Source organism: Lactuca virosa, chromosome 8 (genome assembly GCF_052849685.1).
Source record: "Lactuca virosa cultivar CGN04683 chromosome 8, Lactuca_virosa_CGN04683_v6, whole genome shotgun sequence".
NCBI lineage: Eukaryota > Viridiplantae > Streptophyta > Magnoliopsida > Asterales > Asteraceae > Lactuca > Lactuca virosa.
Genome location: NC_136433.1, coordinates 335313722 through 335385810, shown reverse-complemented (window position 1 = coordinate 335385810; position 72089 = coordinate 335313722). Strand labels below are relative to the sequence as shown.

Here is a 72089-nt window from a genome sequence, read left to right as displayed (position 1 = left end):
ATGTAGAAAACGGGGATCATGCCAGAAGACTCTAGTGGATACTGGATCTTCATAATGAAGACGAAGAATGCTATCATAGTCATCGAAAAAGAGCTTATAGAAACACGAGGCGTAACTCGTAGAACTTCTTGAAGAAACAAGTTGTCTGTTCGTAGTTAAGGGTTGATCTGGAAGAAGGGTATCTATTGGATAATCAAAGCTTTGCCAAAGAGATTGTTCTCTTTCAAAGAGAATAAGGTTATATGTGTCATGCAGTTGCAATTGCAATGAAATAGAAGAGGTTGATTTTGTGTGGGTTGACCAAATAATGTACTGCTCAGCATCTGTTAAAGCAAGATTGCCATCTTCAAATAATATAAACTTCAAGTATTTTCCGTTTATAGGTGCATCTCGGTTAGCCATCCAGACCACTGTGGGAACCCCAGTCGTGGGTTGATCCATGAACCACACAACAAAGCAATAAGCATTCTCTCCAACCTAATGAAAACCTGTTGTGAAAAGCCCATTTGCCGAAACAAAAACGTCATCGTGGAAGTCATTTCCTCATAGCCATCGATGTCGTATTATTTTCCCATTCCGACTATGAGTCTCCTCATGTTTTATCAATTACGGTATGTCTCTCCCTTGCTTTTTCAAAACTTATTTATCTATGTGTTTACATTTTAGTATCCCTTGAACTGTTCAAGGCTACTTGTTGGTGTTTATGACAATTACTCTTAATAAATTATTGCGTTAGATGACTGATATAAATCTGGGCAATTTCGTCTTTGTTGGATTAGGAAGTAAATTACTCTCCTTGGCATTATCTAAAGATGTTAATAGAAATCTAATTTGTTTTACATTCTAACAAAGTATTATATCAAGAACACGTGTTTTATGTAATATTCAGATTCTCACAGAATGCCTTTTATTATGTTTGCAGGTCTACAGGTCAATGACAATGTATTATTTAAAAAATGAATCTTTTTTACATGTTACATTACATAAATACTGGAAACAAACCAAGAGCAGATGGGGATTCCTCAAGAATTGCAAGAATTTTTTTTGATTTTTTATTCATTTGATGTATTTCACTTTATAAATGTATTTTTATTTCCATTCATATAAAAGTGTAAACAAATTCTGCAAGAATATATCTTTTACATTAATATTTTAACATTTCAAATGATATGTTATTCAAATGCAATGTTATTCTGCAAAATTAGTATTCTAAAATTCTCATAGAATGTCATTCTGTTATGAAGTCATTCTGGCAGAATAAAAAATCGGGTAAAATTAAAAATAACGTTAGAATTAAAATTGAATTAATTAAAAAAATTCAGAATTCAAAATAAAAATAATCAAATATCCCTTAAATTTCGAAAAATTCATTAATTAAATTCATGTTTCCTAATTTGAAGATAATGCAAATGTACAATGTTACCCTTTTTTTAATTAAATGACATATATTCTATTTTCTTTAAATTAATAATATTGGTAAATCAATTTCTTAAAATAACAAAAATCATTGGTCTATATTCGTCCCTACATCTACACAATAGATGTAATCCACATTATAACATATATATATATATATATATATATATATATATATATATATATATATATATATATATATATATATATATGTGTGTGTGTGTGTGTGTGTATGGGGTGGGGGGGGGGGAATCAATAGAAAATGCATAAAGGTTTGGAAACCCTAAAACCTAAAAACTCGATAGAAATACATAGAAAAAAAATACTTTAAGATATCTATTTTTATTTACTTTATAGGGATAAAAATCGCAGGTTTTGGGATACATTCGCTGAAAAAAATTATAAATTTTTTTTTTTAGCAATTTTTTTATTTTGTAAAGTCAAAAAAAAAGATTAGATATCTCAAAGTATTTTTTTTTTTATAGATTTTTAGGTTTTTTAGAGTTTTTTTAGGTTTATGCATTTTCTATTGATCTTTCATATATATATATATATATATATATATATATATATATATATATATATATATATATATATTGAATACGAAAATACTTATATAATAAAATCGAGTAAAATTATATCATATAGTTCCATCCAACACATATTGCAGATAATAGGCACATATATCATTTAATCATCTAAAGATTTCATATCTATGTGTAAGATGAAAGTAACTATGCACTTACTTGATAAAAGGGACGGCTGACAATTTCGGCAGCGCTTCGCTTCGTACTTTGAAAAGACCTAGACGCATAAAGTACTAAGCCTTAGTCTAGTATCGTAATCCTGGTGACTAAAATAATTATATTCTAGATTCCTCACTAATCCCAATGTCCACATCAGGATCTATCAAGTAAGGATCAACCAGGCCGAACAGTTGGGAGGCAGGACCATTTCAGCATATAACCTTTCTGAATCCAACAACCAAACCAACATGACCATTCTAGACACCTCTCACGTATGTAGATCAATCAACATTATAACTGGAATTACTGAGAAATCTTATTTATAGGTTCATAATAACGACTATGACTATAAATATAAGTTACACTAAAAGCGATATAAGTGTAGCTTAACTTATAGAGATTTTGCTGACAAAAGTCCAGAAATAGCACTGGCAGAACTCCAGCCTACTAGCTACTATATGTCGGGCTTTTTGGGGCCTCAGGGCTTCACCAGGGACTCAAAACTAAGGGAAAATGGGGCTAAGTTTGAGAGAAACTCGAGAGAGAAGTTTGGGAGGGTGTGGAGATCGAATTGAGAGTTGAAGCTCTATGTATACCTAAAATATCTAAAAGCGCGTCGCTCACGCTGTCTGTGCGCGCCGTACACTTTGTCGGGTGGGTGACATAGCTCCATGCAGAGTCTGACACATGGTGGAAATCTAGTGGAGTGTCAGAGCGTGCCGCGAACACCGCGCACACACGTATTTTCAGTTTTTTCAAAAAATAATATATTCTTCATACGAGCTCCGTTTAATATATCTTTATCGTCTAGCCCGAATCTGCGGGCATTACAATGTGACGAAGGTCTGATCCACAATTATTTTGTGTGACATCTCCATTTTTACGACAATTTTAAAACTTTTTATTTATGCTTATTTAAAACAGAGTTTATTTATAAATGCAAAATTTGGTCCCGTAAAAGTATTTATGAAGAAATGTTTTCATTGATTTATAAAAGCTTGGGATGCTGTAACTTATACAAAACATAAACATAAACAAGCCTAACAGTATCTTAGACTAACAGTTTCCATCTCCTTGAATCTCTCATCATTTATGTATCTTTATACTACTACCTGTGATACAAAGAAGCCGGGTGGGTCAGGTTGGGAAACCTGGTGAGTACATAGGGTTTTCAACTCACAATAATATAGTTAATATGTTTAATTATCAAACAAATGGCCCAAATTACCCATCCCCATTTTATTATTTATTCTTCCTTAAGGATCTATCCTAAGGGCCATCTTAGTCATCGTTGCTAACATTACTGTTACAACTAGCATTTTTTTCTAGGAAATTCTATTCTCATGAAAACATCATCTATTGTAAGGCTTGTACTCTAAGTGAATATCATACTCTATGTTCAATCAACGTCATCCATTTGAATCCAAACTCTTGAATGAAGGTCAAAACCTAATACAATACATCTCATATGTTCAACTATGGGTTGAAAACCCTAGAAATCCCGGTTCAAGTTCATTATGGACTAGGATCCTCTTATTGGGCCTTTTGGGCCAATAAACCTTCAATTTGACTATTTTGGGCCTAGGAACCTTATTTGGGCTCTAATTGGACCCACAATCATGAAACTAGAGTATTTTGGGCCATGTGGGCCTAAAATAATTCATTTTATCTCTAATAGGCCTTTTTAGGCCATAAATGATCCCAATTGCCCTAATGGGCCGTAAACCCTTTTAATTGGGATTCATAGATTCGAACAAGTCAAGAGAAGGCCCAAATTACTTCAATCCCTTCTTCTTAGCCCAATTCTTGGCCCAAACAAACAAAAAATAAAGAAATAAAGAAATGGAAGAAGGTTTGATTAAAACTTGACAACACATAATTATCTATCATCTAAACACATACTTCAAGGAAATCTATTATCCTTCATGCAAAATTCCTAATCTCTTCTCTCCCCTCTCTCTACTTACGGCCTAAAGCCACTCCCCACCATCATACTTCTCTATTTTGAACACATTATACTCTCTAAATTCTCCAAATAAAGCCTCTCAACTTCCTCACTAAAAATCGTGTGTACATGAGTGTATGTCCAAGAATCTTTCCACAAGATCACCTCTAGGTAAGTTGTTATCACATTCAAATGATTTGTTTCCATTTCATGCAAGGATTCTCACCCATAAACACTTTACTTCACGTTCTAGCTTCCTAGAAACATTCAAGTTTCAAAAACTCTCCCTAAGAAGCACTCAAGATCCAAAATCAACATCATCTACTCTCTTCCTTCACCAAAAACCGAAACAACAAAGCAAGGTGAGTTCATACCCCCTATTTTCGATTTTTACCTTGTTTTGGGGGAGAATACAAGTTGTTTTGTGTAGATCTATGTGTGTATGCATGAATATGTGTGTTTTTCATGATTTATTTGGTGGTTATGTGTTATTTGCTTCATAAATCTAAAAATATGTTAAGAATATTAAGTTTATCACTTGGATCTACATGAAAACCTTGAGAAAAGTATGTGTTATCACATATAATACATTTAAACTTGTAGATCTGGGATTTATACACTTCAAATAGCAAAAATGAGTGTTGTGGTCACAGATCTATAAACTAAACTCAAAAATCAGCCCTTGACAGAAAAGTTTTGGTCCAATCTCGAACTGTTTTGACCACCTTAATGATAATATTTTTCAAAAATGTTTTACATGCAAAATGTTCAGGTTTATACCTTTAAAATGACTACTCTCACGTTTTCATACGATTTTTCTACAATGTTTGGCGAATTTTACAAAACTGCCTATCATATTTGAAATAATTTCGGACCAGCCTGTGAAGGTGAGCAATTTCACACTTGTTAAAGACCATTAAAAATTATGAGAAAACTAATTAACAAAGTAGACAAAATTTCCAAACTTCCAGAGTTTACGGATCTAAATTTCGACTTACGATGATTTTTCTAAAAATTTTCCAACAACCGGGTCAGAAAAGTCAAAAACCATAAAAATGTGTATTTTCATAAAAATCAAGCCAAAAATGATATTTTTGACACAAATGGGTTAGAAATGTTATTTTTACCAAAAACTAGCTATAAATACAAGTTTTGAGCAAAATGGGGACAAAAGTGTTATTTTTATTAAGATTGGGCCTTAATTGTAAATTTTTGGCTTATTGGGCCAAGAATGTCATTTTTACAAAAAAATGGGCTTTTATTCCTTTTGGTAAATAATTGGGCTAAAACGAGCAATACAATAACAAACAAGCTAAATTTTGCCATTTTCATGTTATTGGGCCTTAGTGGCCCATTTATATGTTTGATGGGTCCTGAATACTATTTGTAGGTTTATTGGGCCTCATTGACCCATTAACATGTGCGACGGACCTTGGATACTATTTGTGTGCTATTTGGGTCTGTAAATACCTTACATGTGAAATGGGCCTTAGTTTTCCTTTTACATATATTTCGGGCCCATGTTATATGAATCTCATTCCTATTAGGCCTTGAAATGACTCACATGTTTAGCGATGCCCTAGTGGCTCACGTACATGGTTCGTTGGGCCTGGAATGAGTTTTATACATTTTTCTTCGTGTAAATTCGATTAAGGATCTAGTGAGTTTAGTCGGTTGACACCTATTGAGTGTACGATCGTAGTCTGTAGTTATAACCAGAGTCTCTTGGAGGGAGAGCGCGAATTTGTGTATAGATCTATACGGGGGTGACGCCCCACACCTGAGCTGTTCGCTACAGTTAGACTAGTCAAGTATAGGGTGACAAACCGTACCTTAAACAAGTCGGCGTCTTCCAGACGTCAAGACAGGCGAAAGTGTCATTATCAAGTATGGTTGTAACGACTCATTTAGAGGAATTAACGTTATAAATTTACGGAAGACCGTCCTTTTCTTTTCTCTTTGGATTACTCAGGAACATACATGTACTGGTACTCAACCTCGAGGGTTGGTACGGCAGCATTCTCTATTACAGACGACATCGGGTTGTCTGGGGGCATTCTCTTCACGTTTTCTGCATTATCTTTATACATTCTAATAAACAATAACACACATGCATTAATACGAGATCTGACACAAACATGCTAAACTGTTTAGAGAAAATATCGGATTTTTTGGGTTTTACGAATAATCCAAATCATCTTCACAAACATGCTTATGAACTCACCAACATTTTTATGTTGACCTTTTTGAATTAACTTGTATTCTCAGGGAACCGTTGAAGCAGGTTCGGTGGATCAATTTAATGGACGTTTTGTTACATTTATGTTTCATCATACTTAGAACTTTTGGCGTGTAATATTCAAACATAATACTTGATGTGAATAATGTCAGTTGTAATATTGTAATGCATGGTGATGATGATGTTATGTTTCATATATATTCATTGTGATGATATTTCAATTCAAAGTCACACGAGCCCCCGAACTTTCCGCCGTCTGGTTCGGGGGTGTGACAAGTACCAAGGAGGTAAGTGAAACCTCATGCTCTCAGTCCTCTGAAGATAAAATAAATAAATACCGTGAACAAAATGTGTTATTAGAGAGAAATCGTTTGATCTTATGTACCCGACTATTAATCAACAATAGTGTGCATTGAAGATTCGTGTTTGTGTTCTTGATTAGTATTTATTGTTTTGTGTTTATCACTTGATTAGGTTTCCGCACTAATCTCGTGTTTTCGATTGATACCTAGATCGGGGTCTTACAATTCGTACAATTAGTTAGAGAGGTTTTTGACCTTAAAAATGAAATCTATGAAATTAAGAAAGAAAACAAGCCTCTTAAAGAAAAACTAGATGCTCAAAATAAAGATCTAATTAGGATTAAGGAGGAATATAGCATTAAAAGTGTTCACCGTCGTTATGCTAAAGAGGAAATTGTCAAATTAGCTGCCGAACTTGATGCATTAAAGGCTAAATTTAAGGATGCTAACTTTAATTTTAAGAAATTCGATGTGTCAAGTGAGATAGTTGAGTCTATGATTGAAAAACAGTTAAAGTGGAAGGGTAACCAGAAAGAGGGTATGGGGTATCACAGTGTACCACCTCCTTTCAATGATAACTATACTCCGGCTTTTGAAACCATAGAGACAGAAAAATATGTTCAACGTGGTCAGCCTACTGTAACTGTTTCAGTTAAGACTTAACAATCCGGCAAAACTAAAAATATTGAGGTAAACGATACTAATGTTTCTACTTCATGTGTAGAGAAAGTAACAGTGCAAGACGGGTGCGAGAAAAACAAAGATAATTCTTATTTTAATGAAAACTCTTCAAAAACTAACATTTTATCTTCTGATGCTTCAAAAGCTTGTGATAACGCTGCTAACAATTTTAAGCCACATAAAGTTGTGAAACAATTAGTTAACTGTACTTGTACTTGTGGAAATTCAGCTGGACAGGGACCAAGTTCTGAACATATTCCTTTTGACAACCCTGTTTTAACTGTGGAATTCCTAGTCACGTTGTCATAAATTGTCCAAATCGTTCATATATTCCCTATTATGCCCAAGGTAGGCAGAACGAATCTCGAGGAAGATCTTTCAAGAGAAACTCCTCAAGATCACGTGATGGTGACTGGAATATTGCCAAGACCAAAAATCAGACTCTCAAGAACAAAAAGGTCATGTCTGACAAGAGATCTGATTTGAGAAATAGTTCAGTCAAACCAAGATCGGTAAGGTCAAAGCCATCTCGGCGATCAGTCTGAAGCTCCAAAACAAGTGCTAAAGCATTCATCCGATTAAACAAGAAAATGGTTAAACCAGACTACAGATGGGTACCAAAAGTTCTCAGTCCCAAATCACCTAAAAATTCTAACATCTCTTCATTTTCTGTGTTCGATAAACAATATATGACTTGGGAACGCGTATCGCGCATAGATGGAAAAGGTCAACCTAGTTTCAAAATGGACTGGGTTACCAAAACCAATTAATCTCGCACTCTGTGCCGGAGCAGCTATGGAGGAATATCATCAGACTTCGGTATGTTGATAGTGGCTGTTCCAGGCACATGATATGAGACATCTCTCATCTGCATGACATTCAGAATTTTAATGGAGAGCATGTGTCCTTTGCGGGAAAGGAAAAGGAAAGATCACAATTGGGGCTTACATCAACTGCTGGATTATGGTTTGAATTTTCTTGACACTCCTATCTTCTGTGATAATGATGCTGCTATTCAAATTGTTAAAAATCCAGTTCAGCATTCTAAAACCAAGCACATAGATATTAAAGTTCATTTTATACGAGATTGTTTTGAGCGTAACCTTGTTCATTTGGAACAAATCCACACTGGTAATAATGTGGCCAATTTGTTTACACTTCACACTACTTTCACAAGGAATTGACGGCTTGCGGATCTAAACTGTTTAAGTTTCTTGATCTCGTTGTTACAAATTTCTCTGGATGTCTGAGCTTAATTGCCTTGGTTAATCCAACACAGCCGAAAGGCACACACTCACTCTCAATAAGCGAGAGAAGATGGGAACTTTTTATGTTCAAGTCGGTTTTGGCAGTATCTTCCTAAGAACTATTATATTTAAGGAATTGAAGGCATGAAACTGTATAAATTGTCATGTCATACCCTGTTAAGACAATTGTCGCCCTTTATAGGCTGACCACGTTCATTCAACGAGCAGTGGTTGGGAGTTACGTCTCCATGTCGGTCTTGTCAGTTCATGTAACCTAAGAACTGTCATGATACTAGGGCGATTCACCCAACTGGGAAATAGATATCGCTGAACATCTCGCCCAGGGTCTTGACGTTATTTTTGTCATGCAAAACTGCGAAGACTCAAATGTATTCTCGGATACATTCTCCGCAGGTAAGGAATTAACGGTATTGACACCAAGGCGATGCACCTCGCAAGGCACGATTATCGCTGAATGGCCCGCCAAGGGCCTTGACCTCGTGTCATGCTAAACTCTGGAAATATGGCTTCGGATACATTTGTCACAGGAATGGTTTTGTGAGTTATTCCACATTAACTCTCACTGGCACTAGAATGGTACACTCAGTTGAGATTCAGAAACCATTGAACATCTCACCAAGGGCCAAGGTAAATTGTTAACTTGAAAAACTGTATTGAGATCTTTGATCGAGGATATGCAGGGGCTAACATAAAAAATAGCCAAGAGTAGTTCTCCGATACTCAGCAAATTGCAGTGCGTTCCTCCGTGTACACACAGATACTGCAAGTAGTCTCCATCTGAGATGTTAGGTCATATTTTATTGGTTTGGGCTAGGAATCAATCTGTATAGGTCTGAATAGGGTTTTGGTCATGTAAGGTTTGGGTGTGCGGTTGTGTGTTTGCGGCTGTATGGGTGTTCACGGCCGTGAACCTGTTTACGGCCGTGAACGTGTTCTCGGTCTTGGTCCCTTATATATAGGTGTCAAATGTGTCAGAATGCACGACAATTGCATGTGTGTGTTATCCAAGTGTACCAGATGTTTACGACCCTAATAGAACATGTGCATTGTTGGATTGATCTTGCTTCTACTCCTTCTTATCCTTATTGATTTCAGCTTGATTATGTGTTTGATCACTAGTTGGTTCCAGATTTGGGGACTTACAATTGGTATCAGATCCAATCTAGTGTCAAACTAGTTCAAGTTGAGTTTGCGGTTGGAGGATTCTTCATTTTCGTGATTGTTTCAAGCTTGGTTGTTGAGTTTCTGCATTCGCTGGTGAAGTTCAAGGCCAAAGGAATCGAAATCTGCTCAAAATCATCTGTTTTCGTCAAAATTTGGGTGTTTACGGCTTCATATGTTGAATTGTTTGACCGTGAACATTGTGTACGGCCGTGAACCACTCATCTCAATTGGACCGTGAACCATTCATTGGACCGTGAATCATTCATTAATCGTGAATCAACTCTTGTGTACGACTGTGAACCCTTTGCGGTCGTGAACCCCTCTTGGTTATAGAACTCTTTTCGTTTTCGGTTACACTTTCATTTCAAGTCTTGTTTTCATTCAAATTAAAAAAAATTAAAAATGGATTCACAAAACTTGACAGTTCATCAGGAGTTGGACTCAATCATGGGAACTACTACTTGAATCCCACGTTTCTGTCAGCTGAAGGATTCCTTAAGTGGAAATACAGAATTGAGAAGTATATCAAAATGAAAGATTTCAAAGTTTGGTGTAGCATTCTTAAAGGCCCTATCAGAATTACTACTATACTTGAAAATGGAACGATAATTGACAAAGTGTTTCAGGATTACACGGATGAGAATTTTGAGAAAGTTGAAGAACAAGAAATGGCTCTTGCTACTCTGACTATGGCTCTATCTCCTGATATTGCTCAAGGTTTCAGAGAGTATGACTCAGCCAAAACTCTATGGGAAGCGTTAATTGAAGTTTATGAGGGAAATGAAGACATAAAGCAAAGCCGTCAAGACATGCTCAGACAGAAGTTCAACATGTTGAATCACATTCTTGGAGAATCATTGGAAGCTCAAATACAGCGATTTACTACACTTACCACTGAAATGAGTTCTGCTGGAATTTATGTGCCAAGATCAGAAATTAACAAGAAGCTGCTAAACTCTCTTCCAAAATCATGGGACATGAATGTCTCTGTCATCAAGAAAACAAAGAATCTTAATCGACTCAGTATTGCGGAAACAATGGTAATCATTAAAGCCTGTGATCTTGATGACAAGCAGAGAGAAATCAATCATGTGAATTCCTATACTACTGCAAATCTTGGAATTTCGACAAACAATGCCTTTTCATCCTTTACCACTTCACAAAATCAAGCCTTTGCTGTTCCACAACCTCCATCCCATGTTGTTCCACCATCCCATGTTGTTCCACCATCTCATGTTGCTCCACCTTCCATGCCTTATCCACATACAACCTCTTCATCAAAAGCCCCTGCTACAATCTCTGCTCCCAAAGAAGTCGAAGAGAACATGGCCCTAGCCTCTGGACTAGTGAACTGCTACAATGCTTTTGTAGCTGGAGAATTGTCTCCTCAGATTTCTTTTGCTGATCTTGATCAGATTCACCCAAAGGATGTTGAAGAAATGGATATAACATGGCAAATCACAATGGCAGTGTTTAGGGCCAAACAGTTTGCTAAGAAGACTGGAAAGCATAATTGGGGGATGAATGCAGAGAAGAAAGTTGGTTTCAACAAAGGAAAGTTGCGGTGCTTTAATTGTCACGAGCCTGGTCATTTTTCTCGTGACTGTCCGAAACCCGATAGGAGAGTGAATCATGAAAGAACGATGGTGCCGGTAGGAAACAACAGGAGAGCTGCTGCTAACAACGAGACTGCAAATCTGGCGGTGGTAGCTCAGTCATTTGATTGGGAGGATCAAATTCAGGCCTTGAATATTTTAGGACCTGAAAATGCTCATTTGGCCCAGATCAATGACATCCCTGAGGAGAAAGATGAAGTGGATCCAGAAGAAGAGATGATGGAGTTGCAGTTTGCCTTTATGGTATCCACTACTCCTGAGCCTGAGAAGAAAGAGGTCAGTCAAATTTCCTATTCTCAAACATGTATTGATACTGTCAAAAATTTACGTGAGCATATCGAATTATTACGTAGAGAGAACGAGGACCTAAAATACGAAGGCTATGATGGGTTTTAAGCACTACATCAATCATATGGTGTACATGCAAACCCTAATAGCTTTGGATCTAGTTTGTCTAATGAACATGCAATTGATAATCCAAAGCCATAAACCCTAGATCTAATAAACTATAACTGAAATTAGGGTTTAAATCTTACCTTTGATTGTTATATAGCAATAACAATCAATCATTGGCTTCAGAAAGCTTAGTGCCTCAAGTGTTGCACCTCTAATGGAGTCACAAACACCACTAAGCAACTTGGATGAAGAGGGAGGAGAGATGAGGCACCAAAAACGGCTGGAAACCCTAAAGGAAGTATTCACCATGTTTTTGGGGCCATAAGGGTTCCTTATATATATGCTGGCCATTAGGGTTTACAGCTAGGAAACCCTAATCTGACTGCTTAAGCCCTAAGCAGCCCATGGACTCCCTCTTTAGAAGCCTTGAACGATTTCTAATGGGTTTCCCCATAGAATTCGTCCACTCCAACTTCTATGGAGTCCATTAGCCCATCTATGTAATTATCTTATAATTACACAATAAGTCCCTTAAGTTTAATTAATCTCTTTTAGCCACAAAATTAATTCTTAATTAATTCTTGACTAATATTAATTAAACAATATGATTTCTCCTTTAATATATTATTCTCAAAATATATTAATAAATCATAATTAAACCTTTCTCTTCTTAATTCATCCTACATATTGCTATGGTGAAGGCAACCCAAAAGGACCATGCTCATAATCGGGTCAAGTACATACCAAAATAGTTATGGACTTAGACACTAATCCAACAGTCTCCCACTTGGATAAGTCTAATAACTATTTTGCATAACTTCAGAACCTGATCAACAATCGTAGCTTTCAAAAGCCGTTGTCAACTCTGATCTTATCAGATACGTGTGTCCTTTAGATAAGGGATTATATATTCCTCCATTCTCAAGATATCGTATAGACACAAGACATGAATTTGATCATTCTCTCTATACTGTTTCCCGACTTCCGATTTATGACGACTGACAACAGACTACAATTGAACACATCAACTTAGTCCCGGCTTGGCCAAGCGCTTACGGTGTCATCACTAAATCATCGAGGGGCCCACAGATATCGCTTTTATCCCACTTTGGTTAAAAGGAATGGATAAACTTTGACTCAAATGCTCGCTTGCACCTACTGATCGAATCACACAAAACAATAAGTTTTATAACACCAAGTTACTGGTGCGTTTACTTATCATCAATGTGCAATCGACCAGCAAATAACAACTCACACGTCTCGGTTTCAAGAATATACAATATTATCGTCTCACAATCACTCGTGATAAAATCCATGAAGTGATTCTCGTGAGCGTGGGTTTAATCCAATACTCTAATCTTATCAAAGCACTCATGAACTCTGCAGCAAACTTGTGCTATGTCTAAACACTTCAGACAATCTACAGACATATTCATGACAGTCTTCCTTCATACCTACTCCCAACGTATGACCGACTGTGGATGTTTGAATAACCTAGTTATTCTGGAAGTCAAAACATGCAGAGTGAAACGCAATAATAATATTAATCCTATATGGCCCCAAAACTTTTGAGCGTAAATAAAACACTTTTCTTTAAACACCATATTGATTACTTATTATTCATTGCTTACTGTTTCAGAAAATCAACTTATTACTTGAATTACAACAATAGCTGTCCCATGCTCCGAGCATGCACACTATGTTTCCTATGGTCCATGCTTTGTGAAATAGATCAATTGGAAACTTTTCCAATGATGCTCATTTCACAATTCCTAATCCTCAATGATAGTGTAAGAATACAAGGTTCTTGCCACTACTAGAATATGTTAGATTCTAACATTTTATGCAACAATCCTTTCGTAAAGTCATAGCACAAAAGTCACCAAGACTTGGCCAATGAAAATACAAGGTTCTCTATCAGAAATTTTTACAAAACAATTCTATAGATGTGATGTCTCTCACTCAAAGTACATTCCTTTGAACATCCTTTTTGCATAAAATTTTCTAATCTAGACATAAGTTCTTAATTTCCAACTCCCAATATGGAAACATTTCCATATTTTCCATACGACAACTCATTCTTAATAGAATCTTATCTATTCATAATAATGTCGATATGGTCCATCCAACACTATACTTCCAACTACTCACAAGCAACAAATCCTTGGCGAACCTTAGATCGCCCTTTGATAGTTGTTTAATTATTTTAGTCAAAAACCGTTCTAGTCCCTTTTCCCTCTTAATGCGCTAAGCATTTGGAAAATTTTAGAATGATCAAACATTATAGCATATGCAATTGATCCTATACCCGAAGCGTATGGGACATGATTCATAATGTCTTACATAAAGACGTGATACTTTACCAGTCTTTTGCTATAATATTTCTAATTGCCATGTTCTCATAATTTTGATTATGAAAAGGGATGCCGTAATCATAACCAAATATTGAGAATGCAATTATTCTTTCCATATATAGAATTTCCTCATGTTGAACCATTCCAACACAACATTCATATATATTTGACTAAATTTGATTAAAAATTCCACAATCTAAGCCTTTAGATTTGAAATGAAGTATAATATTCTTTCCCTTAATTATAGCAAAACAACTTTTCAACCCTTACAACTTTGCAAAGTGAATCTTTGTTTTCTATAATTAATATTGCTAACTTGCAATAATAATCATGCTCCCACTAACACGATGATTATTACCATACAAGCATAACACTTATGCTCCCACTAGCTTTGACATATATTTAGAAAACATCTGAACTTCCAGAAAACAATGCTTATTGAATTCCTTAAGTTCATATTTCTAAATACATGATGCTTTGATAAGCCTTTATCTAAGATTCTTAAACTCATACACCTTTGTCTTAGAAATTTCACATGTGTGTCTAAACAACTTCAGAGCTTATGTTACTAAGTCCCAAATGTTCAGACTAATTGCCAAAACTAACATTTCGAACTATGAGGAGGGATGCCGTAATCATAATCGAATTTGAGAATACAATTTTCACAATTGCAATCTTCTTAAAATCTCTCTTAGTGAAAGCATTTCCTTACAATCATTTTCATGAAGGATGGAAACCTTATGACACTTAGATTTTAAAGTGTATGTGTTCCTATCCATGTGAATTTTTCATAACAACAATCATAAGACAATGTTTGTGACAAATCCAACTCATATGGACTGAACTTGTTCAATCTTGATTTCTCGCCTTATGGCAGCATGAATGCCCACCATTACTTCCAGGTTGTTAAGCAGCTCACCCTTACCTTATCAATGTACTTTCCATTGATCAGGGTTCCTTGCCTTTATGCAATCCAATTGAGAACTCATAGAACTCATATTGCATAGTTGACTTAATCTGGAATGGCACAGAAACAAAATTATGTCAACACGATAGGTCGCCAACCTCAAGTCGTGTGCTAGTGATTAACTATTGGTTTATTCTTGATTAGCTCTTGAACTTTTCAAGACAATTGAGACTCCCACTGACTTCTTGACATATATGATTCTCTTTGTCAAGGAACTTTTCTTGACAAAACAAATATTCAAGAGTTAGTGCGAAATCCTATCAATACTAACACTTAGCTCAATTGGTTCTTGTTGGTCTTTGTCTTCTGCAAGACATCACAACTTACCAATTTCAAATGTGCAGGAATAAGAAGACTTTTTTCAATTCCACATTTGTTGAGTGTTATAAACCTACTAAAGACGTGTCACTCAATTCTCAATCTTGGAGTATGACTCTAAGATTCGATATTGGAACGAAGTATGATTGACTTCTTGATTTAACCATTTCCATAATTCCCGATTCCTCTTCTTAGACATACAAATGTACTAAGACTCACTTAGAGGATCAATTGAGTTATGGTTCTTAATCATTAAGAGTTATCATAAAACACAATAAAAGGTACTCTCCCTTCTTCTTAGAATGGAGAAACTTTTATCTTTCTGCCTTCTTGATTCTTCTTATTCGTTCTGCCATTAATTGAAACCTTTTCAATCAACTCAGAATTACACTTAATCTTATAAGTATAATCATATTTACTAAACTTTAGTAAATCATGAAGAATATCTTTATCACTTTTGTGGTGGACTTGATCAACGTACAACCCAGTGTACTCGATCTCCTAGTCCTTCACTTGACACTTTGTCAAAGAATTAGTCTAATTTCCAAATATGAAGTCTCTCATTCATCACGCAACCAAGTTGTATGATTCCAAGTTTTTGTCCAATTGAAACTTGGGCGATGAGAAACTCTTCCTATTTGGTAAATTCTTGACATTTCCACAAATAGCAAAACAAGAATCATATCCAATTTAACATTGCTAAATTTAGAAATACACAAACATCCATCTTCACACATGCCATTGTAAGGATAAATAAATAAATAAAATTCAAAATTTATTTTATTGCGGAAAAACTTGTCCTTACAATGCAATTCAACTGAAAACTATGCTATTACATATTTCTTAGCAATCTATCTTAACTCCAAAGTAGTAGCTCAAAAATCCGATCTTTAAGCAATGCGATCGAAATCCATTTCTTCACGATCAGATTCAGCTCACTTCTTCCCTTAAGCTTCCTCTCTTTTCTTCGATCCTTCAAAACATCAAAATGTAATCTTATCACATCATGTATTAAGAACCTAGAATAGGAACTTAAAAGAGTTAGATGGTGGATTTCACCTGAAGTAGAGCCATACGTCTTGACTCTCCCATCTCTTAGATCTCTCAGGTAAATAGGGCAACTTCGTCTCCAATGCCCCTTCTCTTGGCAATAAAAGCAAATGGACTCCTTTGGAATGGCACAAGGAACTATCTCAGAATTAACCTTTTCTGGATCTCCAATGTCACCATTTTCAATGTCCATTGAAGTTTGGGAGTTTGATTCACCAGACAAATTTGCTTGACCAGCTCCCCAAATCATTGCTGATTCAGCAGCTATAAGCAAATAGGTGAGATCAATGAGGGTCACGTCGTGTTCCATCATATAGTACTCTCTTACGAACTCACTATATGATTCTGGAAGTGACTGAAGAACCCAGTCAACAGCCAACTCACCTGAGATATCGACACCCATCATCCTTAACCTATCAATGTGTGACTATATCTCTAAGACGTGTGCACACACAGGTTTCCCATCTTCGTTTTTACTTGCCAAAAGGGCTTGAGTTAGCTTGAACTTTTCAAGACTTCGAACTTGTGGGTCAGGGAGAACAATTGGAGGAGGTGGAGGAAGTGAAGCATGATCTCTGGTTCCTTAATCATATCGTGGAATATCATCTCCATATGGAAAACTTGTTCCATGGGATTTGGGAACACCATTGTTAGATTCAGACATCTACAAAACGGGAGAAATTCAAGTCAAGTTGATTAGAATCCTTGATGTAACACCCAAATGAAACATCAAGGCTAGGATCCAACACAATAATCTACAACTTAGAAGAGGGATGCCGTAATCTAGTTGCGGAATATTATAAGGTAGGTAAATGACGATTTACCAATTTCCACCATGAAAAACGAAAAAAAATTAAGTTTTAAATGAATTGAAACTCCTAGATCCTTTGAGATTCATTGAACTTTTCAATGGCATGTTTAATCTCGATTATGCCCTACTATTTGCGACTGGGATGCCGAGGATCACAAACAAGGTGTGAATAACCATGCGAATCATGTGGTGCACTCAATGCTACTATCACCTAATCAATGTGCCGGTTAGCCACACACGCTCCATTGATCTATGATAAACATCGAGTCACCCTTCTCTACCAATGCCAAACCCAAATTAGTGTGCCGGTTAACCACACACGCTCCACTAATGTCTCGGCAAGGGTACAAAGTGTCATTCCATGGATTAGCATATAATTTCACATTTTGCCTAAAGTAACTATGATTTGGGAATTTGGAAAAACATTTAGTTACTTTGTACTTCATTATACTTATAATGGAAGGTTTCTGTCCTATCCCACCCGTTCGGCTAACGACCCTCCACTAGTCAAGAGTGCGGTGGGTAAGAGTGGATACCCATTCAATCGCCATTTTATAGGCAATTTCCTTAAACACCCCTTATAGACCAGCTTCGTGAATGAGGCCTACTAACGGTAAGACTGACTCTTTACTCATATATATATAATATTAGACTTTTAATGTTACATATATATAGTATAGGGTGTATTTTACACTTTTTAAAATACTAGGTGGTTTTATTAACTTTCTCTTTTAATTAAACTTTTAATTAACTTAACAAAACCATGTGGGTGTAATTTGAACTTTTCAAAATACTAGGGTTTTAGAATTTAAATATTACATAATTAAACTATTAATCAAAATTTTAAATTCCAAAACTTGAGGGCAAGTTTTGAAACATTTCAAAACATTAGGGTCTAGAATTTAAATATTTCAAAATTAAACTTTTAATTAAAAAATTTTAATTCCAAAACTTGAGGGCAAGTTTTGAAACTTTTTCAAAACATTAGGGTTTAACTATTTAAATTTCAAAAACAAAACTTTTAAGTTCAAATTTAAACTATAAAACCTAAAGGGGAAAATTCAAACTTTTTCACAAGATAATTCAAATCTAAATTACAAATAATTAATCTTTATCTAATAAAACAAAAGATTATCTAAATTTTGACAATTATCTTCTATTTTGGCAAGGATAATCTCCAAATATTGATAAAAATCGTTTTTTATTAATAAAATTTGTTTTAGGTAATTATCCACAGCCAAAACAGGTCAAAATCCTGAAATCTGCTCCATCTGACCCTCTGACTCGTCGAGTTCACTATGGACTCGGCGAGTCACCTAGTTGACTCGGCGAGTCAAGTCGAAAAACCTCAAAAAATTCGAATTTCAGCCAAAATTCGATCAAATAAGCATCAAATTCACTAACAAACAGCCCTAGGCTCTGATACCACTGATGGGTTTTAAGCACTACATCAATCCTATGGTGTACATGCAAACCCTAATAGCTTTGGATCTAGTTTGTCTAATGAACATGCAATTGATAATCCAAAGCCATAAACCCTAGATCTAATAAACTATAACTGAAATTAGGGTTTAGATCTTACCTTTGATTGTTATATAGCAATAACAATCAATCCTTGGCTTCAGAAAGCTTAGTGCCTCAAGTGTTGCACCTCTAATGGAGTCACAAACACCACTAAACAACTTGGATGAAGAGGGAGGAGAGATGAAGCACCAAAAACGGCTGGAAACCCTAAAGGAAGTATTCACCACGTTTTTGGGGCCATAAGGGTTCCTTATATATATGCTGGCCATTAGGGTTTACAGCTAGGAAACCCTAATCTGACTGCTTAAGCCCTAAGCAGCCCATGGACTCCCTCTTTAGAAGCCTTGGACGATTTCTAATGGGTTTCCCCATAGAATTCGTCCACTCCAACTTCTATGGAGTCCATTAGCCCATCTATGTAATTATCTTATAATTACACAATAAGTCCCTTAAGTTTAATTAATCTTTTTTAGCCACAAAATTAATTCTTAATTAATTCTTGACTAATATTAATTAAACAATATGATTTCTCCTTTAATATATTATTCTCAAAATATATTAATAAATCATAATTAAACCTTTCTCTTCTTAATTCATCCTACATATTGTTATGGTGAAGGCAACCCAAAAGGACCATGCTCATAATCGGGTCAAGTACATACCAAAATAGTTATGGACTTAGACACTAATCCAACAGGCTATACCCTTAGGAAAGGATAGAAACCCCTGAAAGCACAATTAGAAGCAAAAACCAAAGAAGAAATTAACGGAGAGGCACATCTCAAATATGGAAAACCTGCTGTAGTTGTGCCGGAAAGTGGTTCTAAGGTTGAGAATACTAATGTTTCTACTTCCTATGCGGATCCATCTTTAAGTCATTGCAAGCAAGCAGCTGAAGAGAGTGTGTCTAATAATAAAATTGTTTCAGAATCTGATGTTTTTGTTTCAAACGATGCTACTTTTGTTTCTGACTCGAAAACTAATGTTTTGTCTTATGATGATTATGTGTCAAAGTCTGATGACTCAAACGTTTTTGATATGTTTGATGATTTGTTTAATAATTCTGATGTTCTTGTTATGAGCACATCCACTCCACCCTCACCAGTCACACAACCTGATTCTTGCACATGTACTTGTGGGAAGAGTAAGGGTGTCATTAAAGAAAATAAACCAGAAAAGAGCGGTATCGACTTTTATGCTAAGAAACAGACATGCTTTAACTGTGGTACTGCTGGTCATATTGCTCGCAACTGTCCAAATCGGGAATTTGTTCCTTTTTATGCATAGAGAAGAGAGAATGAGTCACGAGGAAGATCTCTCGTTAGAAAATTCTCGAGATCTCGTTCTCATGATGGTGATTGGAATGTCAATAAACATAGAAAACGGGTTGAGCTTTCAAAGAATAAACAGGTTTTAGATAATAATTCAAATGGTACTTTAGCGAAATCGAACGTGGATAAGCCAAGATCGGATTCGTTAAAGTCTTCGTCTGGGTCCTCGGCTAAGTCTATACGAAAACCCAAACGATCAAAACCAAAGAAAAATATTTCAAAATCACATGTAATTGTTTCTAAACCTAAATATGAATGGGTGCTCAAGAATCTAAATGTCCAGTCACCTCAGTCTTCTAACAGTGCGTCTGGTAATAAATCAAATTCAAAAATTGAAAAAGGAAAATCTGTTGCTAACAAAGGAAAACCTAGTGTTGTTATGACTTGGGTTCCTAAATCTAATTTACCGCGCATTGTGCAGGAACAGCTGCGGAGGAATGTCATTAGACCCTGGTATGTCGATAGTGGTTGTTCCAGGCACATGACAGGAGACATCTCCCAATTGCATGATATTCAGAATTTTAATGGGGGCTATGTCTCCTTCGCAGGAGGAGAAGGCGGGAAGATCACCCAGAAAGGAACTGTCACAAACGGAGTGCTTAGCTTTGAGAACTTCAACTATGCTCCCGAGTTAAAGCATAGCTTGTTGAGTGTCTCACAGATCTGCGACAAAGGCTATTCAACACACTTCACTAACAAAGAGTGCCTTATCTTGAAGCCTGGAATCGTTATCCCTGAAGATTGGATCTTGGTGAAATCGAAGAGGGATGGAAATGCATACATCATAGACATGAATAATAATATCCCAGAGCAAGTTACATGTCTCTTCTCTAAAGTCTCAGAACACAATGCCATGGTTTGGCACCGTCGTCTTGGCCATGCTAACGCTAAGAACCTGAATCGTCTTGCTAAAAACGAGATCGTGCATGGCCTCCCTGTCAAAGACTTTATTACTTTTGAAAAATTTGTGGCGTGCGCTCAAGGAAAACATCACCGCAAGCTCCATTTGCCAAAGGCTATCAACTCAACCAGCAAGGTTCTCCAATTGTTGCACATGGATTTATTTGGTCCAGTCAACGTTCTTAGCATCAACAAGAGCTCCTATTGCTTGGTTGTGATAAATGACTACTCAAGATTCACTTGGGTTTTCTTCTTATCCAACAAGAGCGGAATTGCTGATCTGATCAAGAAGTTCGTGGTGATGATTGAGAACCAAGAAAATGAGAAAGTGAAGGCGCTCAGAACGGATAATGGCACGTATTCAAGAACGTTGTTCTGGATTATTTATGTGCCGAAAAGGGAATACTGCGTCAGTACAGTGTCGTTCAAACTCCTCAGCAAAATAGTGTTGTTGAACGGCGCAATCGTACTCTAATAGACGCTGCAAGGACGATGCTCTGTGATTCTAAACTTTCGGTATTCTTTTGGGCAGAGGCGATCAACACTGCCTGCTACGCCCAGAATCGTGTCCTGATCAACAAATCCCAGATGAAGACCCCATATGAAATTATGTATAATCACAAGCCATCAGTTGCTCACTTGAGAATATTTTGATGTCCTTGCACCCTCCTTCACTTAGAGTCCAACCCCAAGTTTAACTCGAAGGCTGATGACTGTTACTTCGTGGGATACGCCGCTCGAACTGCTTACAGAGTATACAACAAGAAAACCAAGCAGATTGTGGAATCTTTCGATGTGCGCTGGCTGGAGGAGAATGAGACAGACGCCCGAGTCGGTCCTGACTGGTTATTTGATTACCCTTCTTTATTTAAATCATTTAATGTGTTTTCAGATGATGTGTTAGGATCTTGCTAAGGTACGAAGGTTGTTATTGAAAATGAAGAAGAAGATGTTGTGTACAGACCACCTTCGGTGCCTTCTACGAATCCTAGGGTGGATGAAAATGTTCCAAGCACTTCTTCAGATTCTCCTAGTCAAAGAATCAATCCTGATGCTGAAGCCACTCCACTCACTCCTGCTGAAAGAGAGTTCATGACCAGAGATACTTCCGCTGCTACTCAAACTTTCATGGAGCTTCTCTTTCCCGAGCCAATTGCTAATGAGTACGTGGCAAGCACCTCACACGGTTGTAGATCGTCTGAGGCGGATGATTTAGCAGATGACGGACTCATCAACATCAACAACCTTCCTGTCACACTCAATGACATCAGCCAGGAAATTCCCACCAGACTTCAACGCGATCATCCGATCGAAAACGTCATTGGTCAACTAGGCGACGGAGTCAAAACGAGGAGCCAGAGTGGAGATGTCAACATATGTCTCTACTCTTGCTTCGTCTCTCAAATCGAGCCAAAGAATGTCGAAATGGCACTAAATGAGCCTAGTTGGGTGGATGCAATGCACGAGGAACTTAATCAGTTTGAGAAACTGGGGGTCTGGAAATTGGTTGAGCTGCCAAAGGGCAAAAAGTCTTTGGACATGCGTTGGGTGTTCCGCAACAAGCAAGATGATTGTGGGGTAATTGTGCGAAACAAAGCGCCTTTGGTCGTTCATAGGTTTCGGCAAATTGAAGGACTTGACTACACTGAAGTGTATGCTCCTGTAGCGCGTCTTGAAGCTATCTGTATCTTCCTGGCGTATGCTTCCTACATGGGGTTCACAGTTTAACAGATGGACGTTAAGACCGCCTTTCTATATGGAGCCGTAAAAGAAATTTTTTTTGTTGATCAGCCTCCTGGTTTTGTCAACTCAAAGTTTCCAAATCATGTCTACAAATTAGACAAGGATTTGTATGGGTTACATCAGGCTCCTCGAGCCTGGTATGCTACCCTAACAGGTTATTTTCTCGAGCATGGTTATACCAGAGGTACAATTGATCAGGCGCTCTTTATCAAGCATGTGGATGGACACATAATTCTTGTTCAGATCTATGCCGATGACATCATTTTCGGTTCAACGAGTCCAAAGCTGTGCACCGAGTTTGAGACCATTATGAAGAATAGATTTGAGATGAGCTCCTTGGGGGAAATGACCATGTTTTTGGGGTTGCAGGTCCGTCAAGATTCAACCGGAATCCTTCTACACCAAGGAAAATATGTTGAAGACATGCTTGAGAGGTTCGGGTTTAAAGACTCCAAAGCTGCCTTGACGTCGATGGTTGAGCGACCCCTGTTGTCTCCAGATCCTGAAGGTGAATCCGTAGATCAGACAGAATACAGATCGATGATCGGATCCCTGATGTATCTGACTGCGAGCAGACCCGACATCATGTCCGCAGTCCGTCAGTGTGCACGCTATCAGGCTAATCCTAAACTCTCTCATTTAATTGTTGTCAAAAGAATCTTTAGGTATCTCAAAGGTAGCCCAAAATTGGGTCTTTGGTATCCTAAAAATTCTAATTTTGATTTATATGCATTCGCTGACAGCAATTATGGAGGTTGTGAACTTGACAGGAAATCAACTTCTAGGGGATGTCAATTCTTAGGTGACCGTCTCGTGTCTTGGAAATGTAAGAAACAACAAACCGTCTCAACCTCAACGGCGGAGGCAGAATACGTTGCTGCTTCTGCCTGTTGCTCTCAAGTGATTTGGATTCAACATGTGACACCCAAAATTTTTTTTTTTTTTTTTTTTTTTTTTTTTTTTTGCAACAATTTTAAACTTTTAAAACCCATCTTAAATTAAATTAAAACAACTGAAATAGTCATAACATAATCCATCAGCTTAATAACCATATAAAATAAGTGCGGAAGTAATAATAATAATAAGGTCCCAACAAAATAACTAGTAGCGATGTCCCGATGCTCCATGTCAAGCCTTAGCCTCTTTAATCTTAACACCTGAAAAGTTATAAGGGAAAAACGTAAGCACAAAGCTTAGTGAATTCAAACACAGACATTGTACCAACATTCATATTTACTAGCCCTAATCCATTTTCCAATTATAACGATAAAGACAAAGAACGAATCAATGTCTATATTACGAGAAGGACTTGTAGGTTTGAACCGCACCGGGAAGATCCCGTATCATTTGGCCCTAATCACCGCACCTCACGAAGAGTATTACGTTGGTGATCTTACCTACCCACCGCACCGGTAAATCCGTATCCTTTGGTGGTGTCCCCATATCCATAATTAGTTACATACAGTGCACATGTACGAATTAAAACAATACTTATATAGCATGCTTTTATAATAAATTCAAATAATCACACACGAGCTAACTAGCAAACACAATCATCAATACAACGGTGTGAGAGAACTCACCTTGAGTGAGTATTAAGGATGGCTAACAATCAAATAATGCTACCAAGCTTGAGCAAACTTCAAAACCTCGCCTAAGAAGGACTAAAGGTTAGAAACGAGAAGTAATGAAGCTATGAGTTGAGAAAAGAGTAATCACAGCAAGGTCTCTAAAACAGACCTGCTGTTCAAAACGGATTTACTCCAAAATCTAAAATAGAAACATAGCTTTAACTAAATTTTATAGGAAACTATGATTGCTCAGGATTCCATAACTATAAAGAACTCATTCTAACTCCAAAAGATGAATTAAATATGAATTTTACAAAATGGTGTATCACTTCTGTCTCCAACAATACAGTCAAGTGATGTTGGCCAATTCTACCCAACTTGTGAGTAGAATTCGTCCAAAAGAAAATTAAGAGAAGTAAAGGACATACAAGTGAAAGTCTCAGAGTTGGAATTGAATGAAAAGTATCTCTCAAACTCCAGATATAAAATTCACATTGTGGACAATCACAGCACTAGCAAAAGCTGGTGACTGCCCACTGACCTGGAGTGTGGATCAATTCTAACCAATTTATAATTGGAAATAACACCCCATATTCTCCAGATCTTAAATTCATAATATAAGGAACATATAGAAACTTGGAATCACTCTGGATCCTTTTCCAAGCCTTAGAAATGATGAAAACAAAATGACATATCAGAACAGACCCGGATCAGACCTAACAGCAAAGATGCCATTCTTTCACATAGATAAAGCCCTTATCAGTGAGGTTGGCCTTCTTAAGAAAGTTAGCCAACTCAATGTGTGAACTTTTGGAACTGGTTTGGGGTCCGTTTGAGTTCTAGAGCTCCAGATATGATTTTTACAAAATGACTACAGATCTGATGGAAAACAGAATCGTAGCCACCCGTGATTCCTTTTTGGCTTATCCATCCTTCTCCTTTTGAAACACATTTTAAGATGTGTTCATCATCCCAATTCAGTCCCCATGATAATGGTGGTACTAAAAAGGGTTAGGGATCATTAGGATTTCATTTAGCCTCAAGGATGTAATAATAATCAACATGAAAATAAACATAAGCACATAAAATCATCATTCTCCCTTTTAGGGTTTCCATGATCTTTTGCCACATGTAATCCCCTAGATCCATCATCCACCATATATGGGGTGAAGATAGGATCTTGAGATGATGTATAACATACAATTACAAATAAAATAAGAAGGAGAAGAGGTGAAGATGAAATCATAAAACTAGAACAAGGTTATGAATCAAGTTGTAAGAAAGGATAAGGAGGTTCATACCAATACGAATCAAGGCTGGAAATGAACAAGAATTAAGCTCCAAATAGCCCCTTGGCTGCTCTTGATCCCAAAGCGAGAGAGGGGGACGATTTTTGAGAGAGAGGGAGGGTTTAGAGTGTTTTCCTTGTGTGTGTACCAAATGATTCAATTTACACATTAAGTACTATTAACTAGATGGACATTGCAATAGGCCCATAGTCCATGGACTTCAAAAAGGAGTTTACAAGATGATCAAAAGAGTCCAATAACATAAGAAATTAGACATTGGTTAAATAAATTAACCCAAGGTTACAAGGATAATTAAATTAAAATAACCAAACGTACCGAGAAAACCCGGGGCGTTACAACTCTCCCCCACTATGAACGGACTTCGTCCTCGAAGTCAAAACCTAGAAACAGATCCGGATAATGAGTCCGCATCTCGCATTCCGGTTCCCAAGTCCATTCCGAACCCTTCCTATGTTGCCATTGCACCTTAACCAGGTTTATGGTCTTGTTGCGGAGAGCTTTCGTCTTTCGTTCTAAAATAGCGATTGGTTTCTCAACATAATTGAGACGCTCGTCAATTTGTATGTCCTCCAGTGGTATCACAGCGGTCTCATCAACAACGCATTTTCGTAACTGAGACACATGGAACGTATTATGAATTAGACTAAGCTCGTCAGGAAGCTCTAAACGGTAAGCCACCTTCCCCACACGAGCTATGACCTTGTAGGGTCCAATGAATCGGGGTCCGAGCTTTCCCCGCTTCCGAAATCGAATCACACCTTTCCAGGGGGAGACTTTAAGCAACACATAATCTCCCACCTGGAACTCAAGATTGGAGCGTCTTTTGTCAGCATAACTTTTCTGACGACTGCTCGCTGTGACCAAATGATCCCGAATCACTTGGATTTTCTCCGTAGTCTGTAGCACGATATCAGTACTCCCAAGTACCCTCTGCCCAACCTCGCCCCAACAAACGGGCGTCCTGCACTTCCTCCCGTACAAGGCTTCATACGGAGGCATTTTAATGCTTGAGTGATAGCTGTTGTTATAAGAAAACTCAGCTAGATGTAGATGGTCATCCCAACTACCCCCAAAATCAATTGCACACGCCCTAAGCATGTCCTCCAAGGTCTGAATCGTCCGCTCACTCTGCCCGTCTGTCTGCGGATGGAAGGCGGTACTAAAATGTAATCGTGTGCCCAATTCCTCTTGAAACTTCCTCCAGAACCGAGAGGTAAATCGGGTGTCTCGATCGGAGATGATAGAAACGGGCACCCCATGTAATGAGACAATCTCCCGAACAAAGATCTCGGCTAATTTCTCCGCCGATGAGCTCTCCTTTATAGCGAGAAAGTGAGCACTCTTAGTCAAACGATCAACAATCACCCATATTGTATCTGATCCTCGGGCAGTTCTAGGAAGTTTTGTAATGAAGTCCATGGTTAGATGCTCCCATTTCCATTCAGGAATCTCCAATGGTTGCAACTTCCCATGCGGTTTCTGGTGTTCCGCCTTGACCTTTCGACAGGTCATACATTCTTCCACAAATCGAGCCACATCATTCTTCATTCCATGCCACCAGTAAGCCTCATGAAGGTCCCGATACATTTTAGTAGCACCAGGATGGATAGAAAATTTTGACTTATGAGACTCATCCATTAGGGTTTTCCGATTTCCCCCGGTATATGGAACCCAAATCCTACCGTAGCGAGTCAGCAAACCACGCCCGTCTCGTTCCATCTTAGGCAACTCTTTCCCAATCTTCTCACGCCTGATGTTTTCCTCCAGTATTGCCGTCTTTTGGGCATCCCGGATTAGATCTAACAAAGACGACACCATCGTGATCCGGAGACACTTAGCTCGAATTGGTTCGGCAGATTGTTTACGACTAAGAGCATCAGCTACCACATTAGCTTTACCGGGGTGGTAGTGAATTTCACAATCATAATCTTTTACCACATCTAACCATCGGATCTGCCTCATATTCAAATCCCGCTGCTCGAACAAATATTTTAGACTCTTATGGTCAGTGTATATGATAAACTTCACTCCATAGAGATAGTGTCTCCAAATCTTAAGAGCGAAAACAACAGCCCCAAGCTCCAAATCATGAGTGGGGTAGTTTCGTTCGTGGGGTTTCAGCTGTCGGGAGGCATAGGCTATCACCCTATCTCGTTGCATTAACACGGCACCAAGACCTTGAAGCGATGCATCACAGTAAACCACCATATCCTCAACCCCATCAGGTAAGGCCAAAATCGGAGCTTCACACAATCGTTTCCTTAACTCATCAAACGCCAGTTGCTGCTCCGGGCCCCAAACGAATTTCATTGATTTCTTGGTCAATCGGGTGAGTGGTAAGGCGATTTTAGAGAAATTTTCAATGAACCTCCGGTAATAACCGGCTAAACCCAAGAAACTGCGAATTTCAGAAGGTGTTTTCGGAATCTTCCATTGTTTAACCACATCAACCTTGGCTTGATCGACCTTGATACCTTGTTTGTTTACCACATGCCCCAAGAACTGAACTTCTTCCAACCAAAATTCACATTTTGAAAATTTAGCATAAAGCCTTTCTCTTGCCAGAGTTTCCAGAATCTCCCGAAGGTGTTGCTGATGCTCCTCTTTGCTCTTAGAATAGACTAAGATATCATCTATGAACACTATGACCGAACGGTCAAGCATCAGGCTACACACCCGGTTCATGAGATCCATGAACGCTGCGGGTGCATTGGTGAGCCCAAAAGGCATCACCACGAATTCAAAGTGCCCATATCGAGTACGGAATGCTGTTTTCTCAATGTCTTCTTCACGAACACGCATCTGATGGTAACCGGAACGTAAATCAATCTTGGAAAACCAAGATGCTCCCTGAAGCTGATCGAAAAGATCGTCAATACGTGGCAAAGGGTACCTATTCTTTATCGTGCGCTTGTTTAGCTCCCTATAATCAATACACATTCGCTGGGATCCATCTTTCTTCTTCACAAAGAGAATAGGAGCACCCCAAGGCGAGCAGCTTGGCCGTATAAACCCTTTATCACTTAGATCTTGAAGTTGATCTTGGAGCTCTTTCATTTCAGGTGGTGCCAAGCGGTAAGGAGATTTCGCTACCGGAGTCGCACCTGGCACCAAATCAATGCGAAACTCCACTTGCCGAACAGGTGGCAAGCCAGGGAGTTCCTCCGGAAAGACATCGCTGAAGTCGGAAACGATAGGAACGTCGTCTAGTGCTATAGCAGAAGAGCAAGAAGCCATAGCCAGGCGGGGAATGTCCCCCTGAATAATAAGTTCTCCACCTCTAGGGTTTCGAACACGAACTTGCTTCTTACGACAGTGGATTTCCGCATCAAACGCATCAAGCCAATCCATGCCTACGATAACGCAGAGCTCTCGCATCGCAATAGGGATAAGATCGATAGGGAATTCAACTCCAGAAAACTCGAGAGTGCAACCCCGATAGACATCGGTGACATAAATAGTGCGATTGTCGGCAACTTCGACAACCATTGGGCGAGCCAATTTTCCGATACTACACCCCAGACGATTAATAAACGTGCGAGATACAAAAGAATGGGTAGCACCGCTATCAAACATAACAACAGCAGGCTCGGAATCTAGCAAATAAGTGCCTGATTTACCACATACAATCATGTAAACAATTCTAATTACCATTTATTAAATAATGGCAGGAGAGAAAAGAAAAAAAAAAAAAAGAAATTTACCTGCCACTGTCGCGGTAACCACCGGCTCATCCGCAGTCATCTGGTGAGCACGACCTCGTGTCACCATAGTGGGTCCCTTAGAAGACGATGCAATTGCAGGATTTGTACCCCCGCTTCCTTTACCAGCCTTCAACTTTGGACATTCGGGCTTCTTGTGTCCCGTCTCGTTGCAGTGATAGCAGACGGGAGCAGCAGAAGTAATCTGAGGAACTGCACTCGCAGGGGGAGCCCTACAATTCTTCCAATGATGCCCTGGCTTTTTACAGTTGTAGCATATCAACGGATTTTTCTCGCCCTGACTTGAAGACGGCCTGTACTCATACCTTGACTTACCACCCTGCTTTTGCTTTTTCTGGGCATCTCCGGATGTCTTGGAGGAGGTGTCATTGGCCTTCCTCTTGGTCTGGGTCTGCAACTCGATTTCCCTCCTCCTCGCTGCATCCATGATCGCAGATAAAGTCGGGAACTCCTGCATGCTAACGAATTCCCGAATCTCGGTACGTAGAATGGTAGTGTACTGGCTGACCAACCAGGCCTCATTCCCAGCAAATGAGGGACAAAAAGATAGCATCTCCAAGAACTTGGCGTTCAAGTCGCTAACAGACTCGGTAGTTTGCTGTAAGGCCATGAACTCTTGCTGCATCCGCTGCTGCTCCACCTTGGGCACATATTGTGCCTCGAACCTCTCCACAAATTGGGCCCAAGACATGGCCCTCACTTCTTCCTCGTTTAATAGAGCGGTGATGGTGTTCCACCATGTCTTTCCCCTTTTTCGCAGCTGATTCATGGCGATCACAACTTTGTACTGGTCCGGACACCCAACAGTCATGAAGGCGCCCTCAACATCTGACACCCAATGCTTAGCAGCAACTGGGTCGGATTCACCATTCCAAAGAGGAGGGCTACACTTGTTGAACTTCTCGAAGTAGTATGCCGAATCCCGAACGGGCGGAGCCGATAACGCTCCCCCGGGAATAGCTGCGAGGCGCTCATCCAGAAGAGCTTTGACCTGGTTGATTATGTCATTGGTCACGCCCGGGATTAATTCATTGAAAGCGTTATTGAATTCCTCAGCGACAATATTCCTAACTTGCTCCATTTGGAGCTGATTAAGGCGAGCAGGCGGAGCCATCTGTATCCGTAGAAGGAGGAAAATATTTAGAAATAATTCAGCCTAGATATTTCTAGGAAGACGAAACACTCAGCTTGCCGAAAATTTCTCAACCTTGCCCCGACCCGAAACCGGCACCGATGTTTCAAATAGTAGGGGCCCTCTACTATCTTCCACACAAGTTCCAATTTCGCAATCGCGTCTAGTTTCAAAATTTCCAGCTCGCTCTAGCCGTTAATTTTACATCTCTCTCACATGTTAACATTAAATAAGTGTGTAATCTAGCATTTTAAGACTAGTAGAATCCAATTCATAGTCAACAATTTAACATAAACATTTAACATAAGAAATAAGGCTTACTTGGCTGGCCGACTGGCACACCGCGACATCTTTCACTACTAGTCTTCAGAAAATTTGAAAAATCTTTTAAAAAAAGAGAATAAACTATTATAGAGCCTCAAATTTGAGTCTAGAACATCCACAAGAATGCCTAGTTCCCTCAAACTGTGGCTCTGATACCAACTTGTGACACCCAAAATTTTTTTTTTTTTTTTTTTTTTTTTTTTTTTGCAACAATTTTAAACTTTTAAAACCCATCTTAAATTAAATTAAAACAACTGAAATAGTCATAACATAATCCATCAGCTTAATAACCATATAAAATAAGTGCGGAAGTAATAATAATAATAAGGTCCCAACAAAATAACTAGTAGCGATGTCCCGATGCTCCATGTCAAGCCTTAGCCTCTTTAATCTTAACACCTGAAAAGTTATAAGGGAAAAACGTAAGCACAAAGCTTAGTGAATTCAAACACAGACATTGTACCAACATTCATATTTACTAGCCCTAATCCATTTTCCAATTATAACGATAAAGACAAAGAACGAATCAATGTCTATATTACGAGAAGGACTTGTAGGTTTGAACCGCACCGGGAAGATCCCGTATCATTTGGCCCTAATCACCGCACCTCACGAAGAGTATTACGTTGGTGATCTTACCTACCCACCGCACCGGTAAATCCGTATCCTTTGGTGGTGTCCCCATATCCATAATTAGTTACATACAGTGCACATGTACGAATTAAAACAATACTTATATAGCATGCTTTTATAATAAATTCAAATAATCACACACGAGCTAACTAGCAAACACAATCATCAATACAACGGTGTGAGAGAACTCACCTTGAGTGAGTATTAAGGATGGCTAACAATCAAATAATGCTACCAAGCTTGAGCAAACTTCAAAACCTCGCCTAAGAAGGACTAAAGGTTAGAAACGAGAAGTAATGAAGCTATGAGTTGAGAAAAGAGTAATCACAGCAAGGTCTCTAAAACAGACCTGCTGTTCAAAACGGATTTACTCCAAAATCTAAAATAGAAACATAGCTTTAACTAAATTTTATAGGAAACTATGATTGCTCAGGATTCCATAACTATAAAGAACTCATTCTAACTCCAAAAGATGAATTAAATATGAATTTTACAAAATGGTGTATCACTTCTGTCTCCAACAATACAGTCAAGTGATGTTGGCCAATTCTACCCAACTTGTGAGTAGAATTCGTCCAAAAGAAAATTAAGAGAAGTAAAGGACATACAAGTGAAAGTCTCAGAGTTGGAATTGAATGAAAAGTATCTCTCAAACTCCAGATATAAAATTCACATTGTGGACAATCACAGCACTAGCAAAAGCTGGTGACTGCCCACTGACCTGGAGTGTGGATCAATTCTAACCAATTTATAATTGGAAATAACACCCCATATTCTCCAGATCTTAAATTCATAATATAAGGAACATATAGAAACTTGGAATCACTCTGGATCCTTTTCCAAGCCTTAGAAATGATGAAAACAAAATGACATATCAGAACAGACCCGGATCAGACCTAACAGCAAAGATGCCATTCTTTCACATAGATAAAGCCCTTATCAGTGAGGTTGGCCTTCTTAAGAAAGTTAGCCAACTCAATGTGTGAACTTTTGGAACTGGTTTGGGGTCCGTTTGAGTTCTAGAGCTCCAGATATGATTTTTACAAAATGACTACAGATCTGATGGAAAACAGAATCGTAGCCACCCGTGATTCCTTTTTGGCTTATCCATCCTTCTCCTTTTGAAACACATTTTAAGATGTGTTCATCATCCCAATTCAGTCCCCATGATAATGGTGGTACTAAAAAGGGTTAGGGATCATTAGGATTTCATTTAGCCTCAAGGATGTAATAATAATCAACATGAAAATAAACATAAGCACATAAAATCATCATTCTCCCTTTTAGGGTTTCCATGATCTTTTGCCACATGTAATCCCCTAGATCCATCATCCACCATATATGGGGTGAAGATAGGATCTTGAGATGATGTATAACATACAATTACAAATAAAATAAGAAGGAGAAGAGGTGAAGATGAAATCATAAAACTAGAACAAGGTTATGAATCAAGTTGTAAGAAAGGATAAGGAGGTTCATACCAATACGAATCAAGGCTGGAAATGAACAAGAATTAAGCTCCAAATAGCCCCTTGGCTGCTCTTGATCCCAAAGAGAGAGAGGGGGACGATTTTTGAGAGAGAGGGAGGGTTTAGAGTGTTTTCCTTGTGTGTGTACCAAATGATTCAATTTACACATTAAGTACTATTAACTAGATGGACATTGCAATAGGCCCATAGTCCATGGACTTCAAAAAGGAGTTTACAAGATGATCAAAAGAGTCCAATAACATAAGAAATTAGACATTGGTTAAATAAATTAACCCAAGGTTACAAGGATAATTAAATTAAAATAACCAAACGTACCGAGAAAACCCGGGGCGTTACACAACATCAACTTATGGACTACGGTTTGAATTTTCTAGAAACTCCAATTTCCTGTGATAACGATGCTGCAATTCAAATCGCTAAAAATCTTGTCCAACACTCAAAAACCAAGCACATCGACATCAAAGTTCATTTTATCAGAGATTGTTATGAGCGTTCGCTCATTCGGTTGGAATAGATTCACACTGATAATAATGTGGCGGATCTGTTCACCAAACCGTTTAACAAAGCTCGATTCGATGTGCTTGTGGGCTTTCTAAAAATGATACGTTTTGAAGACTAATTTTTTTGTTTTAGGTAGTTTAAATTTGCGCATTTACTTTCTTTTCTCTCCTATGCACAAATTTAGGGGGAGAAATAAAACAAAGCAAAAATTAGAAAATCAAAAATCCAAAAATAGTGTTATTTCTGTTTTATTTTTTTCGGAAAATATGAAAAATCCAAAAATAGTATCTCATGATAGTTTGTCTGCAGGTGATGTGTTGGTAAGTGATATAAACAAGTGATAACAGGCAATTTTTATTTGTGTAAGGTACCAATATTGAACTGTCTAGGCTATGTGTTCAATGCGCTGGTAGGCACGAAAGTTTATATGGACTGGACTAGGCATAGTTGGACTAAGAAAAGATTTGACAATCATTGACTTAGATAGTCCCGTTTAGTCTGACAATACTACGCTCGGGTAGATTGAGCAGTGATATATTCATGGGAACCTGCGGGATACACTAAATAATCTGTATCTAGAACTATGGCTTAACTTTTCCTCGATGTACGGACTCATGTCCTTAATTCCGGTACTAACGAGGCGACTGGGGAATTCCGATAAAGTAGATATGTAGAAGGTTATTTTCTTGCTTTCTTTCTGTCAGTCATATGTTGCCTCCTCTGCGTGAACAAAAGATCCGACCTGGACTGCAACATATGCAACTCTATTTCTCTGCATCTTCTTATCTATGCAATTCTTTCTGTTTGTTAGTCATATGTTGTCTCCTTTGCGTGATAAGTTCTTATCCGACCTGGAACACAACATATGCACCATTCTATTTCTCAATCCCTCTATTCAGTTAGTCATATGTTAATCCCTCTACGAGATTGAAAGATCCGACCTGGGTGTACAACATATGCATTCTGAATCTGACTTCTCCCATAATAATTGTCTTCTCATCTAAAGTAAGGAGTATTTTGGAAGCCCTTGATTATTGGGGTATATCAGGAAGCGGGAAACATGTTCTAGTACATCTAAAATTGAACATTTAATAGGTTGTCTGTAGATCTCGCTGCTAAATTTAGGTGGACAACAATATCCTTGGTCGTCGTCAGTTGAATGGTCCTTTAGGAATATTATTTAGGTACATAGGGTAAATGTCTTGTCTCTTGTAGCATGTCCAAATTTGTCACATTTTTTCGTGCTTAAGTTGACCACAATACCGGCGATTGACCAGATCTATTCATGAAGGTGGAGGTACCGAAAAACAGATTAAGGTTGTCTAAAAAACTTTGATCCCAAAATCACAAAAATAATATCAGCAATGATGAAGGAGGAATTAGTGTTATACAATTTTATTTTTATTTTTTCTTTTTTCTTTTTTTAAAAATCAAAAATTTTAAAAAAAATCAAAAAAAAATAGTTAGTTTAAATTTTTTAGATTTTATTTTATTTTAATTTTAATTTTTAAAGTCTTCAAAATGTTTTATTTTTTTATTAAAATTGAAGTATTGGGCTTAGATTTGAAGCTTCTTGGGAGAGGTTCCTAGAATGGTCACGTTGGCTTGGTTGTTGGATTTCAAAAAGGCTATACGCTGAAATGGTCCTGCATCACAACTACCCGGGCTAGCTGATCCTTATTTGATAGAACTATCGGTATTCATTGGGATTAGTGATGGGTCTATCCTACGTTATAGATTCTCTTAGGAATTAATAAACAATAGTAATATAGGTAGATCCTCTTTGGAGTGCTACTTGTTAGTCGAAGTGCCCGGTTAATTGTTTATCCCTTGAGAAACTGTCCAGGTGAGCTCATCTCACTATATGTTATACTCCAGTATGTATCCACTATATGTTAGGATATGGTTGCTTGTAGTATACACTTAAACAATTAGGCTAGATAGGTCCATGTAATGTTGGAATATTGCAAGCTATATATGTTAACATATTATGTGGGAGTTGAGGGCGTGCCAGCTTCGTGATGGAGGCCAATAAACTCCGGGAGACTAGCTTAATGCAAAAGGCCAAGGGGCGGACCGACTTTAAGCTGAAGGCCAAAGGGCGGACTAACTATATGTTAAAGGCCATTATGTGTATGCATTGTGTATATATATATATATATATATATATATATATATATATATATATATATATATATATATATATATATATTGTAGTATTAAAGATTTTGAGGGAATTCACTAAGCCTCGGCTTACAGTTGTTGAATAACTGCTTTACAGGCTGTTCTACGAATCGAGGAAAGGCTCCTGCATGATTGTATTTGCATCGAAGGCAATAAATAATATTTAAGACTTCCGCTAAGACTATCTATAATAATTAAATATGTAATATAACGCATGTAAGACTCATATTCAAATAAATAAAAGTGAAAAGTTTGCCTTGAAAATTCGGGACGTAACACCATCTAAGATCAGGAGTTTTCTGGGGTTAGCGGTTTATTATCGGAGGTTCATTCATGATTTTTCCAAGATTGTCGTTCCTCTGACTTGGTTGACAAAGAAGAGTGTGGATTTCCGATGGGAGCTTGACCAACAGGCTGCATATGAGACTTTGAGGCAGAAATTATGTGAGGCCCCGATATTAACCCTTCCATAGGGTGTTGAGGATTTTCTGGTATTTTGTGATGCTTCGATCACGGGTTTGGGGGCGGTACTCATGCAGCGGGGTAGGTTTATTACGTATGCATCTAGGCAGTTGAAGCCTCACAAGGTTAGGTATCCGACACACGATTTGGAGTTGGGGCAGTGGTGTTTGCCCTCAAGATTTGGCGACACTGTCTCTATGGGGTCCGTTGTACCATCTACACAGATCAGAAGAGACTGAGATGCCTTTTGGATCAGATGAATTTGAACATGAGACATCACAGGTGGCTTGATGTAGTCAATGATTATGACTAAGAGATTCTTTATCATCCAGGGAAGGCCAATGTGGTCGTCGACACTTTGAGTCGCAAGGCGACTAGTGCTCCTGTTCGAGAGCTCTGTTTGAGGATGACCATCGACTCACCACTCCTGGATTTGATTAGGGAGGCTCACGCCGATGGAATCAGGAGGTAGAATTAGAAGAAGGATAAGATCTAGGGTCAGATTGCTAGATTTGCCACCGATGACGGTTTTGGGTCCTAGTTTCTGGCAGGGTCCGGTAGACAGTGATGGAGGAGGCGCATAAGTCCATGTTATCTATTCACCCTGGAGCTATGAAGATATATCGAGACTTCAGACTTAGCAATTGGTGGCCATGCATGAAGTGGAAGATAACATGGTATGTGGAGAGATACTTGACTTGCCGAATGGTCAAGGTAGAGCACCAGAGACCGCACAACAAATTGTAGCCCTTGGAGGTTCCCATGTGGAAATGGAAACAGATCACCGTGGATTTCATCACTAAGTTATCGAGGACGGCCAAGGGATTTGACACGATATGGGTTGTTGTGGACCGTCTGACCAAGAGTGCCCATTTTCTTGCCATTCGGGAAAGTTCTTCGGCCGAGAAATTGGACGAAGTATATGTGTGCGAGATCGTTGGTCACCACGATGTGTCGGTTTCCATCTTGACCGTGATGTGTGCTTCACTTCTCGGTTTTGGCAGAGGTTTCATGAGGAATTAGGTACTAGGTTACACTTCAACACTGCTTATCACCCTCAGACAGATGGTCAGAGTGAGCAGACTATTCAAACGCTCGACGATATGCTAAGGGCTTATGTTATCGATTTCGGTGGGAGTTGGGACTCCTACATCCCCATAGTTGAGTTTTCCTACAACAACTATCATTCCAACATTGGTGCACCTCCGTACGAGCTTCTATATAGGAGGAGTTGTCGTACTCCAGTTTGTTGGGGAGAGGTTGACCATAGGGTCATGAGGATGACTGAGGTGGTTCTCCAGACGCAGAGCTTATTCAGCAGATCCGACAGAGGTTACATACAGCTCACCCCGGAAGGTTCTGCTGAAGGTATCACCTTGGAAGGGTGTTATACGCTTCAGGAAGTGGGGCAATTTGGGCCCCAGATTCATCATACCTTTTCGATTAGTGGACAGGGTGGGCAAGGTGGCCTACCGATTGGATTTGCCTGAGGAGCTCAGTCAAATTCATAGCACCTTCCATGTTTCTCGGCTTCGGAAGTGCTTGCTTGATGATGCGTTGGTGGTTCCGTTAGATGACATTTAGGTCGATGAACGCCTAAATTAAATGGAGAGGCTAGTGACTATTTTGGATAGGAAGACGAAGACCTTGTGCAACAAGGTGGTACCCCTAGTCAAAGTTCAGTGGCAGCATTAGAAGGGTTCCGAGTGGACATGGGAACCCGAACCAGAGATGCACGAGTACTACCCAGGCCTATTTGCAGCTGAGGATTTCAAGGACAAAATATAGTTCAAGTGGGGGAGAATTATAACACCCAGTTCCAGGTAAGCTATTTTGTTGGGCTATCAGTTAACCTTTAAGGATTTAGCCTTAGTCACGACGTGAGCACTTGTGTGTCACGACGTGACCATGCCCGACGAAACGCACAACTAGTTGGGTTGTCACGACGTAACAGCCCTTGCTTGCCAAACCCTAATTTTGGGGGTTGTCCCCATATTTAAGGGAAGTGGAGGCTAGGGTTTGCTCACCCTCAGCCTCCATCACCTCCCTTCACCCTCAAGAAAATCCTAATCATCCATTGTTGATTTTGAGCTCCTTTTTGGGTGATTTCTAGCCAAAAAGAAGAGATAGAGTTTTGGTGCATCATCTCAGCTTGCAAGCCTCACCATCATCTTCTGTCACACACGTTGGACCTTTGTGAGTATTCAAGTTCCATGATTTATGATCCCATGTGCTTAGATCTAGATTATTATGTGCTTTTCTTCATGTTTAGGTTAGTTGGAGTGTTGAGATTTCATAAAGTTGCCAACTTTATGGATCCCCAAAGTCCCTTTGTATTTAGAAGTGATGGATCTGAAGTTTGATAGAGTTTTGAACTCTTGCATGACATCTTGACCCCATTTTACATCATTTTGACCTAGCTTCTGTTTGAGACATGCATTGGACATGCATGTCTAAAACGCTACGAGTTTTATGGTATTCTACGCTAGAGAAGGCCTTCTGGAAGGTTTGGATGCATGGCTTAAAGGATTAAGAGCGTAGGGCATCAGTTTGTCCAGAGCGTTCCTCATGATGTGACACTTTGGTCGTCACGACGTGACGAAGGTCATATCCACGATTATTTTTTCTTCAGTTTGTCCCTAAAATAGTCCTTATGAAACCTTTTTTGCATAGATGGTCCCTACGGAGCAAACCTTGCACACAAATACTCACTATGATTAACATCGTTAGTTTTTGTTAAATAAAATATGAAAAATACTATATTACCCATCTTTTATTTAGTTGTTAACTAGTGGGCCCTCTCTCTCTCTCTCTCTATATATATATATATATATATATATATATATATATATATATATATATATATATATATATATATATATATATATCACAAATTGACATTAATAAAAATGCCATCTTTCAAACCCCCAACAACTTTTTACAACCATTTCTCTAACAGATCTACACAATAAAAAGTGCTCTCAAACTTTGTTTTTCACACAATCTATATCTTTCCAATTATAATCTTTCAAGCAATCTACAAGCTCCTTAGTGTTCATCAAGTCCACGGCTTTGATCAATGGTTTGACATGAAACTAACCTTAAAGTTTTCAAAGTTTCATAGTAGAAAAGAGCTGACAACCACCCATCATCCATTCGATGATCACAAAAATGCGAGTTCTTCTAGCATTTGACAACATTGTTTGATTCCTCTGATTCCATCATAACTCCCCTCTCATCCTCTGAGTTCAAGTTTCATTAACCTTTTACACCCTTGAGCGAGAATTGTTAAACCTATGTCTGAAACCAAAGAGGAATAAAATACGTCAATGGTTCCAATCAACTTCAGTATCTACATATTTGTAAACCCTGCAATCACACGCAAATCTGATCATGACAATGATACAAAACCATTTCTTGCAAATTCGGACATCCTTCTGCAAGATTTGGTAACCTAGACTTGGAAGAATTTAAGAGTACAAGTCGTTGGAGATTGGGGTATGCAGTAGTTAAATATTTCAACACATAATCTACTTCGTTAACAGGTCAAAAAGTATTGTTGTTTGGTGAAAAGTCATCGAAATTGATGCAAAAAGGGCCAAAACTCACGGCCTAAATCGAGTCCCCAACTTTTTGTATGGTTGCTAGAAATTACGCTTCTGTGAAGTAAATTAATGTCAATGAGGCTATGGAATCTTGTGAACATTCGACAAGATGTAAGGAAACTCTAATCGAAAACCCTAACTAACCTTACCAAATGACCTTGGAGATTGAACCACAATCTGGAGACCAAAGAATTCGAATTCCTTTGAGATTTGTCAAGGAGTTTGGAGAGAATTTGCAAGAGTGTTTCATTAGAAATGAGGGAAATGAAATCATGAGAGGGGACTATTTCGGGGGAATCAAGAAGTAGGGTTTCGTTGTTATGGGTTTGTTGAAAACGGGGAGAATGAGGAACAACAATTACTTCCTATGGTTGTTGTTGTGGCGGCGATCCCGTTACAGGTGAAATGATTGAGTTCTTTAAGTCATGGACAAGTCGTGTGTTGGTGGTTAATGGTGGTTGTTGTGGTGGCAGGTGGTGTGGTGGTGATTAATAGTGATGGTTGTGGGTAATGGTGATTTCTTTTGGTGGCAAGTGGTGGTGGTGATTAAAATAGTGATTGTAGTAGGTGAAGTAGGTGGTGGTGGTGGTGGTGGTAGCAGTAGGTGTGTGCTCTTGATTGCGTGTGTATTTTCTTGAGTATATTTTGTTTTTTATATATAAAGAATTAAAAAAATAAAAAAAATGTATTTTTGTCATTTCACAAACATATCACAAAATTTGTTAAGAAATTTAGTCATAAGGACCATTTGTGTGCAAGGTTTGCTCCGTAGGGACCATCCATGCAAAAAAAAAGTTTCATAAAGACTATTTTATGGACAAATTGAAAACTGAAGAACGATTGGTGAAATTTTGTCTATAAATAATAACATTTAAAAGGTTGATTAAGTACTAGAAAGAAAGAAAATATAAACATAACCAAAATAACTACTAATTAGGATCCCTCCATTTCTTCTTCTAATGATTTTATTAGGCCATCTGCAATGCTTGTCACGAGCAACGCAACCACGAAGACCAACACGAAGCACGAACTGGTGGTGGTGTACCAGTGACGAGCACAAACGGAGAGAGAGGAAGAAGAGGGTCGGCTGAGAGAGGCATCTCCGTGATCCTCCGTCTTCCCCACCACGAATCACCACAACCACGAAAAATCGTGGGCTGCATAGAATGGGTTGCATAGAATAATATTGTGGTACATTTTTATGGTGAAATAAGGATGGGCTAATGGGCTGCATAGAATAATATTGTGGTACATTTTTATGGTGAAATTGTTGGGATTGGGGTCGGGTGGGGTGCAGAAAAAAAAACATTTAGTTGTGGTTGGTAAATCGACAGTAAACCGACCGATAGAAAGCAAAAGCATTTCGAATCGGTGTTGTTGAAACCACTTCCACCCGATTTGTTTTCGACCCGATCTGAGATTGGTGGGAGGGTTGTTTGGATAGATTTTGGTAAATGGAGGTTTAAATAGTAGTAGAAAATGGTAGAAAGTTATGTGAAGTATGGAGTAAAAGTTGTCATATTTGGTAAATTTAATAATTAAAAAAAAAACAAAACTAGTCGTTACCAGCTGTTAGGAGAGTAGAAGAGGAGAAGAGAGAAAGAAGGTGTGGGTTTTCATCTGCTGCGGTGGCCTTCACCACACCACCATCCACTATCCAATGGAGTGTTCACCGCGCCACCATTGTGACATTGTCTCCTCGGGGTCTGCAGGGCATGCACACCCATCCGCCTTATGCAATTTCTTGCGTTAAATAATAAACCCACGCATATAAATAGATTATCATATTGACATATATAGTTTATCAGATAGAGCCGTGAACCATAAGCCAAAAAAATAACTTATATGATCATAGGTTTTTTATATTATCAAATCTTCATTGAAAAATACCATTTTAATAAATCTTCTGATAAATAGGTTTAAATATTATAACTTTATATTTGGATTAAATGTAGAACGAAAACACATCAACCCTCTATGCTTTTTTTGGCTGAATTTTAACTAATATACTTTGTAAATAGTTAACATAATAATAGTAATATTAGATAGACCAGGTACACACGAAAAAAAAATAAAAAATTACCTGTTTAGGACAAGAAAATTTGATAATTATTACAGTAACATAGTTTTTATAATCATATTTTAGACATTTAACTATTTATAAAATTCAAAAATCAAACAAAATATATTTAAGCGTCAGACCAAACAAAACCATATCCAGCTTGGCACCTCTACAAAAAATGGGACCCACAAACAAATGTAGTATGATTTTTCATGTTTTTGTGATTCATTGAACTATACAAATAATTGTAGTACAAAATGGCACTAATCTACTACTAGTGATCCTCACCAAAATTTGTACAAATAATATGGCACAAAATGACACCCTAAGGTCAATCTCCCAACATACCCTAGCTGCCTAAGGGATTGATGGTATGGAGACAAGGGCATTTACGTAATTACAGTATTATAACACCTTAGTGGTAGTGGGTAGTAGTGGGATCCCTTGACATGTGGTCTTGGTAGAAAGGGTCATCGGGACAATGGACAGAGCTTAATCTTGGAGAAAAATCCCAACCGTTAACTTGTTCAAGTTCATGGTCTACATTTCTCATAGCTGCTTCTTCTTTGAATTTTAAGAAGAACATCGATGACCAATAATCTTTTGCTAAGTTCTATAAAATAATAAAATATAAGAGGTCAGTTTTTATTTCCTTTTTTTTCTTTTCCTAGAATAACAAACAGATAACAGATGACATAATAGGTTGTACTATATGGGACTGGGACTCGGGTTAATGTCAATGCGACAAAACTATGGACTTGCTTTAGTGTCTTATATGTGGAAAAGACGTAAATACCCTCGATTCGTCATATTTTCTTAGTAAATATAGGGATGGATATGAGGTAAAAAAACTAACCATGTTTATCAACTGAAGCAACTCATTGAGTGCGTTTTTGAAGAGATCCGGGTGTGCAATATCAAGAGTTGTGAGAATTTCTTGCCGGGTTCTGTGAGATATATTTACCTCCATGTTTGCACCTGTTTCAAAATTAAGAAATTGAAGAAAATATATATTTTCTTCCTTATCTTATACTTTTTACAAAAAAATAAGAAGAAAAAGATTTAGACCTTAATACCTGTGTTTATATATTTCTCAATAATGTGACGTGCCATGTAAATTCTTTTAACCGGATCATTTACTGGTATTTTTTCAAGCTGTTGTACTTCATCATAAAAATGCAGACTTTCCCCTGCCAAACAACTGAAATCATGGAGAAAAACGTACTTTACTTGGATCCCTAAAAAGATTTGTAGGGCTATTTTCAATGAGGAGTAAAAATAAGAGAAGACCTGTCAGCGAATTCCATGAAGGATAAACGGAATCTTTTGTTGAGAAGAAGTTTATCCAAAGGTTGATTAGGATCGACATCTAGAGTTGGATCATTTTGTGACAAAAGCCCACTATCAGGTATTCCAAGAGCCTGGCCCATACTCTTTAATCCAAAGCTGTCTTTCTTGTTTAAGCTCATAACCGACACCAGAGGTTGAGAGAATGAAATAGAGAAGAAAGCCACCACAAGAATACTTGCCTATAAAATAACACTCCATATCATTATCAGCTATCCATAAAAACTTCAAGCTTTCTAGTGCTCTTTACAATGATGAGGATGATAAGGGTATTCACGTCTTTTTCATACATGAGAGATCGAGGGCGAGCCCCTGTCCCACATTTTCAGATGGATAAAAAATTGCAATTATGTCTCATTGACAGCAGTCTCAGTCCTAGCCCAATGCACAACAAACACATTGCAACATGTTTTGTCCTATCATGTTGTAACAGACAAACGGGCAGGGCCCGTTTGCTAGGACAGGACATAACAGGTTGTACTGCGTTTGACATGCATTGGACTGGGACTGGGACAGATGTCAATGTGACAAAGTTGCAATTTTTTATCCATCCGAAAATGTGGGACAGGGACTCGCTCTCGATCTCTCGTGTATGCAAAAGACGAGAATACCCTTGTCATAGAAAATAGTTCTTTTAAGGAAATGCCATGAAAGGTATTAAACATACCACAACTAAAAGCACGCATCTGGTGGTGACTTGAAGCCACATGATCTCCTCATGTGTCTCATTTAAAACATAAGCAACCACCCATACACCTAGAATGGGAAACAAAAGATAAATCATAACCTATAGGAACTAAATAAATGTGATGTTGATTGCCAATCACTGTTAATATACTTTCATTTACTTGTATATTATATTATTATAGCATCTTACTTGAAAGTCTTTTTATTACAACATTGTAGATTGTACTTCCCATTTTTTTTTCTTATTAAGACATTGTATTTTGAAAGTACACCCAATTATAACAATCTACTTCCAATATTTTTCTTATTAAGACACTGTACTTTATAAAATCTAAAATCTAACCAGAGTGATAATTGGTTAGATTTTTCAAAGTGCAAAGTTGTAATAACAAAAGTGGAATGCTACAACAAATAAATAAATGAAAGTATATTGCTTTTTTTTGCATTTTGACCCAATCCAACATATAAATAACTACAAATTACATAGAATTATAATCAAAACTTACTGATAGAAAACACAGTTACGAGTATTGCACGCCAGAGGTCCTTAAGCTCATCAAATTTGAACTCAATATGATGAATGGCTGCAGTAATAGCAACCAAAGCAGCAATATACAACACAGGAAGGCAAATATGTGGAATAGCCCATTGAATCCCCATGTGACAGTGGTTACTTAGAGGCTGCTTTATTTGAAGCACTACACCAAAGAAACTAAAATATAAACAGCCTCATGGGAAAAATGGAGGTTAAAAGAAGTAAAAGTGGAAATATCATCTTTCTCTTACATACAGCCCAGCAAATCCAGGGAAGAAGAGCAAGTGGAAGACTAATATATGATCTTATAGGAAAGAGACGCCTCCTGAAAATCACAAGGTAGTAAATACAGATTTGAGTAAAAATATATAAAAAATTGAGTAATGTAGGAGTTCCTCAATTGTTCAAGACTGAAAACTTACTTGACAAAAACGGAATATAGGTGAGTTACTTGTATAAGTCGACAGCTCAATAACAATCCAAATCCTAGTGGAACATGAATCCAAACTGAAACCAAAAAGTTGCTATAGGCAAAGATGAAATTGACAAATGAAAATGAACGAATAGAGTGATTTTAGTAATCAAGGAAAAAGAAAACAAACCTCCCCAGAGATAGCAGGATTGCCACCAATGCGTCCTATGAAACCTCACAATATTAAGAGCCATCTGAAAACAAAATTTGAATTTCAATACATAGATAATTAGGATTTAGGAAACAGGAACTTGATGTTTTATTAAAGGACAGTAGGCTTACTGCAAGTGACATCAAAAGATTGAAGCTAGCTATGATCTGAATAGTTGGGAGCCAAAAACTACTTCCTTTAGGTCGAGGAACCTTGTGAATTATAAAGGGTAAAGTCGACCTCAAAAATAGGCTGCAAGATAAGAACAATGTTCATCATACACATTGCCAGATATGAGAAGCAATCAAGTGTGTTGATCAATGTCAAAAATGATGGTGTAGTGTTTCCAGATTTGACATAAAACAGTTGGCTTTCTTGCTATAATGGTACAAAGTGAAGGGATTTAACTTATTCTTCCTCTACACCAATGAAAGATGACATAACAACCACAATTCAAAATTCAAAAGTAAAGTTTTCATTTTAGTCAATTCTAGTAGAAGATATACACTTGTATAATCAGGTGATAAAGCAGCATGAACAACTAATTTGCTATTACTTCTATGTACATCATTTCTAGCATAAAATAATCAGTAATAATTTCTTAGGAAATATTGAAGGTAACTTTAAGGACATAAAACTATCTGCGAAAGTTGACGTTAACCTAGTGTTGTCGAAATGCGAATCTACAGAACTTGAGCAAAAGTTTTTTTGTGATGAATTTCTAAGCAAATCTAAGACCGATATTATTTCAAATGGATCTGAAGTTCATGAGGTTTCTATACTTCTTCTTAGAACTCAAAAGACCAAAACTCATATCGGAAAAGTAACATGTTTAACATCCAAATTCAAGGCGTAACTGCGTTTGGATTGAAAGTAGCATGAAATTATTACAATCCTGGATTAAATCAAACTTAGATCACAATTCGAAGTTCAAACTTGTATAGTAAATGCGCATAAGCTACGTAATCTTCATCCAAATAAGCAAACGAGATAGCGCAATTGCATACATTCATGTATAATATGTGTGCAAATTGGGGGAAAAAGAGACGTACGAGACGAAAGAGATGATAGAAACGGAAAGAGCAACGTAGTCGCTGGGACAACCGCCTATGACATCGCAGCTAGTCATCTTGCACAGGCATACGGCGGCAAACGGATACCGCCGGCGACTCTTGATCGGAGAAGCGCTGTTGTTATTGGAAAATTGAGAGTTAAGTTCATATATTGCCTGAAAGTTCAACTTTAGTCCATTCCCAAGTTTGACCATTGACCAAAAAAGATTTAGCATTTTCTCAAAATAAACATATAATCCAATTGTCCAAAAGATAAAAAAATCAAAAGTAGAAATAGTGTTAATTGCCATCAGTTACGGAAAGCTAGAAATAATAACCATCTTAAATTGGCTGATAGCATTTTCTCTTTGTTGTTTAGTTGGTTAAAACATAACGATAATTTTGATAATTATAAATGGGAGTTTTGGTATTATTCTTCTTTTGACCTTTTCTAAGTTGTTTTTTTTTTATTATTTTTAGGCTGTGGTTTTATAAAATCCTTAGGTTCCAAATAAAAAAAATATTGTTATCTTGTTTATATAAATATAAATATTGAAAGTACTTTTGTCATTTTCATAATATATTAATATACATATATTTATTAATTAATATAATAAACTTATTGTCTTAGGTCATCTACATCCGTATAATATTAATTAGTTTTTTAAACTTGTTACATCGGTTTTGCAATTACGTCTACATCACTGCAATATCATTCATCTTTCAAAAGTGGTCTTCACTACCACCTCACCAACCATTTATATCTTTTTTAAATATCATAAATAATAATAATAATAAATAAAATAACAAATTATAATTATCTATAAAGCAAATAAAAATATTTAACATTATAAACATGAAAATCCAAATATTAGAAAATTCATCATCGACATCGTCATATTCGTTCCAAATTCATTTGTAATTGAAAAGGAGGTATATATATATATATATATATATATATATATATATATATATATATATATATATATATATATATATATATATATATATATATATATATATAATTGGTTTTGATATTTAATTAATGTCATTTGATTAGAAAAATAATAAAAATCAACTTGCAAGCCTTTCAAATGGTGAAAAACAAAAACATATGTGGCATTTCAAATCGATGAGGCGGCCTTGCAAGTATGTTTGCAATTCCTCGATGTGGAAGGTTTTATGTGAGGATAATGTCATACAAAGCGATGCACTTTCACAAATATTTCGATTTATATTATGTGATTGAATATAAAATTATAATCTACTAAAGTTATTTTTTAAAGATAAATCTACAAAATAGTCTGATCGCTAAAAATAGTATTTAGCCAAAAATAGCCAAGAAACCTGTAGATGAAGCTAACACGCCTACAATATCATCTGCTCACCTGTGATTTCTAAACTCGCATGTGATTTCGAATGCGCTATAAAAATAATAGAAAATAATCTTTTTTCATTTTTAACTGAAGAAATTGTAGATGTCATATGGCCATCTATGGTTTCCTCAACTGTTTTTTTTTATGATCCTAATGTAAGTTTAATTACGGTTTTTTATATTTTGTCTACAATTTCTAACAACTTTAACTATAATTTCTACATTTTTACTAGTATATGTATAAAATAAATGCAAGACAATTTTTTTTTAATATTAGTTTTATTTTCTGGTGTAGTTCTAGTGAATATTTCGTTGTGGTTATAACTGGCGGGAATGTGATATAGTTGATTCTCAACTATCATATGTTTGGTCACCGGTGGGGAGGGGGATTTCTAGAATATTCAATTTCGGTGTGATATTTTCGGGGGATTATTAATTTTAGTGGATTTTTATATTTGATGAAAACTAAGACTTGTTTGTTAGGTAAATCTAATACTGGTTTTACTTTCCAACATTTTGAAATGCAGTATTATATAGCCATAGCTGTTAATGGTGATGTTAGATACTTGAGCAATGTAATTAAGGAGATGGAGTGGACGACGGCTGTTTTCGGATAAATGCAATTTATTTTGCTATTTTGGGTTAAGTCATTAGAAGATTAGGTTAGTTCTATAAATTTCTCTTTTTTAAATTGGTAAATGGTCGTACATATTAATTTGATTAGTTGACATTTATGTGTATGTTTTCGGTTTTTGACTAGTTCTATATGTCATGTGTGTCACATGCTCAATTTATTTTTTAAAAGTCGTAAGATAATGGGAAAAATAAAATTTAAGTGTGACAAATTTAAAATATCGATTTTATTTTATGACTTTTGAAATCACATTTCAAAAATCCAGCATAAGTTTCACCAAAAAAAATACATAGATCAACTAATAAAATTAACATGAAGAACACAATCAACTAATTTAAAAAATAACTTTAGTGGAATATTTTTCTATTGTTGAAGGACATGTGATGTATAAAAGAAAGCACATCACATTAAAAAGAGTACATGTTACTATTCTCTCTGACATTAAAATTTTGTGTAAATGTCACATTTTTCTGATAAGACATTTTATTTTGCAATTCACATGATTCCTATGATAAGTGGTTACAACTTTACTTCCTTACTTGCTTTTCATCCACAAAAACAAATGATATTTATCGTGATATATATTTAAAAGGTTAGCATCTAACCATCTTATTATTTTAGTTTCTTATATAATATAGCTCTCGATTTCAGTCAGGTAAAAAATCAAAAATGACTTTACCAATCACCATAGTTATTTTTTGCTGACATGGATTAAAAATTAATTAATTACGTTGATATTGATGGAGTTTCAAGGTCTTCAATAGATTAAACCTAGATCACATTTCGACCCAAAAAAAAAAAAAAAAAAAAAACCCCGTTTTAGGTTATATTTATCTTCAAGAGATCAAATATGTTAAATTTAAAAACACAGCTCTACATATTACATATCAGTCAAAGTAAAGTGCCTAACAGAAAACCAGATTTAGATATAATGACAAGACTGGAACATTCTCCAACAACATGGAGGCTTATGGTTATGGATTCTCTGAATCCCTAAAATCTGATTTCAGAGAATCAAAAGAACAATTAACTATTAATTTTTTTTACATCTACATCAACTCTTAAAAAAATTAATATTAAAAACTATAAAGAAAAACACTCAAAGTAAAGTTACTTGTAGTTGTCTATGGTACATGCTGTCTTCTGTGCATGTATGATGTAATCATAATGGTCACAAAATAGTGCCCAAAAGCCATAGGTGCAACACAATCCAATACACTATAAGCCCCAACCTTGCCCGAGGTCGACGCATCAAAGCCCGATCACCAGATACCCTGCACACACAGATAACAAATAACAGATAACAAATTAAATCCAGTATCACCAAATAATTTTTAAGTAATAAAACTAAAATGTTCGTTTGACTTCATAAAAAATAAATTAATAACGATTAAATATAAACTGTATATTTTTAAATTTTACAAAAACATAAATATTAGAAAGTTGGAAACTTGAAATAGTATAAAATTAGATACTTTGTATAAATGGAAATGTACGAAGTCATTGATATTTATTATTAATGTATTATTGTTATATAAAATAAATAAAAATAATACAAATTATTATTATTACTTCTAACAGAAATAAAAAACTAAATGCCCTGATTCCATTATTTTGCTGATTTCCCATCTTACCCCTTCCCTTCCTCTAATGCTACACCATTGATTTAATGGTAAAAAAAACTTATTAAAATAAAATATTAGTAAAAAGCTACACCATTGGATTTGGAGATGCTCTAATATAAAAGTCAAAGAAATGAGAGGTTACCCATTAAGTCAGTAGTCGTAACATTTTACAAATTTATTATTTTCACTTCCATTTTCCAAAGTCATTTTCTGAAACTGAAATAGTAAAAGTAAGTTAAAATAGTTACCATATTCCATCGACTCGATCTGCAATCATTTTCCCCTGGATTGGGACAAGACCCGATGTGTTGAGTGATTTGAATATATGACCTGAAAGTATTTAAGAATTCAACACTTTTTCCCAAATAATCTGTCTGGTGACCCAAGGGTAAGGGTACAAGTTATTATTTATCAAAAAAAAATAAAAAACAAACCTTTATCTTCAAAACTTTCAGATTTATCATTAAGCAAACGTTCAGATTCTGAATCAATGGTAATGGCAAGCTGGTCATTTGATCCCTTTCGTAAGGATCTCACCTGGGCAGCAGATGGCACTAAAGGCAACCCCCCTACTTTCCCAACTGGGCTCTGTACCCCAAAAAAATACAAGGGTAAAATGGTCAATTATCTATATTCTACTTTGTGTATACAATACAGCATTAACTAACTCCAAACAGATAACATACCTGATCTTCAATTTCTGATATCTCTGATCCAGCTGGCAACGAAGGAGGTTCAAAGATCCCTCTTTCCTGTATCTTATCCTGTACACCTGTCCTATTATTTTCAATATAATCTTCAAGCAATTTAACCCTGTTTGTTAATTCCTCTTTTACCCTTTGGGTCTCCATCAATTTAAATCTTGAATTTTCACCATCCAGAACAACACCCTGAATGAGCCTCTCCAACACTGGGATCAGTCCTGCCACGTCAGCAGCAGATTTCTTGACTCCAGAATATTCCTCGCCTCCAAACTTCTGAATAATGCTCTGTAACCCTAAAGATAACTCCCCTTTCAAATGCTCAACTTCTACGGTTTGTTTTGAGACAAGATCCTCTTTTGAATGAGACAATAGGGTTATCTGCTCTAGTAATTCCTTTACACTATCAACTATGTAAAACAGCTTTTTAACAGGGTCCAAGGATTCTTCAATTACAAGGTTTGAGAAAGGGAAAGGGATTGCGATTCCATCTATCTTATCAAACAGCCTGTTTATCTCTGAAGCTGATAAAACACCCTCATCCTCTGAAAAACAAAATCATCATGTATAAAAATGAATGAAATGTGTAATTTTAACTCTATAAATTATTTTAACTATAGTTGATGAACTTTTATTTACAAATATAAATTAAAGATAATAAAGCTCATTAAAACCCAAATAACTTATAATAAAGGATAACACTTTTTCGTTGTTTTTAAAAAAGAAACTTGAAAATTAAGTAAAACTAGTAAAGAACCCGCGGCTATGCCGCTTTTGGGGTATTATGGGAAAAATCGGCAAATTTTAAAAGATATGTGTTGAAATTGTAATCACCACAAATAGGGGAGTAAGTTGACACCCCCTAAAATTTGTACAACCAAAAAAAGGGACATTGGTGGATAAAATCCAAGAGTGTTGTGACAATAATGTTAAAGTTGCCAAAGTTGAGAAAATATGGTGGCAAAATTCAAAAGGAGGTTTTTTGTGTTTTTTATGTCAAATTCACTAAATTCTTGTGGCAAAAACCTAAAGGTAAAAAAAGTACTATTGCTAAGCTCCCTTGGATTTAATATATATATATATATATATATATATATATATATATATATATATATATATATATATAAATATAAATGAAAATTCAAAAATATTTGTGTCATTAGAAGTTACATAAACAAAAATGGGGTATATATTATAAATTTTCATTCCAATCCACGATGGAGTGAAGAAAAAACACCCAATGAAACAATAAAGATAATAAAAACATATTAAAACCCAAATAAGTTATGATAAAAATAACACTTTTACCTTGATTCCATCATACCAAACACTACCCGAGTGTATGACTTTCATCACTAGAAATTATAATGAAATGAATGTATGATTATAATAGGAAAAAAAAAAGTTTACCATGATCTTTAATGGAGGAAGTACTTTGAGCAGACAACTCCCTTTCTCTTTCATTCCAGTTCTCCTCTTTTGTCCGATAATCTATTAATTTAGAGCTTATCTCTTTGCACATGTTTCCAGATGCTTCTAATTCTCTCTCCAATTTAAATACCTTTCCATGGTATGCATCATTTTCTTCTTTGGCTTTATCATACATTAATCTAGCTTTCTCTAATTCACCCTCTAAGTCTTTTGTTTGCTTAACCACAGATGGCATAGTATTCTTTATTACCTCCAGTTTTTTCAACAGAGATGCAATCATGTCATCAATCAGTATAGAGAAACTACCAAATTGATCAGCAAGAATTTGGTTTCTAGCATTCAACTTATCCAAACTTTTTCCAACATCTGAACCAATAATACCCTCACTGTCTTCTGCATTCAACTCTTCAAGCATCCCAATGTTCCAATCATTGCCAAATCCAGCATCCCAACTTTCCTGTAAATCATAAGAAATGAGATAAAAGAGAAAAACATGAAACTAAATGACTAAAATGGTAAGAACTGATGATATTATTTATTACCTCGATTAAACGATGATCTTGAAACTGTTCTGAATCAAAACTGCAATTTATGTCTTTGAGAACATAGTCGATTTCTTTTAAGCTTTCGATTTTTTTCTCAAAACTTTTCTTGAACAAAGTGAATAAAGATTCATCTTTTAACAGCACTTGAAGATTTCCTAAGAACCTAGAGAGCTCTTGACCCCATCTATCATTACATGTATTTAACTCGGTTTTGAGGGTCAAAATATCCTGTTCAGCTTTCTTCTTTTCCCCAACAAGATAAGAAACAGTGTTCTTATGGTACTCAGTTTCTTCTTTGAGCTTCTTTATCTCACTCTCTAATACACTTCTACTATCTAATGCCTTCTCGTTTTCTTGTGAAAACTGAGAAACATTCGTCTTTAACTGTGACATTGCATCTTCAAGGGACTTTATAGTCTTGTAAGCTTCTTCTAGATTAATGGAATGTGTGGAAGCTTCCTCCTTAACTTTCTGTAGCTCCATTTCAACAGCAACTTTGCTAGCTTGAGCCTCTTCTTTTTCACTCATGAGCACATGTATGTTGTTTTTTGCAAGTGAAAGTGCCTCTTCAAGGGAGTTTTTATGAGCAGAGGTTTCTTGAAACCTGTTTGTTTGAGAAGTAGCTTCCCCTATTGCTTTATGTAACTCCTCTTCAACATGTATTTTCTCTTTAGTTAGTTGAGTGATGGTTTTCTCTGAGTTTGAGAGTGTATCTTCAAGTGATTTCAAGTTTGTCAACACTTCCACCAACTTCTTGTTCAATGTACTGATCTCCTCATTTAGAATCTGTACTTCTTGTTCTGAGTTTGTCTTTAAAATGTCTAATTCGTTCTTTTCTTGAGCTAATTGAGAAAATTTTCTCTCTGAAACTGATACTGCATCTTCAAGGGATTTCATGGTTGTCAATGCTTCGGTCAACTTACTGGTCAACATACCAGCTTCATCTTTTATGTATTCTAGCTCCTGCTCTGTCTGTGCCTTGCTGACTTGGGTTTCACTTAAATATGTTGCTAACCATTTCACCTTTTCAACTGGCTCTTTTAGATCAACTGGCAGAATAATACCATCAATTGTTTCAAGTACATTCTGTAACATGCTATTGCTTTGATATAGAAACTGTTCAAGTTGACCCTTTTCTTCTTTCAAAAGCAGGAGATCAGATTCCAAGTTATTGATCTGGTTCCTGTATTCACTCAGTGTTGATTCTTGTTTCTGTAAGTCAAGAGTTAACCCCTCAATCTGAGTGTTCTTTTCGGCCATTTGTTGTTTCATATTCTCACGTTCTTGAACAAGACCCTTGCCCTTTTTAACTGCCATAGACAATTTCTCCCTCAATAATGAGGCTTTCTCTTCGGATCTTTGAAGATTTATTTGCAGAGTGTTCTTCTCATCTTTTGATCCACGAAGTTCTTCAGAAAACTGAAACTTATGCATCTTTTCTTCCTCGAGAATTTGCTCATACAGCTTGGATTCATGATCCCTTACATACAAAAGACTTTGAATCTTTTCAAGTACTTCATTGTCCATAGGCGATGATTCAGTAGAAGCTATGTGTTGTTCTAATCCTTCATACTTGGTTGTCAAATCTTCATATTCATGTTCAAGATAATACTTCTCCTGTGATTCTGCTAACAATGATGCAGTCAAACGATCAATCTGGACACGTGCAGCCTCCATTGTTGCATGGTTTTCATCTTGTAGCTTAAAAGATTGATCTTGAGCCAGATTATATGCATAAGTGAGTCTCTCAAATTCAACAGATAGGGATGCTAGTCTACTTCTTTCATTTGCAAGCCATGTAATCCCTTCAATGATATCTGATGACTGAAGTTCAGCTGCAGCACCACTTAGCAATAAAATTTCTCCACATCTTTGAAGGATCATGTCTCTTTGTGTAAGAGCTTCTTGTAGCGAATTAGCCAAAAATGCAGTCTGCACCAACTCATTATTCCTAAACTCAGCAGCCTCTAGGGCAGTTGACTTTTCTTGCAATTCAGTCAAACATCTTTCTAGTTCACTGGTTTTTTCAGAAACTGATTGTTTCAGTGAGTCACGCTGTTGGACCAATGCCTTTCCTTTTGTAACAGCCATGCTAAGTTTTTCTTTGGTATTAGTATACCTTGTCTTCTCCTGTTCAACTTCCCCTTTAAGTTTTGTGATCTCTGTGTTTAGAAACTCAATTGTTTCTCTGTTTTTGTCAATTTGCTCCATGAACTGTCCGTATTGATATTCTAAATGGGTATTTTTGTTGGTTACCTCAAGTTCTTTCCTTTTTAACTCAAGCAACTCCTCTCGTACAGTGATGAAAACTGTCTCTGTTCCATTTTGCATATGGAAATCTGGCTTAACCTCAGCCAAACAATGGCTATGTGATTCGATTTCAGAAAGGAAGTTGTAGTACTTCTCAAGTAAGAAGGAGGTAGTTCTCTCAAGATGAGATAATTTCTCACTAACAGATGTATTAGACAATCCTGCATCGCCAAAGGCAGGTGCAAAAGAATATAAAATCCTATCTACAATGGCATCAACAGATGATAATTCATCAGACTTGAGTGCTACTACATCTTGAGATATAGAGTGGTCATTGACCCTCACCATAAGATCCTCAATCTCTTTATCCTTCATATGTAAGGTGGCATTGAGTTCACTGATTGTGGCCTCAGCATGTGACTGCTCATTCAAAGAAATCTCAATAAACTTGGAACACTCCTTTACCATCTCATGCAAAGATAACACAGACTTTTCACCACCCTCTACAACATCAGTCCCATCAGTAAGTGGCTTTTGCTTGCTTAGAGCCTTGAGCAGATGATGAAGATTACTAACTTCTTTTATCAGAACTCCATTCTCTTCCTGCAAGAGAAGCTTATTTAATACAATTGACACATCCCTATGGCATTGGAAGAAGAAGAAGAAGAAGAAGAAGAAGAAGAAGAAGAAGAAGAAGAAGAAGAAGAAAAGGTTATAGCCAACCTCGTTGTCCTGTGGAAGGATTTCCCTTTCAATGTCAGGAGCAGTATGTTGAGTAACTTCTGTATCATCATCCCTAAATGGCAGTTGGTGTGGCCTATTGACAACAGCAGGGGATCTCGCTTCATTTGAAACCAAGTCATCTGGACAATCTACAAACTCATCGGGTCCCACATCTTCAGCTGTCCTTACATTAAGTGGCTCATCCTGTACAGCATCTACTCCTGTTACCACTACTCCATCATCCTGCTCGAGACGCTCAACCTGAAGATAGCTTGCTAATCTTTAACTTATCAACACAAATAATACAGGTGTACAACAGATACAATAAGTGATTCGAGAAACTGTGTTGGCAAATCATTCAAGAGAAGGGAAAGGGTCATAAACCATTAAATATGTGCTAAATTGTAAATGTAAAACCTTACAGTAATAAGTTTAATCTATTTGTCAAAATTTCCATGGAAGCTCTCGAATTGAGATGATTTTGAAGTTGAAAACTAGTTAGTTGGACATCAAAAAATCGTATCACAACTAAATTTCATCAAGTAGAATATACTATTTACCCCAAAATTAAAGATTACTAAAGTCGTTGATAATGGAATCGAAGATTTAACTAAAGAAACACTGGACTCACCTGATCAATTGAACCGCCATCCATTTGAGCAGAATCAACCGACTCTATATGAACAAAACCATTCTCTCCAGCTGTTGGACTCCCCGTGACCTGCTCCAAATCATTATCATCTTCCATATCTGTGGATCGTGATATAAACCGATTAGATCTAACGCATTGAAATCAAATCTTCCTCGGGTTTTCATTCAATATGCATGATTTAACCTAAAAGAATTAGGTTAAGATGATACCTTAGATTTGAGAAGGAATGCGACTATAGTTGAATCGGATTTGAAGCATATGATCTCGAAAACGATGGAAATTGGGGGTTTTCTCGTTGTTGATCTGGCGTGGAAGACGGTCGAATTTGGTTTTAACGTTTTGCAGTGTGCGTAAACGATAGTCACCCGCTAAGTGAGAACTCGTTGAATACGGCGTCGTAGGGACGTTGAACGAGAAATTATAAAACAGAAATTACATGGTACCTTGATTTGTTGTTATTGGGAAAATGACTTAAAAAGGTAACTATGTTTCAATTTGTACAAAAAAAATACCATTTAAGTATATCATGTTTAAAAAATACCATCTAACTAAAGAATTTGTTCAAAAAATACCATCTAAAATCACATTTTGCTCTTTGATTCAGTGTGGTAACCGGGTGGAGATGAGAATGGCTGACTTGGCATCTATTTCTTAATGTGTGGATTATCTAGTTGGCATGGAGTTTACAGGTAGGATATATCCCCCCTTGTAACCCATCGTTGAAATAAATTAGGGCAAACATCTCTACTCCTCTGTAACGACTTCCTCCTTCTTCTTCTATGGCGTCTTCTTCTTCCTCTAAATCCGTCATATCCAAGTCAAGAACCAACATTTCAAAATCTAATGTTGGTAGAAAGCATTGTGATTGTGGGTACATTGCTCGAATTTGGACATCAACAACCAAAGCTAATCCTGGAAAAAAGTTTATGGTTTGTCCATACTCCTTTGTAAGTTTAGCTTAAAGCTAGCTTTTTATTTCCATCACCTAAATAATTTCTTGGTTATGTGACTTATTTTCCTGAATATGAAGGATCGAAATAAGGAAAGTTGTAAGTTCTGGAAATGGGTTGATGATGATGAAGAAGAACTAGAAACAAACTTAATGGAAGTCAAGATTTCAATATTGGAAAATGATTTGAAATCTTACAAGATGAAGACAGATGAGGATGGTATGAGTTTTAGAAAGAAACTCGATGAAATGAGCAGGACATTAGAGATTCAAAAATGTTGTTTGTGGATGCTTTTTGTTCTGCTTGTAGTGAAATTCATGATGTAGTATAGGGAAAATGAATGGAATGGTTGATTCCAATGTGTTTTGTAAAAGGATGCTTTTGTAGCTTTAATGGTAATGTAATCAAGGGCATAATGGTAATGTAATCAAGGGTGCTTTTGCTGCCCTTTAATGTTTATTCTATTTTCTTTGTTTTGTGTTTTTTGAATTGAAACACATTTTAACTATAATGGTAATGTAGTTGTAACTATAAAGGTGATGTATAACAGTGAATAAATGGTATTGGTATAACAGTGAAGGTTTTTTTGATAAAACAAAAAAATGATATTGGTATAACAGTGAAGGTATTGATATAACAGTGAAGGGCATAATGGTAATGTAATCAAGGGTGCTTTTGCTGCCCTTTAATGTTCATTCTGTTTTATAACATGTCATTTCCGACTAGTTTATGTTGTATTATTATGAGATCAATGAGATGTAGAAACACATGATTACATCAGCATACGGCTGGTACAAGTTGGACGATTTTACCCCTTCCAACAGTTGATACATCCACATCTAATTAAAAAATTTAACAAGCTAAAGGTAATTGAGCAAACTAACATTAAACAAACATTAAACAATAGTTTTATGTGCAGTGTGCACCAAAAGATGTGCCTTTAAAAGTTTTAGGCATAAACAAACATAAGTTTTATGTGCATTATGCACCAAAAGATGTGCCTGTTATAGTTTTAGGCATAAACAAACATAAGTTTTATGTGCACTATGCACCAAAAGATGTGCCTTTCACAGTTCAGGCATAAACAAACACATGACCTAACTTAAATTAACTGGGTTTCCAATATTATCCTCAGTACCGCCCACCCTTCTCTTCAGCTTCATCTTTATGATTCTCTCAGAAGGGCCTTTTCTCTTCTTCACACTGCTAATGTTTTCCCTGCTTCCCCCCACATCAACAACAGGTTCATCTGCGACATAACCCTCCTCATGGTCTTCAACTTCATCTGCCACATACTCCTCCTCCTGGTCTTGTACGTCATCCGCTACATACTCCTCCTCATTGTCTTCTACTTCATCTGCCACAAACGCGTCTTCTGGTACTTCATTTGTAACTGCATCAAGAGAAAGTGTTTGTGTATTGTAATCAAGAGAAAATGGTTATGTGTATTGTAATTAAGAAGCCAACCTTGGTTCAATAATGGACATGCTCTTTTATTGTGACCTTCTTGCTTACAGTGACCACATTTTGGAATCCCTCCCTTCTTACTAACAGTATGCCTTCCTTCTTTTTCCGTAGGACATTTCTTCCTGTTCACCTTTGGTCTCCCAGGCAGCCTTCTACGCCTTGGTGGCAAGATGGTATTGGCAACTACAGTTGGCCATAAATCAGCTCCATTAATTGGCTTTATTGTATATCTATAGCAACTTCCAAACATGCCTGTTGTGAACCAAACTGAAACATAGTCCTCTACATTCCCATTCAAAAACAATATTGCTGCAATGACATGCAAACACGGTATCCTACTAATCTGCCAGGATCTGCATGCACAAGTTCTGTTGTTCAAGTCAACTCCATATCCTTCATGCAATAATCTGACCTCATATTGTTGTGGACCACTTGGAGTAACTTCCCAATACCTGTGATGAAATGTTATAGAAAATTAATTATTTTACCTTAAGTAAATTAGCTTTTGAAGTAAGTAACAAACCTTTGTGCTTTTTTCAAATTCTCAATCCTCCTTCTGATGGAGGGACAGATTGGCAAGTTCAATTTTTCTCCCTTCTTCTTTTGATTGAACATTCTCTCCATGACATAGACTCTAATTTCTTCAAGCATAGTTATTATTGGTTTTTTCCTTGCCTCTACCATTACAGAATTGAAGGATTCTGATATGCCATTCTCTACGGCATCACAACACCTATCTTCCAAAAAAAAATGCCCTACACCATGTGCTTGGATCTCTTTCCATCAAGTGGTCATAAACATTTATGCTAAGTTGCCTAATTTCCCTCATTGTAGCTTCAAATGTTTTTTGTGTTGTAGACTTCGCAGCAATCCAAAAAAGCCTCTTAAACTCAACACCCGTAAACTTTTTCTTAAAGTTGGCATAGATGTGCCTAGCACATTGCCTATGCTCACTTCCTGGTGCTCTCTCCTTTACAGCCTCAACTAGACCCTTATGCTGGTCAGAAATGATTGTTAGCCCTGTCCCATCTCCCATCTCAATGTCATCAAGTAGTAAATCTAAGAACCACTTCCAAGTTTGCTTGTTTTCAACTGCAACTACAGCCCATGCCAGGGGATATATTTGATTGTTGGAGTCCCTACCAACAGCTGCTAATACCTCACCTCTACAAATACCCTTCAGAAAAAATCCGTCAATACCAATCACCCTCCTACACCTTTCAATCCAGCCATCTTTGACACCCTTCAAGCAAACATACATCTTCGAAAAGTACACTGTAGAATCAGGCATAATATCTACATCTATTTGGACTGTTGAACCCGGATTAGCCCTCAACAACTCAGCACCATAGTTCCATAGCTTTTCATAGTGTCCCACCAAACTTCCCTCAATTTCATCCAATGCAAACCTTCTAGCATTTCTACATTGCCCGACACTCACATTAAGACCAAAATTAGTCTTCACCAACGCTTTCATTTTCCTGTAACTAAGCTTGGGTTGTTCCAATATGTCACGAATTAACATTTTTCCAATCCACCTAAATGTGACAATTGACCCCAGATTTACTGCTCTACAACAATTATGTTCATCAATCAGTGACTTGATTTGGAATGAATTTTCTTGGCTCATCCAAGTAGCCCACAATCTAAAAGGGCAGCATGCCTTTCCTTCAACTTTACTGCACCTAACTAATAATCTACTTGCATCATTTTTTTCATACCACAAATTGTAACCATTAGAAACAGCATAATTGGTAATCATTTGCTTAAGTTCATAACGATCACAAAATTTCATACCTAAGACAGGTTTCATTGTGTCCCATTGTTGGTTAGGATCATGAACAGGAAAGTAAACTTCATCTGTGCTGCCACTATCTTCATCATTAGCCCCTCCCTTTGGAATAACATTTGTGTGGGCCAAAAACGGATCTGTAGATTTCTTTAATGGAATAACTTCATCATCAAGTTCATGGTCCACTGATATATCATCTGACATGATTGAGTCTACATCATCCTCATATTCATCACTTTCTGTGTCCCATTCTTCAGCTTTTTCTTCGTCAATCCACTCCATGATTGGCTCTTGATATTCATCAATGTACACATTGATTTTACAATCATTGGCATACCCAGCATCAAGAAACCTTACATAGTCATTATCATCTCTTAGTTCTCTCAATCCATCTACCACAGACCGATTTTGAAGACAATAATATACATCAGTGCACCTTTCCTTGGTTAATTTTCGAGGCTGTAAGATGAACTCCTTAAACCCCATGTTTTTGAAATCAACTCCCGTAACAGATTTTTTCAAAGGATTAAAGTACACTAATGGCTTAGGGACAAAGTTCCCACCATGGTAAACATCGACAGTAAGCATACCTTGCACCTTGAGTGAAAAATCGGCGTGAAAAGCGAACCCTAATTTCACCGTCTGTGAAAAAACCTCCAACGTGTTCTATGTGATTTTGATTTTTGCGAAAGGGTTATTCCACGTAATAGAGGGAGAAGCCACGTAATTGTTTATTTTTTTTCTTCCCGGTAACATTTACCTCCTCACCGGCAGAATCGGTTACCACGATAGAATCAAAGAGCAAAATGTGATTTTAGATGGTATTTTTTGAACAAATTCTTTTGTTAGATGGTATTTTTTTGAACAGGGTATACTTAAATGGTGTTTTTTGTACAAAATTGAAACATAGTTACCTTTTTAAGTCATTTTCCCTTGTTGATTCTTTGTTGGCCGACCAAAATAAAATAAAGGTGTTATTTTTTATTTTAAATAAAAACATTTCACAACTAAAAATTATTGAGAAATTAAATTGTTTCCTACTTGTTATGCCTACAAATGTTCCTACCAAATAAAATTATGACAAGTGTCATCATTCTATATTTTTTTTAACTAACTTATTAAGACTATATTAGGAATATATCAAATACAAATTAATTGGATGGTGATTTGTCATAATTTTAGTGGGTAGGAATAATTATAGGCATAAAAGGTAGGAAACAATTTAAGATCTCAAAATTATTTACAGCCAACTGTTGTTAATTATTAATATATATCTTTTTTGAAAATTAGGTTTTTAAACATAAGTGTATGTCTTGTCTAGACAAAATAATAAAAAGTAATCCCTAGATAGTGATGTTAAAAATATTGATATTTGATCAGGTGCTCATGAAATAAAATTGTTGTTCAAAAAGGTTAAACACAATTTTTGATTTTATTTGTCAAATTAATCGTATTTTCCGTTATAGTTTGTGTGTTTAAAAATGAGTTAAACGAGTTAAACACCATAATGGTGATTGTTAAACACATTCATCGGTTATAAAATGTGTGTTTAATACCGAGTTAATCATCATAATGGTGAGTGTTATGATTTTTGTGTATAAATATCGTTATCAATCACATATAAAAGAGATTGAAAAAAAAAAATACAACATAAGATTTTGTTTTGGTTTCATGCTTCATGCGGTTGTTGCATACTCTCCAATCTCTAAATATTATTAAAAAAAACCCTAAATTCTAATCTTAAGAAATCAGGGTCATTCATTACATTTCAATCCTTAATTTTTCACCGTTGGATTGTTTGCTGACATCATCCTTATTACTCAAACACCGTTACACGCTTCTCTTCTTTCCTTCGTCATCTACCCTCTTTCTCTCTCTCAATTGAACCTAATCATTCCTCTTTTTTACCGGAAAGGGTCACCCATCGATTTCATACATCAAATCGATCCTATGTGTTCTTCCCCGATGCTATGTGTTCTTCCTCCGACGATAGAATCTGGCTTGTAAGTCCCGTAATTATGATCGTTGACGCTTTTGATTCTATAACCGAATGGGTTTTTCATCTTTGATGTTTTCATTCAGGAATTAGAGTTGAATTGGAGAATTGTTATGGCAACGATAATAGGGTTCTTGGGTTCTGCATTTGGAACAGTTGGTGGTTTTGGTGGTGACGACATTTTTGTCCCCATGCTTACTTTAATTGTTGGGTTTGATGCCAAGTCTGCTGCTGCTCTTTCTAAGTGTACGTTTTCACTTTATCTTTCCCAATTTCTTATCTAAGTAATGAATATTCCCTCTTGGTCTCCGAATTATTATTTGACCTAATTCCCTCTCCTCCCAAAATCAACACCTTTGTCCCCACCCTAAAACCCCAAATTGAAATAAGTTGCAACTCTTTTTTTCGATTGTTCCTTCTATATGCATACACTCTTCTTACTCCTCCCACGCACCTTACCCGATCCATCACACTTTGTACGTTTGTTCCTGCCCTTGTCTCTATTTTCAACAGATTTTATAACTGAGGTTTACAAATTATGGTGTTTGGGATTTGGATTGGATTTTTAAGATTGTTGTGAGGTAAATTTCTCTCCCCAATTTTCTGTGTTTATTGTGTGTTGATTCTCTATTGGGTTGTAGGGTTTGAACATTTATCGATTTGAAAAATAGTATTCACATTCAAGTCCATCTTTCTTTTAAATTATTTTTTAGCTTATGAACGTTTATTCTGATTTTCTTATTGGTATATCCCACTTATCTCTTTGGCATATCGATTTTGAAGATTAATCAGAGTGGAATTAGGTTTCAGATTCGGTCAAAAGTTCCCTCTCTCTTTCTATTTTTTTATGAACATTATTTTTACTATATCATATTTATTTTTAAATGATTAGATTCTCTCTTTGTTAACTGGCGTTCGAAGATTTGGAAATATGTTGAGAGGTAACTTCTAATGAATCTCCATATTTTTCTCTTTATTATTGTTCTAATCAGTAGCTTAATTTTTTCTATGTTTTTCTCCATTTTTTGGGTTTTGAAGAGTAATCAATTTGGATTTTATGTTTTGAAGAGTAATCAACTTTGATTATGGTTTTGTGGACCGTAACCCTCAAGCTCCAAGCTTTTAGGAGTTATTAAGTCACCCTTTATCCAATATAAATTGAAACATCTGACTTTTGGAAGGTAGGGATGTTATTCGGTTCGGTTTGGGTATTATTCGGTTCGGTTCGGTTCCGGCCCGAATAACCCAAATAACATGTACAAGATGATTAAGAACCTATTATAACCGAAAAGAACCGGATAAACCGTATTATGATTGTATAACCCGAATAACCTGAATAACCCAAATAACATTTACAATGTGATTATAAATATTGTATTCTGTATGAATTTTGTAGTTTATGATTTCATAACAAATATTTTAAAGAAACAAATTTGTTAATTAAAAATAATACAAAGTATATATAATTTTTTCAAATGTGCAAAAAGAGTTAGAATTTATGTTTGTACACATAACATATTTCTCCAAAAAAAACGATGTGCCATCGGTTTTGTTGACGTCGATACTATGTCGTATTTCACCTTGAATTTATCTAGAAATCCAACCATAGCTCTACAAATTTTGAAATCTTCTTTTGCGGGGGTCAAAACATCTCGAACATATGTAGGATCTATTATAATAAAGTAAATGTTAGTATTTTTTTTTGTAAAAAAAAAACAGCTTTAATATCCCTTATTTATGAGCATGTATCTCATTGAATATAGAACCAAATAATGCATTTAAATAGTATAAATTGTAGCTTAAATTGTGAACTACAACCTTGAAAAAAAATCAGGCTAATCAGATAAATAACAAAGACGTTATGACACTTCAAAGTTTGCTAAAAATTTGCAAACATGCTGAAACAGAAAAACGCAGCTTTAATACCCCATGTTTAGAGGCATGTATCTCACTGAATATACAACCAAATAATGCATTTAAATAGTGTAAACTGTAGTTTAAGTTGTTAACTACAAACACGAAAAAAAATCAGGCTAATCGGACAAATAACGAAGACGTTATGACACTTTAAAGTTGGCTAAAAGTTTGCAAACATGCTGAAACAGAAAAACTCAACTTTAATACCTCATGTTTAGGGGTCTGTATCTCACTGAATATACAACCAAATAACGCATTTAAGTAGTGTAAATTGTAGTTTAATTTGTGAACTACAAGCTGGAAAAAAAATCGGTCTAATCGGACAAATAACGAAGATGTTATGACACTTCAAAGTTGGCTAAAAATTTGCCAACATGCTGAAACAGAAAATAAAAATTGTGACTTTTCAAATTCGGTTCGGTCCTTTTGGCCCGAATAAGCCCTTATTCGGGTAACCCGGACCGAATAACCCGAAAACCGAATAAGCCTCATATAGATACCCGAAAACCGAATCGAATTGCTTATTCGGGCCTAATTCGGTTCGGGTTTCGGTTCGGTTCGGGTTTTCCGGCCAAATTCTCATCCCTATTGCAAGGTATGACTTGGCATATAGTCTAAGGAATGATTTGTATTTTTTTTAATTATAATGGAGTTGTACTTATGTTTCCTTATGGTTAATAGAAATATGTAATATGTAACTCATAAAGTGGACTTTATTTCTCATCTAATTTAAGATTTCATCACATAGTATTACAACCATATTTTATTAATCAATCTCTTATAATAACGATATTTTCTTCGAATGATTCTTACTATCATTGTTAGTGTTTTATTTTACTAATATCTAGATTTGCTTAAATCTGTATTGTTTAAATATAGCAGTTTGCAGGTCTAAAATTTTGGGTTGTATTTATTGTTTTGAATAGTCTTTAAAGAGTTTGTATTGAAATCTGAACCGTGAAATATGATTGCAGGTTAAAGCTGATGAAATGGTTGATTTTGCTTCATAACTAATAAGTGAAGGTCAATTACTAGGGTGACTTTTACATTTTTTATGATACTCGGGGAAAATTAGTTTCCAGCTCGCATATTAAAAGGGTGTTTAGAAATGCTTATATTAATTGATAAACACTTTTTAGGATATTAGCTTATAGTGGTACGAAAATGAAGTTTTTTTTTTAAAAAAATGTTTAGATTAGCTTATGCGGTGTCTAAACATTATAAGTTGATAAATACTTTTTAGTATCTCTAAATATTATTAAAAGAGAACCCTATTTGAGTACAATTGGTGGTTTTGGTGGTGGCGGCATTTTTGTCCCCATGCTTACTTTAATCGTTGGGTTTGATACCAAGTCTGTTGCTGCTCCTTCTAAGTGTACGTTTTAACTTTCTCTTTTCCGATTTCTTATCAAAGTAATGAATATTCAAATCTACAATGTTTCTTGAGTTTTCTAAGAGGGGATTATGTTTCATTTCACAAAAAGTGATTCTTAACGTTTCTGATAACTCATATTTAGACTCATATTTGGAATGAAATCTTTCTATTTGGGTACAGAAAGTTTGAATATGCTTTGTGTAACGACCCAAATTTTGAAAATAAAATTTTCATTTTTAATTAACCAAACCATTTCCATAAACCATGAAATCCCAGAACAATTGTTTTCGAATTCATTACAACTTTATTCAAAAACATCAGAGTGTCCCATAAAATGTTGGTGAGAAGAGTGCATGCCGCGCCATCAAGCCTTGCCCTTGCCCTTGGGCTCAGATGTACCTGAAACAAATCCACAAACTGTAAGCTAATGCTTAGTGAGCTCCCCAGATCATACCCACACACAAATCACATACAACATATCATACTAGCTATAGCAGCTACACATATCACACCAGTCATGTATACAACATATAGGGATGTCGTGGGCTCGTCCCGAGGGTCTTACTCCAGGATGCCATGGGCTCTCCACATGGTATTACACCTAAGTGCCATGGGATCTCCCATGGTCTTTGATAGGAAAGCCATGGGCTCTCCACATGGTCTTACATCCAAGTGTCATGGGCTCTCCCATGGTCTTCCATACAACATACCACATATACCAATAACATACTTCATAGCTCATACCAAGTAACAAGTCACATAATACAATCTCAGCTAGGATACTACACATCATATAATGGGCCGGCCTTGGTGCCTTAGACCCATTGGTATGGTGAGGAGACTCACCTCTCACGAATGTTGTGCTGATAAACTAGAATCAGATATGACCCACGTATTGCCCCGACTCAACTGCCTGTAAGCATCATAAGATGGACTTGTCAAAATCCCAAAATTACCCTCAAGGTCAACCATGGTCAAAGTCAAAGTCAACAATCCATGTTAACCTCAACTCGTCGAGTGCATCTAGCTACTCGTCGCGTTCCTGCCGAATCCAGACAACCTGATCAAACCCTAGCCAACTTGCCGAGTTATTTCATCAACTCGACGAGTTCACCTGATATTCAGAAAGCGGGGAAACTCGATTCGAATCGTCGAGTTCCTAGATCAACTCGTTGAGTCCCCCTTCCTTTTGCTTGATGTGATGATACATCGAATCCAGGGACTCCAGGGCTTAGATCTAAAACCCTAAGGTGTCTAGAAGGATAAAGTTTCCAACTTTACCTTCTAGAACCGTTCCAAATGCTCCAAGGCCCTTAACAAAGGTTGGAAAGCTCCAACGCTTTGCCATATGGTCCAAAACTCTAGGGATCTAAAATCCCTCCCTTCCAAAAAGGTTTCTAGTGCTCAAAACGTTCTAAATATGGAGGCTTTATGGACATGCATGTCCAATACATGTCCCTAGGCCAAAATGGCCAAAAAGAGGGAAATAAGCCCTAAAACCCTTGCATGGTGTCCTTGCTCAACCAAAGGCCAGATCTAGCCCACCTTGGGACCATTTTGCTCTGTAGATTCATAAACTTGCAAACTTTATGAATCTCATGCATGCATTCAATAAGAAGGGCAGGAAATGAAGAGTAAACTCAAGATCTAGCCATATTATATGATAAAAATTGAGTCTTGAAGACTTACAGCAGTCCACAAGATGATTAAGCTCAAGGATGGGTGCTTGGTTTGCTGGATCTTCTCACTATCTCCTTCTTCTTAAGCTTCAAAGGTCACTCTAGCTCACAAAATGGAAGAGAATAGGGATTAGGGTTAGCACAGACGTTTTTAGGGTTTGGAGGCTGATGGGAGGTCAGCCTCAAGGCTCATAAGGAGATTATATAGGGTACAAACCCTAAAATTAGGGTTTTATCATTACAGCGCCTACTCGTCGAGTTGTCCTTCCAACTTGTCGAGTAAGGTGTAGATTCCGCGTCCTTGAAATGTCCTCTACTCGACGAGTTGGACTCCCAACTCGCCGAGTCCACATACCAAAACCCTAAATCTTAATTAAATTAAGTAATACCTGGAACAGGTGTTACAAGTCTCCCCCCACTTGAACTAGACTTCGTCCTCGAAGTCCGCTGATCCAAATAATTCCGGGTAGTGATCCCGTATCTCGTCCTCCGGCTCCCAGGTCCACTCGAGCCCTTGCGGTGCTGCCATTGCACCTTTACCAACTTCACTTCCTTGTTCCGAAGAACCTTAGTCTTCCTACCTAAGATGGCAGCAGGTGTATCGATGTAGTTCATTCTCTCATCCACCTGGATGTCGTCCAACGAAACGAATGCGGACTCATCGGTAACACACTTCCAAAGCTGAGACACATGAAAGGTGTTGTGAATCTGGCTAAGCTCATCTGGCAGGTCTAGTCGATATGCTACCTTGCCCACCCAGGTAAAAATCCTGAATGGGCCGATGAATCGGGGTCCTAACTTTCCCCTCTTCCGAAACCTGATAACCCCCTTCCATGGCGACACTTTCAGTAAGACAAAGTCCCCCACCTGGAACTCAAGATCCGATCTCCGCCGGTCAGCATAACTTTTCTGACGGCTCTGCGCGACCCGCAGCCGGTCACGCACCTACTGAATCAACCCGGTAGTCTTGAGCACTACTTCAGTGCTCCCCATGACCCGGTGCCCAACCTCGTCCCAACAAACCGGAGTCCTGCACCTCCGACCATATAACATCTCAAATGGAGCCCGATCGATACTGGCATGATAACTGTTATTGTACGAAAACTCTACCAATGGGAGGTATGTATCCCAGCTCCCTCCAAAATCCAATACACATGCTTGCAATATATCCTCTAGTGTCTGGATCGTCCTCTCGCTCTGGTCATCGGTCTGAGGGTGGTACGCTGTACTAAAATGCAGCTGGGTGCCCAGTTCCTCGTGGAACTTCTTCCAGAAACTCGATGTAAACCGCAAATCCCTGTCAGAGACTACCGATACTGGTACCCCATGTCTAGCCACCACCTCTCGCACATATATATCCGCCAGATTCTCCGCAGATATACTTTCAGAGATTGGAATAAAATGGGCACTCTTCGTCAGTTTGTCTACTATCACCCATATGGCGTCCACTCCCCTGGCCGTCTTCGATAACTTCGTAATAAAGTCCATAGTGATCTCTTCCCACTTCCACATGGGAATGGGTAGCGACTGAACCTTACCATGCGGCCGCTGATGCTCGGCCTTGACATTCCTGCAGGTCAAGCACCGCTCCACAAACCAGGCGATCTCCCGCTTCATGTAGGGCCACCAGTAATTCAGCCTCAAATCTCTATACATTTTTGTATCCCCTGGATGTATAGAGAATTTGGACTTGTGCACCTCCTCCAATATCTTCTGTCTCACTCCTCCAGTCACCAGAACCCATACTCGGCTACACTGTGTCAATAGACCACGACTATCCTTAACAAGCAAAGGGTACTGCCCCCGAATCCACTCTATCTTCCAATTCTCCTTCTTCACCCCCTCGACCTAAGCTTCCTTGATCATATCCAACAATGGAGAGATCACGGTCATCCTCAAACAAACGTTCCCAATCGGGGAACCTGCCGCCTTGTGACTCAATGCATCGGCCACCACGTTGGCCTTCCCAGGACAGTATAGGATCTCACAATCATAATCCTTCAGCACATCCAACCACCTCCTCTGTCGCATGTTGAGGTTCTGCTGATCCACCAAATACTTCAAACTCTTGTGATCAGTATAGATGGTGCACCTCACCCCATACAAGTAGTTCCTCAAAATCTTGAGGGCAAACACCACTGCCCCCAATTCCAAGTCATGAGTGGGGTAGTTCGCCTCATGAGGCTTCAACTGCCTCGAGGCGTAAGCTATCACGTGCCCCCTCTGCATCAGTACCACACCTAACCCTGAAATCGATGTGTCACAGTAAACCACCAAATCATCTAACCCCTCGGGTAGCACTAGAATCGGAGCCTCGCATAGTCTCCGTCTCAAGGTCTCAAAAGCCAATTGTTGATCCATACCCCAACGCAAAGTCACATTATTCTTGGTTAAGCGGGTCAAAGGCACAACAATCTTGGAGAAATCCTGGATAAATCTCCGATAATAGCCCGCTAAACCCAAGAAGCTACGGATCTCGGAAGCATTCTTTGGTACTTCCCACTTCATCACTGCCTCCACCTTTGCTGGATCAACCGAAATACCCTCCCGGTTGATGATGTGCCCCTAAAACTGTACCTCCCGCAGCCAAAAATCACACTTGGAGAACTTGGCATACAACCTCTTCGCCCTCAGGGTCTCCAATACCTCCCTCAAATGCTGCTCGTGTTGCTCCTTGGTCTTAGAGTAGACCAGGATATCATCAATAAAAACGATCACCGACCGGTCCATCATCAGTCTACACACCCTGTTCATGAGATCCATGAACGCTGGTGGAGCATTGGTGAGCCTAAATGGCATCACCACGAACTCATAATGCCCATACCGAGTCCTGAAAGCTGTCTTCGGTATATCCTCACCCCGAATCCTCATCTGATGGTATCCCGACCGAAGATCAATCTTGGAAAACCAAGACGCACCCTGTAGCTGATCGAACAAATCATCGATCCTCGGTAGTGGATATCGGTTCTTCACTGTTAGCTTGTTCAGCTCTCGATAATCAATGCACATCCTGTGTGATCTATCCTTCTTTTTCACGAACAGGATCGGAGCTCCCCACGGGGAACTGCTCGGACGGATGAACCCTCGGTCTAGCAGCTCCTGAAGCAGCGTAGATAGCTCCTGCATCTCAGGCGGTGCTAGCCGGTATGGTGCCTTCGCTATCGGAGCGACACCCGACACCAAATCAATGCGAAACTCAACCTGCCTCTCCGGAGGCACTCCTGGTAACTCTTCGGGAAAAACGTCCTGAAACTCCTGTACAACCAGCACGTTGCCCACATCTGTCGTGGTCTCAACCCTCGTATCCGAGATATAGTCCAGAAAACCCGTACACCCATGTTGCAGGAATCTCCTTGCCCTCACAGCCGAACAGAGGGCCGGTCCTTGCGAGGCCCTCTCACCATGTATGACCAGTTCTCCCCCACTTGGGGTTCGAACCCTCACTAAATGGCACTCGCAGTCAATCATGGCCCTATTGGCCCCCAACCAATCCATCCCGACAATCACTTTCAGCCCTCGCAATGGTATCAGAACCAAGTCAATGCGAAACCTCTCTCCAAGCACATTCAGGACACAGTCCGGATACACCCTCGCAACACTCACAGTGCGGTCGTCAGCAATCTCTATGTTAAGCGGGGAATATCCAAAGTTCTCGGTGCATCCCGAAACTTCTTGCTAAGCGCAAGAGACACAAATGATCGGGTAGCTCCCGAATCGAACAAAACATGAGCCGACATACCATTGACCAAAAAGGTCCCTATACATAAGCACAAAGCACATATAAGCAATACAAATAATTAGAGAGCAGAGAAGAATAAATACATACCAGCCACAACGTCTTGCTCTGCCCGAGCTTCCTCGGTGGTCGGCTGAAAGGCGCGACTCCTCACAGTTGGAAATATTTTTATGTGATTGTCACTTGAAATAAGTTGAGTATTTATTCACATTTTCTAATAAACATTATCAGAATGTTTCAGGTTGAAAAGATCCTGAAGATTCAACAAGTGTTTGAAGAATCAGATGTTGGAGCACTTGAAGTTTACATGAGCCGACATACCATTGACCAAAAAGGTCCCTATACATAAGCCAAAGCACATATAAGCAATACAAATATTTAGAGAGCAGAGAAGAATAAATACATACCAGCCACGACGTCTTGCTCTGCTCGAGCCTCCTCGGTGGTCAGCTGAAAGGCGCGACTCCTCACTGTTGGAAATATTTTTATGTGATTGTCACTTGAAAAAGTTGAGTATTTATTTACATTTTCTAATAAACATTATTAGAATGTTTCAGGTTGAAAAGATCCTGAAGATTCAACAAGTGTTTGAAGAATCAGATGTTGGAGCACCTGAAGTTTACATGAGCCGACATACCATTGACCAAAATGGTCCCTATACATAAGCACAAAGCACATATAAGCAATACAAATAATTAGAGAGCAGAGAAGAATAAATACATACCAGCCACGATGTCTTGCTCGGCCCGAGCCTCCTCGGTGGTCAGCTGAAAGGCGCGACTCCTCACTGTTGGAAATATTTTTATGTGATTGTCACTTGAAATAAGTTGAGTATTTATTTACATTTTCTAATAAACATTATCAGAATGTTTCAGGTTGAAAAGATCCTGAAGATTCAATAACTGTTTGAAGAATCAGATGTTGGAGCACTTGAAGTTTACTTAGAGCACTTGATGTACACATGGAGCACTTGCTGTTGACATGGAGCACTTGCAGAAAGCAAGTTGGATCATCATGATCTCAGATGACACATCTAGATCATATGTAGACATCAAGATGTTGATGGATCATTTGGAATATTGATGGCTCATCAGAAACATTGTTGACTCATCCACAACTCTGTGGCTCAACAAGAGTTGATGGCTCAACAGGAATACTTGGTGGCTCAACTCAAGTCAATGGATCAACATGAACACATTGATGGCTCAACAAGACTGCACATGGCTCATC

General features: G+C 37.4%; 2 protein-coding genes, 1 long non-coding RNA gene and 1 pseudogene across 4 annotated transcripts in view; 1 reads left to right on the top strand and 3 right to left on the bottom strand.

The window, feature by feature from the left end:
* Window positions 1-1036, top strand: part of LOC145133626 (uncharacterized) — a 1965-nt gene extending 929 nt beyond the window's left edge. The window contains exons 2-3 of the long non-coding RNA XR_013718655.1: window positions 1-611; window positions 923-1036. The exon at window positions 1-611 is cut by the window's left edge and continues 398 nt beyond it. This is a non-coding gene — a long non-coding RNA (uncharacterized LOC145133626). The remainder of the gene's footprint in view (window positions 612-922) is intronic.
* Window positions 1037-38987: 37951 nt separating this feature from the next.
* LOC145131805 (F-box protein At5g07670 pseudogene) lies at window positions 38988-40805 on the bottom strand (annotated as a pseudogene).
* Window positions 40806-41843: 1038 nt separating this feature from the next.
* RGS1 (REGULATOR OF G-PROTEIN SIGNALING 1) lies at window positions 41844-46239 on the bottom strand. 2 transcript variants are annotated; one of them, XM_079069495.1, is made up of 11 exons: window positions 46012-46239; window positions 45091-45211; window positions 44939-45002; window positions 44759-44843; window positions 44588-44661; window positions 44308-44499; window positions 43782-43870; window positions 43058-43296; window positions 42844-42968; window positions 42624-42745; window positions 41844-42380 (listed from the first exon to the last, which is right to left on the bottom strand). In XM_079069495.1, exons 1-11 carry the CDS (start codon window positions 46224-46226, stop codon window positions 42183-42185), a joined length of 1524 nt encoding a protein of 507 aa, XP_078925621.1. In that variant the 5' UTR covers window positions 46227-46239; the 3' UTR covers window positions 41844-42182. The 2 variants fall into 2 exon arrangements, with proteins under 2 accessions (XP_078925621.1, XP_078925622.1); XM_079069496.1 differs by having other exon boundaries at window positions 41844-41936.
* A 2634-nt stretch (window positions 46240-48873) lies between these two features.
* LOC145134803 (trans-Golgi network-localized SYP41-interacting protein 1-like) lies at window positions 48874-56333 on the bottom strand. The gene is made up of 9 exons (XM_079069631.1): window positions 56157-56333; window positions 55927-56045; window positions 55296-55556; window positions 52320-55175; window positions 51757-52234; window positions 50332-50891; window positions 50080-50233; window positions 49894-49975; window positions 48874-49294 (listed from the first exon to the last, which is right to left on the bottom strand). The coding sequence occupies exons 2-9, from the start codon at window positions 56041-56043 to the stop codon at window positions 49192-49194; spliced, it is 4611 nt and encodes a 1536-aa protein (XP_078925757.1). The 5' UTR covers window positions 56044-56045; window positions 56157-56333; the 3' UTR covers window positions 48874-49191.
* Between the last annotated feature and the right edge of the window lie 15756 nt (window positions 56334-72089).

What these genes read in the sequence shown, in the direction of transcription:
- RGS1 (XM_079069495.1), bottom strand. Translation starts at nt 46,226, where the DNA reads ATGGTCAAACTTGGGAATGGACTAAAGTTGAACTTTCAGGCAATATAT. An exon ending in CTATATTCCGTTTTTGTCAA is followed by an intron (nt 44,662 to 44,758) that starts GTAAGTTTTCAG and finishes TGTGATTTTCAG; the next exon opens with GAGGCGTCTCTTTCCTATAA. An exon ending in TGAGAAATATATAAACACAG is followed by an intron (nt 42,746 to 42,843) that starts GTATTAAGGTCT and finishes ATTTTGAAACAG; the next exon opens with GTGCAAACATGGAGGTAAAT.
- LOC145134803 (XM_079069631.1), bottom strand. Translation starts at nt 56,043, where the DNA reads ATGGAAGATGATAATGATTTGGAGCAGGTCACGGGGAGTCCAACAGCT. An exon ending in TTCCTCCATTAAAGATCATG is followed by an intron (nt 50,892 to 51,756) that starts GTAAACTTTTTT and finishes TTTGTTTTTCAG; the next exon opens with AGGATGAGGGTGTTTTATCA. An exon ending in GATCGAGTCGATGGAATATG is followed by an intron (nt 49,295 to 49,893) that starts GTAACTATTTTA and finishes CTGTGTGTGCAG; the next exon opens with GGTATCTGGTGATCGGGCTT.